Source organism: Zingiber officinale, chromosome 5A, assembly GCF_018446385.1.
Source record: "Zingiber officinale cultivar Zhangliang chromosome 5A, Zo_v1.1, whole genome shotgun sequence".
NCBI classification, from domain to species: Eukaryota; Viridiplantae; Streptophyta; class Magnoliopsida; order Zingiberales; family Zingiberaceae; genus Zingiber; species Zingiber officinale.
This window is the reverse complement of record NC_055994.1, coordinates 44,359,880-44,431,968: the sequence shown is the minus strand read 5'-3', so window position 1 is coordinate 44,431,968 and position 72,089 is coordinate 44,359,880. Positions and strand designations below refer to the sequence as shown.

The following is a 72,089-nucleotide window of genomic DNA, read 5'->3' as shown; positions in this document are numbered from 1 at the left end:
ACCAGACTCAAAGTGCTATTAGTGAGTACTATGATCGGGTAAGAGAGGAAATAAGGACGTAATCTTCGAGCAGCTAAACCAATCCATACGTTAACTTCTCAAGTGTGGATAACGACACTTGACTCCTTTCATTACATGACTTAAAAAGTACACAGGTTGCTGTTTCTTTCCCTCTTGCCTCACTAATACTGACCTGGAATTTAGTCGCCCGATGGAGTATCTTGAAAAAAGGCCAACTTCGATCAACCAACCTAGAGATAAAGTGAGAAAGGGCAGTAATTCAGCCTGTCAGCATTTGTGCCTCCTTCAAATTATATGGAGGAGTCATGTCTTGAAGCGCCCACACCTTGCTTGGATTGACTTTTATTCCCTGCTCGGTCATAATATATCCTAGCAATTTCCCACTCTTGGCCCTAAACAAGCACTTACTAGGATTAAGCTTTAGTTTGTACTGCCTTAGAGTACGGCAAGTTTCCTCCACGTCAAAAAGCATAGGTTGGTTGCTCGGAGGGACTTGATAAGGATATCATCTACGTACACTTCCATATTCCATCCAATTTGCTTCTGAAACACTTTGTTCATGAACTGTTGGTGACACCCTAGTTACTTCCTCAAGTATCCAGGCAAAAACATCATTATTATGTGTAAGTCACGAAACAACCTCTTTTTTGAGTTCTTGAGGGAGATCGGCCGCCATTTGCATAATAGCTTCCAGTCTACCTGGTCGAATCTGAACTTCCTCCTTTTCTTCATAGATCAAGGTGGGCAGTACCTCCCAAACGGTATTGACCTCCATCTACTATATCTTTCATGTAGAGATGGCCTTAGTCTTTATTATATCAACATAGCACTTGCGTGCAACTAATTGATTTCCTCTAACTTCCCCGATTTGATCATCCACGGGGAACTTCATCTTCTGGGAGAAGGTAGAGACTACTATCCGAAACTCATTCAGGGCTAGGCGGCCCAAAATGACATTATAGGCCGAGGGCACATCAACTACAATGAAATTCGATTGGCGCATCCTCACTAGGGGGTCCTCCCCTAAAGATATAGTCAATTTTTTAGTCAAGCGGTTGGACCTCATTATCCGTGAATCCATACAAAGGAGTTACCATGGGCTGAAGCTCACTCGGGTCTATCTGCAACTGCTCGAACGCTTGTTTGAAAATGATGTTGATGGAGCTATCTATGTCAATAAAAGTACAAAAAAATATTATAATTGGCTATAGAAATATTAATTATTAACCCATCATCATGGGGTACTTCCACCCCTTCAAATCTTTAGCCTAAAGCTAATCTCAAGCCCGGCCGCCTGCTCTATACTACAACCGACCGTATGAATCTCCAAACATTGGGCGTGTGACTTCCTCGGTCAGTTGGAGTCTCCATCGGTCAGACCTCCAGCTATCATATTGATGTTGCCTCGGGCAGCATTATTTTGGTTCTCCTCCTATCGGGTCGGGAGCTCCAGTTAGTTTCAAATGGGAGTTGGGGTCTAGTCAACGGGTTGTGGTGGCATCCTCTGGCCCCTCTCAGCCTCATATTGATCTCTTCGGGGCAAGCTGTTCGATCATCGATAGGGGCAATGGTTGGGCGATGGGATCCACCAACAAAATCTCTGATTGACCCCTTGACGATTAGCTAAAGTATAACAATCTTGCGTGTCATGCATAGTGACTGGTAGAGGGTACACCATCATCGTAGAGCTACTCACGGGGGCTCGAGATATCTTTCTTGCTTGGGCCCCACATGCTACATGGCCTGTGGTCATGGTTTTTAATGATGAGGTTGAGGAGCTGCTTGGGGTCCTCTAGGTGGAGGAGCGGGTAATGCTCAGCACTCGGGCATCGGGGCCGAAGCTGGTGCGGTGGTGTCTTTCCTCTGTGTGGCTTGCGCCTCTTCAATATTGATGAATTGATCACCCGGTCCAGTAGATGATTGAAATTTCTTGGTGGTCTCCTAACTAAGGAGACGAAGAAGTCATTATTGCTAAGCCCTTAGGAAAAGGCACTCACCAAAATCTAGTTACCTAATTCTCCATGAGGTAACTGTATAATTTTCCAAGGTAAAAGAGCACCTGACCAGTTAGAAACAAAAATAAAGAGGAACATAGTTCCAATAAAGGGAACCCAAGGGCCATATTCTTCTCCAATCTGGGTTTTGCTTAAGTCTCGAATAAATTCAAGGATATATTCAAAGAAATTCTGTCCGTTGGTCGAAATGGTTTGTGGATTCTGAACAGCTATAATGATTGAACCTAATAAGATAGCAATTACTACCCAAGAAGTGATAAGTACTTGGGCATGGATTTGTAAACCTCCTATTTGCCAATATAAATGTTGGCCTACCTTTACACCCGATATATCGTATAACCCTTTGAGAGGCACTCGCCATCTATTTTCATTGTTCAACTCTTTGACAACATGAAAAAACCAAAAGCTCTGCCCTCCCTCTCTATCTATCCATGGTTGAGGCTAGGCTACTTATATCCGAACCCCCTTCCAACGTGTTAAATGATTTTGGCATCATGCCCATTTCCGAACCCTTAGATCTTTCATAGTTTTGAATAGTGAATGGCCCGAATAGAATATAATATAGTGACGTCGTAAATTGCCCATCAGCAGTATTTTGTCGTAAATGGCCTTTGGGGCAATGACAACTCCTGTAATGTTAGACTATCCGACCAAAACGTAGAAAGATCTGACCCTGCCATACCTTACTATGTTCTTAGTAAAGCGCGCTAGCTGCAATCAAACGTTAGCGCACAAACGAAAGGCCATTCCTCGTGAGCCACAACAAGTACCATCCAGTATCATAGGTGACCGAACGCCCCCCCCCCCCTAAATGGAAATTTCCATAGGATTAATGGGTACATATTCACCACTCCAAAGAATTTGTCCGAAGATTACGTCTTTTTAGCTTTCTTCAGGATTTGGCCCGAACTAAGTCGATGACGTCGGTCTAAGCCGCATTCATTCCTTTCACTTCACTGGCGCAGACGCGCACTGCAACTAGATCTAGCGATTCTTACAAAGAAGTAGGGAGTATGAGGGCAGCACCAAACCCCGCGGGTCAACTGCGTCCCCCTAATGGGGAAGAGCCAGACATTCCACTGGCGGCCGACAATGCCCTTGGGAACTATTACGACCAAGCAAAGAGAAAATGACACGCTTAGAAAGCGTATAAGAAAATATGTCCTAGAACCCGGGGGATAAGAGAGAATGTTTTCTGTTGAAGTGCGAGGAGCAACTCTTCTCTTATCGCCTTAAGTCCAGCACAGTTCGGAGAAAGAGTGGAAGGCTTTCTGCGTTCAGTCAACACAGAGGGGAAGTCAGTCAAAAGCCTAGAAGGGGTTGCCCTATTTGACGGGGTTCGGAATCAGACAGCTGTGTTTAAGTCGTCTGGCCGGTGCTTGCTGTTTTTCCTTCTATCCTTCTTTCTATGCCAATCGTAGCTTATCTGGATTTCCTTTCATTACGAAATAGAAAGAGGGAAGAACGCAGTTTTGGGTATTAGGTGCTACACCGTCCATTCAAGATATGGTGAAGTTCATTCGCAGAGCTTGGAATTTTGTGAGTCTTCCATTTCTATGGTTCGTAAAGGCACCTTTCCCTTCGATTTCGCTGACTCTTCAGCTAAGGAAGATGTTATGGAGGCAGGACCTTGGACAAGTTCTTTTTTCTAAAATTGACCAATAGTTGTTTACATACCTCACGTCTCCCCTATGCTAAGGGAATTGAGTGCACGTCCCATGAGAATCAAAAGAGTAGAGAGGTAAGCGTGCTCAGAAGCATCTTAGCTTAAGTTGAAGGGTAGATGAATCATTTAATTAATGTCATACTCGTCCCTGCGTGCTTGCTCACTCTCTGCTCTTCAATCCCCCGCGAAGAAGACTGAACTTTGAAGGCTAAGCTAAGCCCGTGGACCCTACTAATGTTCTCAATTTCTAGAGTCAGAGCTCGCTACGCGGAAAAGCATTGATTATTTATAGAGTGCGATGAGGGGAGATAGTATAGATTGTTTGGAATTGCCATGAACTCTCAGCACCAGATGTGGCCATTTTTAGCGTAGTAATTCACTCCTCTCCCGTGGGATTAGTGGTCTAACTCTTAACCTTTGATGTTCGCTGCGTTGCCCTTGCCATGTCTACTACTCTTTCTCTCGTCTCTCTCCCACAAAGTATATGACAAAGTATCGCACTCACCAAAATCTAGGTAGTGGTTGAAGGGGTGTCCATGGATACTTGATTAAATTTTTTAATATAGACCCTCAGTGATTCCTTGGGCCATTGTTTGAGTGCGAAAATACTCAGGGGAGTCTTCTAGTAGCGTTGGCTACTTACAAAGTGATGAAGGAAAATCTTGTAGAAATCCTTGAAAAGTGAATGGATTCAGCAAGTAGTCGTTTAAACCACCTTTGCGCTAAATCGCCAAATGTAGTGAGGAACACCCAGCATTTGACCCTATTAGTAAATTGATGGAGAAGGGCAGCATGCTCAAATTTAAGGAGATGATCTTCACAACTGACCTTGAGTATTCCCCTATCGCCAAAGTCTGATAATGCTTTGGCAACTTATCTTCTAATACCTTCTGATCAAAAAGGGTACTAATTTCTTCGGGGGAGCTATACCATACCAGAGCCTTTTCCCTTTGCCCATCCCAGACAAGTGCCTCTCCAGAAGACTCCTAGTGTGGTCCTTCTCAGTTCATATGCTCAAGCAGCGTGCGAAAGAGAGCTCGGTGGTGGGGAGCCAATGAGTGAGATGCACCTGCCAAATGAACCGGGCCTTCTTCCTTGGCTGCCCTCTCCCTCTGATGAGCCATTGTTGATGTAATGCAATTAGGTGGTGGCAGAGTACCACTGATGGCTCCTTGTTGTTGTTGTTGCTGTTGCTGTTGCAGTAATCTTTGGACTCGAGCGTTGATGAGTAGATCTAGGTCTTCTTACATTAAGATAATAGTAGTGAGTCTTCCAGCTTCCTCCATCTCTAGTTCTTAGATCCAGGTGAAAGTTTCCACAGACATAGTCAAATTTGATCCTTTCTAAAAACTACAAAGATGACACGCTGGGCACAGCGGATCAAGGGTTGATTAGCAAAAGACCTTTTCCTCTAAGAAGTTTTTCTCCAATCCTGCACACACAGAAATGATCCAACAAAGTGTTAGTGCCTAGAAACCAAGGGGAATCCCTGGCGAAGACCCTTCGACGCTCAAGTTAGTACAAGCCCGAGTGGGTGGATGAAGAACAGTAGTGGATACGTACACGAGGATAAGTTACAGATGTTCAAAGAGCGTACTTTCACCATGGAGAGGACTTCCCCTTTATATACCTCCTCTCATAACCTCCGCAATCATGAGGTGCCAAAGTGTGTCAGAGTTTGTTAGCCGATGTATAATAATTATTTGAGGAATCTTTCTTCTACCCATATGTACACCTCTTTTATTATTATAGCTTCTGTTATTATTAAGGCTAATGAAGGAATATGTTGTTATACATGGTCGGCTGACGGGGGACAGGATGGTCCTTGAAGAAAGTTCTAGAAAAATATTCGTTGACACAAAGTTTGTTATTCTAATAGGATGTTAGGATATTGCTTGTCAAGCATATCTTGGTAGATGGTTAAGCTGGTCGCTAGTCATTAAACCGGCTACCCTGTTAGGATGTTATCAGCTGAGTATATCTCGATCGATCATTAAGCTGGACCACCTTGTTAGGATGTTATCTGTTGAGTATCACTGCCGGTCATTAAGTCGACCGCTTCTATTGGACTGTTTGGTTGCATTATGTATATCCTACTCTGTAGTGTATCATATCGCATATATCCTGACTGTCTAGTGAGGTCGATCGCCTTTATATTTGTCTTGGCATTAAGTCACTCAGTTATATCCGACGCAACCTTGAGACCTTTGTTCGGAAAATGATTTAGTGTCTTGGCCATGTTGGAAATCCATTTGAGCAATAATACAGTGCCTCATGCTTCCTGGAAATCTCTTTGATAATCTATGCTTTGTTGGAATTCCATCTAGATAGTAATATGAGGATGAATGTTATAGGCACGATTATCCTTCTACCTGACCGGGCATATACTAAGCTACCTAGAGAAACGCCGCTACGTTCTGAGATGTCCGATCAATATGTAAAGTTGGGTTGTGTTTTGCCCGGCCGAATATTTGTATGGTCAGGGCATGTGAACTTGTCTGACTTCATAACCTGTTGGACACACATACATGCTACCGCATGGAAACCCATTAGGAGCGGCCGACCATTAGGGTCACCCGGCATATACAGAGAGACTCATATAAAGTAAGGAGTTTAGATTTCCCCTTGACCATACCTATGGCTGGTCTATTGGGAAGTGAGTCGGTCACTCTGGCCGATACATAAGGTTGGTCATCCTTAATCTTGGTCGTCCTTAATCTTGGTCGCCTTAAAGTCTGGCTATCCTTAAAGCACTGACCTCCTCAAGTCTGATCGGCTTAAGGGTCGGCCTCCTTTATTTGTCCGACCGACGTATAACTTGATCAGATTGACTCTAAGAACCCTAGTATTGGGCGACTAATTAAGACTAGATGAGGGGATGTTATCCTTTCTCGACTGGGACCACCATACTGTTAGAGTGTATACAAAAACCCTAACTTTTTGTAAACATTTATTTTGAAATAAAGAATCACATTGGCCGAATGTCTACATTTATATGCTAAGTATAGTTGTTCAATTAATTTATATTGTAGATAACATGGTGTGTGGTGTCACACACAGAAGATCATGTTATCAGTTCCTTATAAATTATAAATAGTAGCTCATGACCAAAATGGAAATGAAAAAACCATTGGAATGGTCATAGTGTAATTTGGTATTAGTTTATCTTAACTATAAAATTATACTAGTATACTTAGAGTGTATTGAGTAGGACCATTTGAAGTTGTTCTTTTTATACTGACTGTATAAAAAAATAGAACCTCAGTTATTATGGAAGTGTGTACTCTTAATCCCGATATAACAACAAGCATGTATATTTAGTATTTATTTTTTTGACTTATCAATGGGTGAGATTTAGCTCGTTAAATCAAAAGGCCCGATAGGTTGGGAAATAATATTATTTATATGGTGTGTTGTTGGTTATAGAAGGAAACTGTGTCCTAGTAATCTAGGTTGATGATGTTCCCAAGATGAGCTCATAAGGATTGTCATTAAACCCTGCAGGTGGACTTAGTCCGACATGACAATGAAGTTGAGTGGTACTATTCTTGGAGCTAGATATTAATTGAGTGTCAGTAACTCATTTAATTGGTGGACATTCGATATCTTAAACATAGGGAGATTAACACATTCATAATAAAAAGGAGCCTAAAATGTAATTTGGATTGGTGCGGTAGTTCAATGATAGCTCTTTAGTGGTATGAGTTATTATAAATAAATTTGAGTTGGGTGTTCGGGGCGAACACAGGAAGCTCAAGTTCATCGGGAGACCATAACAAATTCCTCCTCTCGATCCCTATTGTAGCCTCTTATATAAAGCCTTATGTTGGGGCCTTGACGTCTGCTAGAGGGGGGCGAATAGCGTCTCACCCAAATCGATCACTTCCTATAATGTTAGTTCACAGCGGAAATACAAAAACAAATACTAACAAGAGAAAGCAAACCTAACACGTTGATTTAACGTGGTTCAGAGATAAAGCTCCTACTCCACGGCTGTCCGTAAGGTGGACGATCCCGATCCGTCGGTGGATGATTCCCCGAAAAACCTTCGGCTAGCTCAAGCTCCTTGTCGGTGGAGAAACCTCACCACAAACACTTGAATGCAAGTACACCGATCACACGAAGGCTTGGGAGACTCTAATAGGCTTTAACCAAGTCTATTTCGTCAACCATGCCCAAGCACCTCAAGCTCTATTAAATAGAGCTCGAGAGGAAAACACTGAGCTGTTTTCCCGCTACCGGTCGACTGGTGCATGCACCAGTCGATTGGTCCTTTAAGTGAAGCCAACCGTTACCCAACGTTGGGCTACCAATTACTGCTACAGTTACCAGTCGACTGCTACATTGTCCCAGTCGACTGCTACAGTGTCCATTCGACTGCTACAGTACTGGTATAGTGTCGCAACATTACTGCTACAGTGTTGTTGTAGTGTCGCTACATTAAATCCTAAAACACATAGAATTTTGCCCTGAGTACAATCACTTAGCACTCGTCCTCGCGCCGACCAACCTAGACCTAGCCTTCTAGCCTCCTCCATCAGCCTCGCGTCCCTCGGATGTCTCCCCATCCTTCATGTCTTGCCTTCTGGAGCTTCCTTCGACCTTGTCCATATTGTCGGGTCTTCCTTTGCCAAGAGGCTCCTCACCTCCAGGACTTCATCCATTTCCAAGTCACACTTGGACTTACGTTGCCAAGACTACATGCTTGGACTTACACCGCCAAGACTCATTCTTGGACTTTCCTCATTTGCCAAGATTACACTTGGACTTTCCTTGTTGTACCTGTATCCTGCACACTTACAATGCATATCAAATACAACAATAAACGTAACTTAAACCTTTGCCCAAACATCAAAACCTAGGGCACCTAGATTGCTCCAACACCTTATATACACCCAAAGACTAGCCTCTTAGCCCATGCTAGGGGTCAGCCCCTATCCTTGCTTGGAGCCCAAGCAAGGGGTCGGCCAAGCCAAGCTTGGAGCTGTTATGATTCCGCAAGTGCACGGATTCGTCGTCGGTAATATAAAAGATTGTCGAACCCACAAAGACTATTGATCAAGCACTAGTTAACTTCGCACGGCGAATTATCTAGACGAACGTAAAAGTAAAAGAAAGAGAAGAGGGAAGAGAGAGAATAGATCTTGGAGGGAATGAGCTTTGGGAGATGAATTCTAGGATTTCGGTTTCATTATAATGGTAGGAGATATTACATAGATTGCTTAGTTTCTACCCTCTATGTCCAGGCTCTTGTAGGAAGTTAAATTGGTCAATATCCCTAAGTATTGAATAGAGATGATTCCTATGAAATCCTATAACGGTTAACCCCTGTCACAAGGGCGCCTCGGTAGATCACAGGAGTACATGTCTAGTAAATAACAATAAGGATAAAGGTAGAGATTTGGTACGATTTCCTACTTCCTTATGGAGGAATTACCTCTCCTTTCAAGAGAATGCCCTAGACGTCCGTGAACGGGTTACCCTTGTCACTAGGGCCCCTCGGGTGTACGATCTAGAGCACTCTCTCTACGAGAGCAGCAAATCCTAAGGGATTGTTTCTCCTTTTAAGGGAACGTCCTAGACGTCCAGAAAGGGTTACCCCTGTCACTAGGGTACCTTGGTCAATACACTCTAGGGCATCCCCTTTGCGTGATTAACAATCCTCCATATCAATCAACAAAGCATGCAAAGAAATATAAATACACCACGCACACAATGCACGAACAAGGCAATAAAATGTCATTGAATAGAAATGTGGTGAATCTACATAGTTCGGCATCTCCATCACATTACAAATACTCTCTAATCCTAGAAGAGGAGATCTACTCCATTGTGAGGGAAGAACAACCCCAAAGCATAACGTAAAGCATACTTACAACCCTTGATGTGAGAAGAAGGGGAAGAAGAGATGTTTGCCGAGGTTTCCGATGTCTTAGAGATGCCTCCTCACTCTGGAGATGGACGGAAAGTCAAGGGATGGCGGTGGATGAAGCTCTAGGATTTCCCCCGAAGGGGAGAACCCTTTCCCGATGAGAGGGGTGGAGTCCCCAACCAAAGATGATCCTAGAATAGGGTTCTTGACCCTTTTATACCTCCTCCAAGCTGTCCAGGAAAATCAGGACTACAGGGGTCCGGTAAACCGAGTGTTTCACCCATTAAACCAGGTCTTATCATGATTCACATTGAACCAAAGTTGTAGCTATTGAAATTATCTTCAATCTGATATTTGGATCGAGCCCTGTCTCAAACCAAACCGAAAGTTATGGCGGTTTGAAGTTTGGTCTGCGGTCTGGGCGAAGGTCCAGTTCAACCCGCAGTTGGGAGGCACGGTCGTGCCATTTAGCATGGGCAGACAACGCTTTCTGTAACAACCACCCTTCTTACTACTACTACTACCTAAGAGTGACCGTTACTTAACTACTAACTCTACTTAACCGGTATGATTAAAAATCACATGGAAACCCTACCAAAAAATTTTGACAGAGTATCCCCTGTATCGGTGACCATATTCAACAATACATGCAATATATACTCAGCCACAAGCGGCTGGAACACATATCAATCAACCACGCAATATAATAAATCCAAAATAAAGAAAACAATACCACAACTCATCACACCATATCACAATTCATCGACTATGTTCTAATCACATCAAAATATCATGTACTATCTCAAATACTTCTAACATAGCAGAAGACAATAGAAACTAAAAGAAAACTTCTTTCTTAGTCCCAAGGCTTCCATAGTCCTGGCATCACACATCCTTCAAACACCTCCTTATCGCCCTCCTTTCTATATCTTTTCCTTTCCTGTATCTGCAGTAAGAGGAAGTACAATCTATAAGCAAAATTTGCTTAGTAAGCGCTATCTAACTCTCAAAATCACGAATGTGCATGTATACGAAAAGAACTAGAAACTATATGCTCTAAAAAGAAATAAAGCATAAACATAACTGCTCATATCAAACTAATAGCAAAGAAAAGCTAAGGAATCTACTCATGTAATTCTAATAGCTAATCATGCTGCTCATCTAATAGGTAAACATGAAAACTACTCATCCACTAGATAAACATGGTAGAATAAAGAACTAAACTTACTGATTTTTAGAACTATATGAAACTTATTTCATTTGTTCTAACTTAATCTTTAATACTTTATGTTTATGTAAAACTCGTTTTACTTGTTCAAAAACTTATACTTATAATACTTCAAAATAATAATCAACTTCTTCTTGGGCCCAGGCGTAGTTACCATCTTATGCGCGTTCCCTAATAGGTTGGGGTAGCGAACCACCAATCCTAAAAGAGCAGACCTCGGTCTACCAGGGCCAAGACCTCGGAATTGGACACCTGGATTTGTTTAACGACAACCTCGGAAGTCGGGTACTAGTCTCTTCTTAAAAGTAAGATACTTATAATCTTAATTACTTCTTCTTTAAATGTCTTGGCATTTTAATAGGCACCTGGTGTGCCAAAATCCCTAAAGTCTTGACTTTTGGGATCTACTTAAGGCCTCGGCCTTTTCTTTCTTTTCTTTATCTTTCTTATACTTGTTAATACTTCTAAAAGAATACTTCTTTAAAAAGAAACTGAAATGTTTAAGCAAATTCTAACTTTGAATTGCTTAACCCCACAATTTGCCTACTATGCTAATAAAATTCTGCATATTAAAATCTGCATACTATACTTATAAAAATCTGCATATCATACAAGCTTATACTACATCTAAAACTTGTTGGAAATAAAACCTTAAATCTTGCTACAACAGAGATAAAAGAAAGAGAGCAAAGAATGCATGCTACTCAATAATCTCTAGCTATTCTAATGCTGTACAATGTAATCCGAAAGCAAAGAAAGCAAAGAAACTCATGCTACTCTTAAACTCATGCTCATACATGACAATTGTAAAGGTAAGAATTCTAGAAATAACCCAAAAATACAGCCTCATGAGACATAGCTGGATCAACTCAATATATGTCACGTCTCAAGTATCCAGATTTCTACTGCGAAACTATTCATAACCAAATATGATCCATTTGCAGGCTTCAACATAGTTGGATTGCTAGGAAGGCTAAAGTTCTAGCATATTGCATTCATCACTAAAACAAGTTTCTATTGAACTAAGATTTGTTTCCAACGGAACATCTAAGGGTGACGACATTCAAACAAAACACTAATACATTAGCACTAACATTTCTAGTTCAGCACTAATACATGAGGTTTGCCAATTCTATCAGCACTAATATTCCAGGTAATGCAAGGTAGTATAGTTCCAGTGGTAATAAAAGTTTCCAATTCATGTAATGCAAAACAGAATAAATTCCGTCCGTTATAAAGAAGGAAACTATTAATCTAGCAGTACCAATACCTTTCAACAATATCAACTAAAGACACTTCTAGCAACTAGCATATTAAGTTGTAAAGGAGAACTACATAACCAAACATTTCCAAAGTGAGCAGTATACTTCATTCGGTCTAACAACTTAAGCAAGAAATCTAAATAAATAAACATCTAAATAAGCTCTTAACAAATTTACGCAAGATCATAAATCTATCAACTATATCTCCATAAACAACTAAATCCCTTGCGAGGTCAATTCGGTACAACATGTTCCGAAAGCAAAGAATGGAAGCCAAAGCTCGAAACCCTACAACCTAGACCAATTTCATCAAACTTCTATCTAGAAACTCAAACAACCCGAAGAAACAGGGCAGCAACAAATTTAAACTCAAATCTGGTGCAGAACCCAAAACAGAAAGCATGTGATGGATTAAGCACGAGCAAGAACAATTAGAACATCTCTGAAACCTCAACCCACGGTAGAACTTCGAAGTTCAATCCTTTCTCACGGCATACCAAAAACACAAAACTGAACTCAAACAACTCTTACCGCAGGTGAGTAGCGACTTACCTTGCTTCTTGAACTCACAACCGAACGCAAGGAGGACTTCTAGGTCTCGGAGCTCTGATCGGAAGACTCAAAATCGTGGCTCCTCCTCGTGCTCCAGACTTCTCCTCGTCGAGAGAAGCTCGGCGGTGTGAAGAATCCATAGAACCTTGCCTTGGCCGACCGTCGAAGTTGAGCCCTAAGCTCGGCTTCGTTTCCGCCCGAGAAGGAATCGCCGTCGCGCCGTCGAACTCGAGAGAAGGGGAGAGGGATCGAGAGAAATAATTTCCTCTCTTAACTTAACCTCTTTTTATAACCTAGGATTATTTTTATTACTAACTGTTGCTTAAGAATATTTCGCACCCTACCTTTTCACGAAATACTCGCGGAAGAGTTGGTTGGCCGCTTTCTACTTAAGGTGTGGCTCGCGGGTTCGAAACTCGGCTGCAACCATTTTCTGCCTATTAATTCTTGTTATTAACTTCTACTCATTAAATAAAATTCTCCCTTTATTTGATTAAGTAATAACTGCTAGCCCAGTTGGTTAGTCGGGTTTTGCTCGGGTCAGGGGTTGTCGGTTCGAGCCTCGGCTTGGACATTTTTTTATCACAACTTCTTTCTTTTGGTAAAAATACCAAACGACCTCCAAAAATTCCATAAAAATACTCTAAAAATTTCTAAAAATCTCTAGAATTTTTCTAAAGTATTTCTAAATATTTTAAAGCACTTTTAGGACTCTTAATGAGGAAAATTGGGTCATTACACTTTCTCTCTGTTGGATCTGAAGGAAAGTTATAGATCTTGAAGTCAGCTACGCTTTGGTATAAAGAACATCCCGAAATTCCAACGGAGTGCAAAGTTATGGCCAAATTACGAACGATATGCAATCTGCCTAGAATTCAACACAGCCCTGTTTTAGTGTGGCACGGCCCGTGTTCTTCGTCACATGGCCGTGTGGAATCCACACGGACTCACATGGCTTCTTCTCGGGTTGAGTCACATCACCGTGTGGAACTCACACGGCCGTGGCCTTTTTCTTCTCTGCCGAGGTCACACAGTCGTGTGGATTTACATGGCAGTGACCTTTCTCTCCTCTGGATCGTTGGCACGGTTGTGTGTTGCTTGGCCATGGGGATAATGGCACAGCCAAGGCCTTCTTCAAATCTAGATTACAAGCACGGTCATGCCATTTGGCACGGCCGGAACATGCTATGGCCATACGGTCGTGTGGCCAACATGGCCCAAGCACTTTTGCTCCATTTTCGCTCCAAATAACGTCCTATCAACAAAAAAACACACAAAAGAGAAGATCTCCGAACAAAATAGTATTTATGCTGAATATATGCTAAGAGAGGTGAATATGCATAGAATATACATGAATAAAGTAAGTGAATGTGCGTCAAAACATGTATAAATAATCATAAGATCTACGCACATCACACCCCCAGACTTAAACCTTTGCTTGTCCTCAAGCAAAACCCGCAATCTAGATTCATGTGGTTAGATAGTGCATCATAATCTCTAGCAAGTCCATCTAATTCTATCAAATGATTTCATTGGTGAGCAAGATACAAAAGTAGTTTGAGTATGACCTAAGTAGTGGTCCTCCGTGCTCAGTGCGAAAGTAGCCTAAATTTATCAAGTTTCAATCCCTAAGTCTAGTCAAGTCGTCATAAAACTATGTTCCTTATGCTTCCGGTGATAGGCACGTACCTGTCACACGCAAGGTTCGTTCCCCTCAAAAATGTTATGCATTGTCTACACAAGGTCTCAAAGGAATACTCAGTATCAAGAGAAACATTATATTCATTTCCCCAGTAACCTAACTCGGTCTCAAAGGGGTGAATTGCTAGTTTCCACTCACGACAACTATTTTTTATCCTTTTTTTTATTTTTAAATGTTTATAAAGTACCAAACTTGAACAAACTTTCATTTTGGGGGGGATTGATTTTTCTAAATGAGCTTACATGATCTGAGTTTATCCAGTAACCAAAATGTAGTTGAGAGGTCACCATAGAAGCAAGAGTACTAGTCCAATTCTATGAATCATGACTATTTTAGAGTTATCAACCATCAAAAATAGGCATAGTGTATAGAGATCCTAAAACAAGGCCAATACTTGAACTCTTATAGTAACAACATTGCTCACTTCATGCTCTCATAGATAGAAAAAGATAGATCACTAAATATAATAGCACCATAGGTAGCCAATAAACCACATAGAATTTAGAATAAACGTGCTAGTATTTTGCAATAAGGAACAAACAATCATGATGTGATGTAAGATGTAACTAGCAAAAAATTTATTAAGCAAAAAGAAATAAACAAAACTGAACTAAACAAAATGCATCTAATGCATCCCCCCAGACTTAAATTTTTCATTGTCCCAATGAAAACTAGAGATGTAATGTGAAGGCGATTTATGAAGTTTAGAGAAGTTACCAAGTGTTTGTTGGTGCGGCTAGCACTAACGATTTAACCCAGGTTTTGATGAATGACAAATCAGGTTAAGTTAGTTTGTTGTTGTTTGACACTTTGATCGAGTGTGTACGAGAAGTCCAGACAGGTCGACGGGCTGACCGGATGTCTGGCACGAAGCCTAGCTAGGTCGATGGGCTGACCGGATAGCTGGCACGAAGTCCAAGCGGGTCGACGGGCTGACCGGACGCTTGGCACGAAGTCCAGCTACGTCGACGGGCTGACCGGATAGCTGGCACGAAGTCCAGACGGGTCGACGGGCTGACCGGACGTCTGGCAGGTAAGTGAGGTAAGTCACAAGAGGGGAGTGAATGCGAGGACGCGCTCCCGGGAAGGGAACATTAGGCGTCGATCCGGCTTAAATCCATTTTGGATATCTAAGTCGAGATCGTGACTAGATTCCGGTCTCAGAAAGACGGAATCTAAGTCATACTCTTTTTGCTAATTCATACTTAACTTGCTTATCTATAATACTGTGCTAACAATCTGTGTTGCAGGGTATATTTACCTCAGACTAACCTTTTCTTGCAGGAGAAGGACTTTCTGGAGAAGAGGGGTCCGGGTGCCCGGAGGGGATCCAAGCGCCCGGAGGGGATCCGAGCGCCCGGAGGTCCGGGCGCCCGGAAGGGATCCGGGCGCCCGAAGGTCCGGGCGCCAGGAGGTGAATTTTATCCAAACCGAGTGTTCGTCACGTGGAGTTCACTGATTAGACATGTCACGTCGTACCAAGGCGCCCGGAAGGGATCCAGGCGCCCGGAGCAGCATATAAAAGAAGCCCCAGGGGTGCAGCTTCAAAATCATCTCAGAACTCTTAGACTGCTTGCTCTGCTTCTCTGCGCTCCAACGACGCTAACGAAGCTCCGACAACGTGCTCTTGTCCTTGTGGCTTTCTTTCTGTCGGTATAGCTTTGTTTTAATTTTCATTAGCATTCCTTGTACTATCTTAATCATTATTTCGAATTGCTAGTGAATTGCCCAACGAAAGTACTCACAGAGTACGGGCCTTCGAGTAGGAGTCGTCACAGGCTCCGAACGAAGTAAAAATTACTGTGTCTATTGTTTTTAAATTCCGCTGCGTTTAACTCTGTTTAACACTATTTTTTTTAAATCGATATTCACCCTCCCCTCTATCGACGTTTCACGATCCAACAAGTGGTATCAGAGCAGGTTCTGCTATGATTTGGTGGAACCACCAATCAAACAAGGGGGTGAAAAATTAACCTTTATTTTTGTTTCATTTTTTTTTCGCTTAATTCCAATCTGGTATTATTACCTGTTTTGGAAATTCTTTTCATTGCAATTAAATCTAAATTAGTGCAATACCAATTTAGACACGACTATTATTTTTTCCCGCACTACTAATCCAAGACCAAGTCTTGGGATATTTTTTTCGTTGTTTACTTGTGTGCAGGATGTCTCAACTAGAAGGCTTCAGCACAGTACGTCCTCCCCTATTCAATGGGGATGACTTCTCGTACTGGAAGAAAAGAATGGAGGTGTAACGACCACCCTTCTTACTACTACTACTACTCTCTAAGAGTGACCGTTACTTAACTACTAACTCCACTTAACCGGTATAATTAAAAACCACGAGGAATCTCTACCGAAAAAATTTCGACAGAAACTCCCCTATACCGGTGACCAAATCATCAATACAAACAAACTATACTCAGCCACAGGCGGCTGGAACATATATCTTCACAACCACGCAGTATAATATCACAAATAAAAGAAGGAAACTACCCTAACAATAGCAAACATCAATATCACTCCATCAATAGAACTCAACTACAAATGCGGAATAAACTTAATTACAATCTTAACTCATAATAGCATTTAAAGAAAACTAAAGAACTCTAAACAGAAAAGTCTTAACAATTCCTTAGCAAACTCTTGATCTCCCCATAGTCCAGCCATCACACACCTTCATCACCACCACCTTGTCGCCTTCCTTGCTAAATCTTTTCCTTTCCTTTATCTGCAGTAGGAGGAAGTGCAGTCTATAAGCATAAAGCTTAGTGAGCGCTATCTACTCACAAAAACTCGATATGCATGTATATAAATAAAAACATGCTAAAACTGAATGCTAACATGTAAAGCTACTCATGCTCATAAATAGCAAAGGGATCATACTATCTGAAATACTAAACATGTATAGCTAATCATGCTCATAATCCAATGAAGGAATCATACTAACTGAAATACTAACATGTATAGCTAATCATGCTCATAATCCAATAAAGGAATCATACTAACCGAAATACTAAACATGTATAGCTGATCATGCTCATAAACCAATAAAACTATAACTGCATGCTGAGAGCAAATAAAGCTAAACATGCTGAATAATCTAATAGCAAGAAACAAATAAAACTACTACTGCATGCTTCAAATAACAAGAAACTAAACTTTCTAATTCTAAACATATTTGAAGCTTGTTTCATTTGTTTCAAAACTTACACTTTAATACTTCAAAATAATAATAAACTTCTTTTGGGCCCGGCATTGTACCACTTTGCGCGCATTCTTAATAAGAATCGAGGTAGCTAATCCCGAAACTACTAAGATACTTCTAGGCCTTGTGCCTAGGGGCATCTTGGAGCCCATCCCTTGGACCTTGTGTCCGGTACATGCCCTTTAAAAGTAAAATACTTATTATCTTAATTACTTCTTCTTTAAATGCCTTGGCATTTTAATAAGCACCTTGTGTGCCAAAAATCCCTAAAGTCTTGACTTTGGGATCTACTTAAGGCCTTGGCCTTTCTCTTTCTTTTCTTTTTCTTCTTTTACTTGTTAATACTTCTAAAAGTATTTAATAGGATTCTTATTTTTCCATTAGAATACCTGGCTGTTCATGCTTGTTAAAATAGCAAATGAAAACAACTTTGAGCTTACTAATCATGCTATAAAATAGAGCAAAAGAAAGCAACTTGAGCTTACTAATCTTGCTATAAAATAGAGCAAAGAAAGCAACTTTAAGCTTACTAATCATGCTGTAAAATAGAGCAAAAGAAAGTAACTTTAAGCTTTCTATACATGCTGTAAAATAGGGCAAAAGAATGCAACTTTGAGCTTTCTATACATGCTGTAAAATAGAGCAAAAGAAAGTAACTTTAAGCTTTCTATACATGCTGTAAAATAGGGCAAAAGAATGCAACTTTGAGCTTTCTATACATGCTGTAAAATAGGGCAAAAGAATGCAACTGAAAAACTAGAAAATCTGTTCATGTACATCTATTGCTACACAAACAGAAATACAAATAAAGGAAGGCTGTTCTAAGCCCTAAACGAAATTGTTCTTGCTTGCAAATATGCGATTAAAGAGAAGCTATTCTAAGCTCTAAACAGAGCTGTTCATGCTTGCAGAAATGCAAATAAAGCTAGGATGCTAAGGCTGAGATGCTAATTAAGGTAACAAAGAAATCTAAGATTGATATACTAACTTCAAAGCTATTTTTTTTTCATTGCAGCAAGGAGAAAATCCAACAAGAGCTATAAATCTACAGCATTTCATGCTCTAACAATTCAATAAAAGGTCTATAACTGATATGGATCCAAAACATGCTAGTTCTTCTTGTTATGTTCCCCGGCACAAACCAACCAGAAAGTACTACTGAAACTAAAATCTTTGCAAACATGTTCACAACATAAAGCAACAGAATTCCTCAAGTCTACTTCAAAACAACCCGGAACCATAGTCCATTTCCCTGTTTAGTGCCACGGTAGAAACCAATAAGAGCAAATCACTCCACTTACTTAATCCTTTTCCTATTCTTCCCTTGGAAACTCACGGCAGCAACAAGACCTTTAAGCATGTTACAGTATATATATGCAAGGAAGAGGGAAAAAGAATCTTAGATCTACCCTTAACCCTCTAACATACAGATTCTGTGCAACATGATCCGAAACACAAAAAGAATTAAATCCCTAGCAATCATAAATTCGGCTCAAACTCAATCCGAAACAAAGGAGCATGCTGTGGATGATAAGGAGTGAAACCAAATTCCGAAATAAAAGGAAAAGAAGATCAATGTCACGGAACTACTCCTACTGCAGGTGAGAAGCAACTCACATCGCTGTTCTTGGACTTACAACCGGAGAAGGAGAGATCTAGGGTTCGGGTAAAGCTTCAAATCTCGGCTCTTCTTCGTGCTCAAAGCTTCTCCTTGATGAGAAGTTAAGAAAACCCCTCGGAAAACAACCTCGCTGGCCGCCGGAGACGTGTTCACTCGCTGCCACGATTTCGCCTGAGAAGAAGAACAGTGCCGTCGTGAGCACACGAGAGGGAGAAAGGATTTTAGGGCTTGGGAAAATACTTAACCCTTTATAACCTAGGTTTTATCTCTGCCCTTTACACTAACTTAAATACATCTCGCTACATACTTGGTTAACAAATCACGCACAGCCCAGTTGGTCAGCCAGCTTTTAACCAAATCAAAGGTTTGGGCTTCGATTCCTCCGCCGTGCACTTTTATCCCAAGTTATTTTAAACGTTCCAACTATAGCTTAAATCTATTTCTCTCCATACTTGGTTAACAAAACCCGCGTAGCTCAGTTGGTTGGCTGCGTCCGGTTGGGTCAGGTCCAGCCGGAGGTCTTGGGTTCGAGTCTCACCTTCAACGTTTTTTTGTCAACACTTCTTTCTTTTTGTAAACCTACTAAACGACCTCCAAAAATTACGTAAAAATACTCTAAAAATTTCCAAAAATCTCTAGAATATTTTAAAAGCATTTCCAAATATTTTTATGGACATTTGAAACTCGAAATAAGGAAAATTGGGTCGTTACAATTCCCCATACCTTATAAAAAGTTCATCCTCGAACTTAGAATAGTTCTGGATACTTCTGTCTCATACTGTCCTCCCGCTCCCAAGTGACTTCCTCGTGCTTCTGGTTCTGCCAGATAACCTTCACTAGTGGCACTTCTTTATTTCTTAGTCTCTTGACTGCTCTGTCCACTATCTGTGTAGGTCTGCTCTCATAACTAAGATCCTCTTGGATCTGCACTGACGGAGGCTGAATCACTTGGCTCGGGTCATGGAGACACTTCTTTAGCATGGAGACATGAAATACATTGTGTATTGCTGACATTTCTTGTGGTAAATCTAGTTTGTAAGCTACTTTCCCAATCCTTTCTGTGATCAGGTAAGGTCCTACATAACAAGGACTTAATTTGCCCTTCTTGCCAAATCTCATCACTCCCTTCATAGGAGCGACCTTGAGAAAAAATGAATCCCCTACTTGGAACTCAAGTGGCCTACGGCGTGTGTCAGCATAACTCTTCTGTCTACTCTGGGCAGTCTCAATCCTCTGTCTGATCTTTTGGATAGCTTGAGTAGTCTCATCTATCAGTTCTGTCTGAATGCCCAATTCTACTTCCATTTCTTTTCTCAGCTCTTCATCATTGGGAACATAAAGGCGACTCCCCTAATAAAGAATTCCACTGTCTGATACTCGAAACTCCGAATTTTCTTCTTCTTGTATCCCTTGCTTGATCTTTTGGATATCTGGATCTTCACTTTGCTTTCTTTGTATATCCTCAAGCAGGGTTGACTCTAAGGTCAATGCAGAGAGTTGCCCATAAATAATTTCCATACCAAAATCTGACAACTCCTTCTGCAATGGTAGGGTTAATGATGACAAAGATATCAGGGATGCACTGGATTTTTCTGCTTAGTGCATATGCCACTTTGTTAGCTTTGCCTGGGTGGTAGAGGATTTCACAGTCATAATCTTTGACCAACTCCAGCCACCTGCGCTGTCTCATGTTTAAGTCCTTCTGAGTGAAGAAGTACTTAAGACTCTGATGATCTGTGAAGATTCTACACTGAACTCCATACAAATAATATCGCCAGAGTTTCAGTGAAAAAACCACAGCTGCCAACTCAAGATCGTGAGTGGGATAGTTCTCCTCGTAGTCTTTGAGTTGTCTGGAAGCATAGGCTATGACATTTCCTTCTTGCATGAGTACAGCTCCTAAGTCCATCTTGGAAACATCACTGTAGATGTCAAAACTCCTGTCACTTTCTGGAACTGTCAGGATAGGAGCACTGGTCAGTCTCTTCTTGAGCTCTTGGAAACTCTGCTCACATTTATCTGACCATTCAAACTTCTTGTTCTTTCTGGTGAGGGCTGTTAGTGGAGAGGCTATCCTGGAAAAGTCCTCCACGAATTTCCTGTAGTACCCAGCTAAACCAAGGAAGCTTCTGATCTCCCTGGCGTTCTTGGGTCTGCTCCAGTTGTTGATTGCTTCTATTTTGGCTGGATCCACTTGGATGCATTCTTTAGAAATTATGTGACCTAGAAACACCACCTGATTTAACCAGAACTCACACTTCGAGAATTTAGCATAAAGCTGTTTCTGCTGTAGGGTCTGCAGGACTATTCTCAAGTGCGTGTCATGCTCCTCTGGGGTTCTGGAATAGACTAGAATGTCGTCGATGAATACAATTACAAATTTGTCAAGATACTCTGAACACTCTGCTCATCAAGTCTATGAAGACCGTTGATGCATTAGTCACACCAAAAGGCATGACTACAAACTCGTAGTGTCCAGATCTGGTCCTGGAAACTGTTCTGGGTGTATCACTTTCTTTCACTTTCAGCTGATGGTACCCAAAGCGCAGGTCTATTTTTGAGAACACTATTGCCCCTCTCAACTAATCAAATAAGTCGTCGATCCTGGGAAGGGGATACTTATTCTTGATTGTCACTTTGTTCAGCGCTCTATAGTCTATACACATTCGCATAGATCCGTCCTTCTTGACAAACGACACAGAAACTTCCCAAGGTGAGTGACTAGGGCGTATGAAGCCTTTGTCGAGTAGCTCCTGAAGTTGTTCTTGTAACTCTTTCAGCTCTACTGGAAACATTCGGTATGGAACTTTTGAAATTGGACCAGTACCAGGAACCAATTCAATTTCAAACTCCACTTCCCTGTTGGGAGGTAGTCCAGGTAGCCCTTTTGGAAATACTTTTGGATACTCACAGACTACCCGAACATCTTCCTGCTTGGGTCTTTCTTGTTATCTTATCCTTCCAGTTCTGATTACTTGACTGGGATCCCTATTTCTCCACTGTCTTGTCTTCTATCTTGACAGGCTTGTGTTGCATTTGTTGTGCCTTGTTGCTGTTCAGATAGTACTCACTAATGCCCTGCTGACCAGCTCTTCACCAATCTATGGTCGGTGAGTTTCACTACTCACATTAGATGCTATTTCTGGTCTCAGCATTCGGAGCGTCAATCTGATTCGTTCTTTCACTGTACTTACTAACTCTAGGCAAAGGTGAGCTAGCCTGTTAAATCTTTTGACCGCTTCTTCTACTGGTGGGTCACCTTGTCTGAATTCCATAAGCTCCTCATACTATTTATTGGTGATCCATTGTCGGAAGACTCCTTCGTAAAACTCTGTCTCGAAATCAACCCAGCTCATTTGGTTGACTGCTCTCTTACTCATAACTCGCTCCCACTACATACGAGCATCTCCAAATAGGCAGAAAGAGACACACTTAACCTTCTCGACTTCTGGCCAGTCAAGAAGCTCCATTGTGCTCTCTAGTGTCTTGAACCAAGCCTAGGCATCCCAAGGCTCAGTCGTGCCTGAGAAGCTTTCTGGTTTCAGCTTCAGCCACTGGATGAGGTATGCTTCTTGTCTTTTAGATGCTGTGGCGACTTCCAGGGCAGCTGATAGGACTTCAGTCACCACTAGGGTCTCCACATTAATGGCTGGGGGAGTGGGAGGAGCTGACTTCTGATTGGCCATTAGATTGGCAATCACTTGATGCTGCTTGCTACTTGTCTCTAAAGTTGAGCAACAACTGCAGAGAGAATAGGCCCAGGGGTTCTGGGCTCTTCGTTCTCCTAAACTCGGTCCTCAATACGAACGGTACGAGGACATCCTCTTCTTGACCTCTAATTATGCAGAGGAAAAGGCTTGCTAGCTTCTCTAACCCTTCTAATCATACTTATATATGAATATAGAAAAGGGAAACAAAATCTTCTATCTTACTTAAGCATTCAAAAACAAATACTCTATACTGCAGTTAATAATAAGGAAAGCAGAATAAAGAAAGAATTTAAATACTTTCTAACTTGGAGACGGCAAGGATGATGCTGATGTGTGTGTGATGCTGGAGAATGGAAACTGCTCTGATACCAACTGTAACGACCACCCTTCTTACTACTACTACTACTCTCTAAGAGTGACCGTTACTTAACTACTAACTCCACTTAACCGGTATAATTAAAAACCACGAGGAATCTCTACCGAAAAAATTTCGACAGAAACTCCCCTATACCGGTGACCAAATCATCAATACAAACAAACTATACTCAGCCACAGGCGGCTGGAACATATATCTTCACAACCACGCAGTATAATATCACAAATAAAAGAAGGAAACTACCCTAACAATAGCAAACATCAATATCACTCCATCAATAGAACTCAACTACAAATGCGGAATAAACTTAATTACAATCTTAACTCATAATAGCATTTAAAGAAAACTAAAGAACTCTAAACAGAAAAGTCTTAACAATTCCTTAGCAAACTCTTGATCTCCCCATAGTCCAGCCATCACACACCTTCATCACCACCACCTTGTCGTCTTCCTTGCTAAATCTTTTCCTTTCCTTTATCTGCAGTAGGAGGAAGTGCAGTCTATAAGCATAAAGCTTAGTGAGCGCTATCTACTCACAAAAACTCGATATGCATGTATATAAATAAAAACATGCTAAAACTGAATGCTAACATGTAAAGCTACTCATGCTCATAAATAGCAAAGGGATCATACTATCTGAAATACTAAACATGTATAGCTAATCATGCTCATAATCCAATGAAGGAATCATACTAACTGAAATACTAACATGTATAGCTAATCATGCTCATAATCCAATAAAGGAATCATACTAACCGAAATACTAAACATGTATAGCTGATCATGCTCATAAACCAATAAAACTATAACTGCATGCTGAGAGCAAATAAAGCTAAACATGCTGAATAATCTAATAGCAAGAAACAAATAAAACTACTACTGCATGCTTCAAATAACAAGAAACTAAACTTTCTAATTCTAAACATATTTGAAGCTTGTTTCATTTGTTTCAAAACTTACACTTTAATACTTCAAAATAATAATAAACTTCTTTTGGGCCCGGCATTGTACCACTTTGCGCGCATTCTTAATAAGAATCGAGGTAGCTAATCCCGAAACTACTAAGATACTTCTAGGCCTTGTGCCTAGGGGCATCTTGGAGCCCATCCCTTGGACCTTGTGTCCGGTACATGCCCTTTAAAAGTAAAATACTTATTATCTTAATTACTTCTTCTTTAAATGCCTTGGCATTTTAATAAGCACCTTGTGTGCCAAAAATCCCTAAAGTCTTGACTTTGGGATCTACTTAAGGCCTTGGCCTTTCTCTTTCTTTTCTTTTTCTTCTTTTACTTGTTAATACTTCTAAAAGTATTTAATAGGATTCTTATTTTTCCATTAGAATACCTGGCTGTTCATGCTTGTTAAAATAGCAAATGAAAACAACTTTGAGCTTACTAATCATGCTATAAAATAGAGCAAAAGAAAGCAACTTGAGCTTACTAATCTTGCTATAAAATAGAGCAAAGAAAGCAACTTTAAGCTTACTAATCATGCTGTAAAATAGAGCAAAAGAAAGTAACTTTAAGCTTTCTATACATGCTGTAAAATAGGGCAAAAGAATACAACTTTGAGCTTTCTATACATGCTGTAAAATAGAGCAAAAGAAAGTAACTTTAAGCTTTCTATACATGTTGTAAAATAGGGCAAAAGAATACAACTTTGAGCTTTCTATACATGCTGTAAAATAGGGCAAAAGAATGCAACTGAAAAACTAGAAAATCTATTCATGTACATCTATTGCTACACAAATAGAAATGCAAATAAAGGAAGGTTGTTCTAAGCCCTAAACGAAATTGTTCTTGCTTGCAAATATGCGATTAAAGAGAAGCTGTTCTAAGCTCTAAACAGAGTTGTTCATGCTTGCAGAAATGCAAATAAAGCTAGGATGCTAAGGCTGAGATGCTAATTAAGGTAACAAAGAAATCTAAGATTGATATACTAACTTCAAAGCTATTTTTTTTTTCATTGCAGCAAGGAGAAAATCCAACAAGAGCTATAAATCTACAGCATTTCATGCTCTAACAATTCAATAAAAGGTCTATAACTGATATGGATCCAAAACATGCTAGTTCTTCTTGTTATGTTCCCCGGCACAAACCAACCAGAAAGTACTGCTGAAACTAAAATCTTTGCAAACATGTTCACAACATAAAGCAACAGAATTCCTCAAGTCTACTTCAAAACAACCCGGAACCATAGTCCATTTCCCTGTTTAGTGCCACGGTAGAAACCAATAAGAGCAAATCACTCCACTTACTTAATCCTTTTCCTATTCTTCCCTTGGAAACTCACGGCAGCAACAAGACCTTTAAGCATGTTACAGTATATATATGCAAGGAAGAGGGAAAAAGAATCTTAGATCTACCCTTAACCCTCTAACATACAGATTCTGTGCAACATGATCCGAAACACAAAAAGAATTAAATCCCTAGCAATCATAAATTCGGCTCAAACTCAATCCGAAACAAAGGAGCATGCTGTGGATGATAAGGAGTGAAACCAAATTCCGAAATAAAAGGAAAAGAAGATCAATGTCACGGAACTACTCCTACTGCAGGTGAGAAGCAACTCACATCGCTGTTCTTGGACTTACAACCGGAGAAGGAGAGATCTAGGGTTCGGGTAAAGCTTCAAATCTCGGCTCTTCTTCGTGCTCAAAGCTTCTCCTTGACGAGAAGTGAAGAAAACCCCTCGGAAAACAACCTCGCTGGCCGCCGGAGACGTGTTCACTCGCTGCCACGATTTCGCCCGAGAAGAAGAACAGCGCCGTCGCGAGCACACGAGAGGGAGAAAGGATTTTAGGGCTCGGGAAAATACTTAACCCTTTATAACCTAGGTTTTATCTCTGCCCTTTACACTAACTTAAATACATCTCGCTACATACTTGGTTAACAAATCACGCACAGCCCAGTTGGTCAGCCAGCTTTTAACCAAATCAAAGGTTTGGGCTTCGATTCCTCCGTCGTGCACTTTTATCCCAAGTTATTTTAAACGTTCCAACTATAGCTTAAATCTATTTCTCTCCATACTTGGTTAACAAAACCCGCGTAGCTCAGTTTGTTGGCTGCGTCCGGTTGGGTCAGGTCCAGCCGGAGGTCTTGGGTTCGAGTCTCACCTTCAACGTTTTTTTGTCAACACTTCTTTCTTTTTGTAAACCTACTAAACGACCTCCAAAAATTACGTAAAAATACTCTAAAAATTTCCAAAAATCTCTAGAATATTTTAAAAGCATTTCCAAATATTTTTATGGACATTTGAAACTCGAAATAAGGAAAATTGGGTCGTTACAGGAGGTGTAGCTAAAGACGGATTACGATCAATGGTTCAGCGTTATAAAGGCCTACCGAGCTCCAACCGACAACTCCGGAAATCCACTAGACACGGAACAGTGGACTCCGGACATGAGGAAAAAGGCGTTGACGGAAAACTAAGCAATCAATACGCTACACTGCGGCCTAACACGAGAAGAGCTGAACCGGGTCGGACCGCATCAGAATGCTAAAGAATTATGGGACAAATTGATCGAGCTGCACGAAGGAACGAGCGACGCAAAGGTAACAAAAAGAGATTTACTTTTAAATAAAATATTTAATATAAAAATGCAAGAAGGGGAAACGGCAAGTCAACTGCATGCGAGGATCAAGGACATCCTCAATGGACTCCACGCGATAGGTCACCAGATGGAAAACAGAGATTTAATCAGGTACGCACTAAATGCTTTTCCACGTAATAGTTTGTGGGCATCGATCGTAGATGCCTACAAAATTTTGAAAAATCTATCTAAGTTAAAATTAGACGAGCTTTTTTGTGAGTTAGAATTACATGAACAAACTAATGTTGGAGCCGAGAAAGGTATTGGTTTATTTGCAGGTTCATCCAAAGAAAAGAAGAGCAAGTCTGAATCTGAAGAAGATTCCGGTCAAGATTCCGAAGACGAAGAATACCTGGTAAACTTGGTAATAAAAATGTTCACCAGGAGAAAAAGGAGCTTCAGCAAGAAGGACCTTCAAAAGATCAGTTCTCCCACGGAACAAAAGAATGTGACTTGTTTCGGATGCAACAAAAAAGGGCACTACAAGAACGAATGCCCAAGACTGAAATTCGACAAACCAAAGTCAACCAAAAAGAAGGTCCTCAAAGCAACTTGGGACGACTCCTCCTCGGATGAATCGGAGGTAGAAGAGCAGAAGCACCAGAGCCATCTCCCGCTGATGGCCCGCGAAGCTGAAACGGAAGACGAATCGGAAGACGGGTCCGAACCCGAATCAAGCCACGAGTTCGTACTCGTTTCCGAAGGCCCGGATGAGGTATATTTTAATTTAAACAAAAAGTTCTTTGAAATTATTTCCTGCTTAAATAGTAAATTAGTTAAAATAGAAAATGAAAACAAGTCACTCCTTGAGGAAAATCAAAACCTCAAGGAACAAATCAAAAATCCAAATCCAACTCAAGATCTAACACTTGAAGAGAATTCATTATTAAAATTAGAAATTAATAAGTTAAAAGAAATGCTAGAAAAATTCACAACAAGATCAAAAAATCTAGACTTAATCCTGAATAATCAAAAGGCGTGCTATAATAAAATCGGACTCGGATACAAGACGAACTCAAATAAAACTTTTAAATCATTAATAACTCAATACAAATCAACTAATCAAGCTTGGGTTCCGAAAGCGTGTTTGACCACGCAAGTAGGACTTAATCAATATTTTATACCCAAAGAAAAAATATATTATATAAACTCGAATAAACCAAATCAAAAACCAAAATATAAACCTAAATCAAAAAATTCAAAATTTAAACATTTTACTCAACAAAATATAAATTATCACCAAGTTAATTATAACTATAAAAGAAAAAGACACAAACCTAAAACAAAAATTTAAATAAAGGGCAAATAATTCAGGGGGAGGCTCCAGAATAGCTGGCACCTCCAAAACTAACTTACCCGACAGGGTAACCCAAATAAACTAACCCGACAGGGTAATTAGGATTAGTTAAAAAGGGACCCAGTTTAACTTGAATCACGGTACGGGTGAAGTTTTTGGATGATAGTACGTCAGGGAAACTTGGGTGACGCATGTCTAGAAAGATATGGCTTCGATCTGATGCATTTGGCCAAGTGGAACTGACCGAAGCTACCCTTAAACAGATCCTAACTAGTTAGACCAAGGTTTAGTACTAAGCTCCGTGGATAGGACTATTCGGAAAACTTCGAAAGGTTGGTTACTTCTAATGACGTCCAAGTGACTCACCAAGCTTAGAAGTTTATCCGAAGAATGCCTATTTGTTGAGACCAAAGCTAAACCTGAATCTAACACAAGTTAAACCAAACTCTATAATTAAATCTAATTCATCTCACAAAATTATAGGATACCCTGATTGATAATCTAGATCGGGTGAGATGAATAAGGATTAAATTAATTAATTGTCAAAATTAAAATTAAATTTTGAATTTCAAATTAAAATTAAATTAAATTTAAAAATTATTTTAACTTTAAAAAATTATTTTAACTTTAAAAATTATTTTAACTTTAAAAATTATTTTAAAAATTAAATTAACTTTAAAAATTATTTTAAAAATTAAATTAACTTTAAAAACTATTTTAAAATTATATTAACTTTAAAAATTATTTTAAAAATTAAATTAACTTTAAAAATTATTTTAACTTTAAAAATTATTTTAAAATTATATTAACTTTAATTTTTTAAAAATTAAATTAACTTTAAAAATGATTTTAACTTTAAAAATTAAATTAACTTTAAAAATTATTTTAACTTTAAAAATTATTTTAACTTAAAAATTATTATTTTAACTTTAAAAATTATTCTTAAAATTAAATTAACTTTAAAAATTATTTTAACTTTAAAAATTATTTTAAAATTATATTAACTTTAAAAATTATTTTAAAAATTAAATTAAATTTAAAAATTATTTTAACTTTAAAAATTAAATTAACTTTAAAAATTATTTTAAAATTATTTTAACTTTAAAAATTATTTTAAAAATTTAATTAACTTTAAAAATTATTTTACCTTTAAAAATTATTTTAAAATTAAATTTAAAAATTAACTTTAAAAAATTATTTTAACTTTAAAAATTATTTTAAGAATTAAATTATTTTAAAAATTAAATTGACTTTAAAAAAAAAAAAAAAAAGGTCAAAAACCAGGGGCGGGCGCCCCTGATACTCCCTTCCGGGGCGCCCGGAAAGGGATCCGGGCGCACCGCCCAAAATCAACCCCGGGCGCCCGAAGCTTCCTATAAATAGGGGGTAGCAGGCACCCCCAACAATTGCCCCACAAACATATTCACTTCCACCAAGGTTCTATCTGAACCTCTGTGCGAGAGTGATCTAAAATTAAAAATTTTTAACAGTGAAGGCGCTGTTGCGACTCAACCGAGGTCGTCAGTTCCATAGTTTACGATGGCTCCTCGGTAAATTTTTTTTCTTGTCTTGGAATTCTTTAAATTTGTCTTGATATTTTCATTTAGAATATCCCTTTTATATACAGTAGGAAACGAAAGAATACTGGTGCTGGGCCCTCTAATGCTAGTACTGACCCTAGGTTTCCCACAGATGAACTTAGAATCAAGTTTGAGTCAACTATTTATATGGCCATTAGGACTAAATGTATAGATAGAACGTTCTTCCTAGTTTCGTCTGCTCCCGTTATGGAGGTTATAAACCACTATAACTTACGGAACCTTGTTGAATGTACTAGTCCGGTAAACATAAGTCTGTGTGCTGAATTTCACAACAACTTAGTGAAAGTAGACGACCTTACCTATACTACTAGGGCAGCGGGTACTGATATCACGCTATCCCCTACGACGATCCGGGAGTTTTTAGGGTTATGTCCATCCACTTGTTCCTTTTTGTGCTATCCTCCCGGGGATCTACCATTCGGAGATCCTGACTCACATATCACTCTTGATACGATTTATTCATATTTTTTTGGGGGAGAGCGAGTACCCACGGTGACCCAGTTTAGGTCGGTAGAACTTCGAGTCTAGGACTACGCTCTTTATAGGGTCTTAGTCTTCTACATTCTACCACTGACCACACGTGACATCGCCGTGATGCACCCATTCCACTCATTTTTACTTTATGCCCTGAGTCATAGGTTAGATATTGACATCAGCCTACATATCTTCTCCACCATTATCTACTCTGCTGGATACGTGACTAATAGACGAGTCTGCATGCCTTTCTGTCACATTCTGACAGCATATATGTCCTCGTTGGACATTGATGTCACTAGAGGAGACATTCGCTATATGACTGAATTTGACATTATAGCAGCTAGGAACTTCTCTCTAGCTAGTATCCACATAGATGAGGGTGACGATACTATGTCTTGGCGGAGGGGGGCACAGCACCAGCACGATCCAGACGCACAGGGGGAGGCCGAGCAGGATGAGTTCATGCTTGCACTGTTTCCGGAGGAGGCCGCTCCAGCTCCACCACCACCCCCAGCTCGAGCACCACGTCACGCTCCTGGCACTCTAGCCGACCGTATGACCGGACTAGAGAGAGCTATGGCGAGTCTCCAGCAGGAGAACTCTGACTTTCAGCGTGACATGCGGCGAGAGGTCTCCGAGTTACGAGCTGACGGGCAGACCCGACACACTGAGCTGATGACACTACTCCGCTCCTTGGGATCTGGACCACCCCCTTCCTCATCTCAGTAGCTCTAGTTATGACACACTTCAGTTATCTACATCACTTGTAGAATACTTTTGATCTATCTAGTGTTTTTTCTGATATGGATTGATTATGTTCGATCTTAATAGACTAGGAGTTTCAAATTTCAAAAATATTTTCAAAAATGGTTATTCTCAAATTATAGGTTAAACATGTATCATTTTCAAAACTTTCCTATTTTTTAGATTTTTTTTAAATATTTTTTTGCCTTAGACTAGTTCAAAATCCTTAGAAAGCATGTACCCATAGGACTAGTTTTTGAGCATCTCACCAAAACCCTAGGCTTACCTTGCTTGTGTTTGACAAACATAGAAAGGGGTGAGATGTATAGGCCACTTGCCTAAGACTTAAGATGCTTATTTCAGTGCATCAATATAAGTCTGGGCATTAAATACAAAATATACATTAATCAAGTTAAGGTTGAAGGTAACTTAACTAACCAAGTGAAAGCTGCTATCTTTTGATAGTCAGTCAGTAACTACCTGGTTAGACATTTGATTTAGTGTCAGGTTCAGGGGGATAAATAAAACTAATTCAGTTTTTCAAATTGAATTTTAAACTTAATTTTTGAAAATCAAAGTTTAAAATCAACTTGTTTAAAATTGTGAAAAAAAAAATTCCACAAACTTTTTCCCTTTTTACTTAGTATGTGAAAACTAACTTTTATAAAACTAAGCTTTTTTTAAGAATTGGGTTTTACTTTTTATTGAAAATTGATTTTAAAAATTAGATCACCTTAGTTCTGAAAATTGATTTTAAAAAATCTAGTTCTTAAAATTTGATTTTACTTAATTTTGATAATTTGATTTGAAAGTTAAGTTTTACAAAAATTAGTAAAATTGCGTTGTTATTGAAAATTATGGAAAATATTTTTAAACTTAAGATTACAAACTTAGTGTTGAAAAATAAATTTCAATCAGTTTTGAAAACTTAGTTTTGGAATCTTGATTTTGAAAACTTATGTTTGAAAACTTGAATTTTTAAACTTTGATCTTAAAAACTATACTTGAAAAATTAGCCATTTTTCAAAGTTACTATGTTATAAATCAGCTATTTTTCAAAACTTAGTTTTTTTTTAGAAGTAAAGGTAAAACTATCTTTTAAACTCCCCTAGGTTAACTTGACATTCTCTTTACCTTGTCTGAAGTCTATATCTATGATTACTTGACATTAGTTCTTTTGATGAATGACAAAGGGGGAGGATTAGGTGGTTAAGTTAGCTAAACCAAACTGAAGATACAAACTAACTTAAAAATCACATAAATGCATGTTGTTTCTTGCATATGTTTTTACTAACTTAACCAGGTTGTCATTTCATCAAAAAGGGGGAGATTGTTGGTGCGGTTAGCACTAACGATTTAACCCAGGTTTTGATGAATGACAAATCAGGTTAAGTTAGTTTGTTGTTGTCTGACACTTTGATCGAGTGTGCAGGAGAAGTCTAGACAGGTTGACGGGCTGACCGGATGTCTGGCACGAAGCCCAGCTAGGTCGACGGGCTGACCGGATACCTGGCACGAAGTCCAAGCGGGTCGACGGGCTGACCGGACGCTTGGCACGAAGTCCAGCTAGGTCGACGGGCTGACCGGATAGCTGGCACGAAGTCCAGACGGGTCGACGGGCTGACCGGACGTCTGGCAGGTAAGTGAGGTAAGTCACTAGAGGGGAGTGACTGCGAGGACGTATTCCCGGGAAGGGAACATTAGGCATCGATCCGGCTTAGATCCATTTCGGATATCTAAGTCGAGATCGTGACAAGATTCCGGTCTCGGAAAGACGGAATCTAAGTCATACTCTTTTTGCTAATTCATACTTAACTTGCTTATCTATAAAACTGTGCTAACAATCTGTGTTGCAGGGTATATTTACCTCGGACTAACCTTTTCTTGCAGGAGAAGGACTTTCTGGAGAAGAGGGGTCCGGGCGCCTGGAGGTGAATTTTATCCAAACCGAGTCGTCGTCACGTGGAGTTCACTGATTAGACCTGCCACGTCGCACCAGGGCACCCAGAAGGGATCCAGGCGCCCGGAGCAGCATATAAAAGAAGCCCTAGGGGTGGAGCTTCAGAATCATCTCAGAACTCTTAGACTGCTTGCTCTGCTGCTCTGCGCTCCAACGACGCTAACGAAGCTCCGACAACGTGCTCTTATCCTTGTGGTTTTCTTTCTGTCGGTATAGCTTTGTTTTAATTTTCATTAGCATTCCTTGTATTGTCTTTGTAATCATTATTTCGAATTGCTAGTGAATTTCCCAACGAAAGTACTCACGGAGTACGGGCCTTCGAGTAGGAGTCGTCACAGGCTCCTAACGAAGTAAAAATTACTGTGTCTATTGTTTTTAAATTCCGCTGCGTTTGACTCTGTTTAACACTATTTTTTTAAAATCGATATTCACCCCCCCTCCCTCTCTATCGACGTTTCACGATCCAACAATGTTGAGCTCCAAATGATTGACATTCATGTTTTTTTTTTTAAAATACTCCTCTATCCAATGTTCACATTCCTCCACAACTTTGAATTCTACAAAAATAAGATAGACAAGAAAAACTAAGTGGAGGGTATGATTTATTATCAATGATGTAAAAAGAAACTAGAAAGAACTAAAGACATAAATAAAATAAGAAAGATGAACTTGGGTTGCCTCCCAAGAATCACTTGTTTAAGGTCATTAGCTCGACCACCTCATTAGATTCATCGAAATCTCGCTCTAGGAGGGGTAAGATATTTTAACACCCTCCTACCAAGGACTCTTATTATGGAGAGAGCTTTCATCAAAGGAGCTACAGAGTAAAGTATAACTCTCTCCATCTTCGTCTTCTTTGAAGTTCTTTCAGGTGGTCGAAGACAGTTCAAATCAAGCTTCCAATTATAGGTCCCATGAAAATTTGCACACCCAAAAGAAAAACATACCTCTCCCAAGCATGCTATATTAGATAGAACTAGAACCTTATTAAGATGAACTGAGTATGTATCACAAATTGAATCACATCTAATAAAATCAATTATAGGTACCTCTATAAAATTTTCTAAAAGATCACAAAGGATACTAACCTTGCTTTGCTGAGAGAAACCTGAAAGTTCTAAACATGTGGATGTGACTTCTGAATCTTGTATTAGCTCTAGCTCTGGCTCAAGTGGTGGTGCCTCTAAAAGTAGTGATTCTTGGGGCTTTGCTTCTATTGTACAAGTCCCTACACATTTATCATCAACCAATTCCATTCTTGCAAATTCCATAGTATCGAGTTGTTGTGCAACCAAGAGAGGTGATCCTTGGGACATTTCCTCCATAGTACATGCCCCTACACTTTTATCTACCACATCATCATCATAAGTGGGGAAGAGTCCACTAACACTAATGTCAACAATAGAGGGATCAACAACATTATTAGAAATTTGAAGTAATATTCATAAAGCTGAGATCCCCCGTTGCACCATTAGCTCTTCAGAATCATGTGTTGTGGTCTTCATCTGACTTGGAGCAGGAATATTTGGGTTTTGAGAGTCCTCCAAGTCAATCGGCTCATGTGGATGTGAAAGATATGGTCTGTCCAATGAAAAATCATCTTGAAACTCTGACTGACTCTGATTTACTTGAGAAATATGCTCAACATTTTATATGCAGTTGTAGTCCAAATTTTGATGGTTTATCCAAAATTGATTGTAATGCTGAGAAGGGCCAAAGATATGCTGCTGGAATAATAACTGCTCACTCTGCTCTTGAATTAGCTGGGGTTGAAGGTTCTGGATTTGATAATCTCCCCATTCATAGTCATAAGTATCAGGAGCTTGCTCATATCTTGATGTTGAGGTTGAACCAAATACTAAAGTTTTGGAGTATTAGCATATTTTTGGAAGAAGTGACAAATAGCAGCTGCATGAGATGTGCTACCACACACTCCATAAAGGAATTCAAATTCATCATCTTCTGAGTCATAATATTCATCAATGGAAGATCTTGCTCTTGCACTCATGGGTGTGAAAAATTCTCTTGAAACCCTACATAACATGTTAGTGCTCAAGATATCTTTAAAAAAAATTACAAGAAAAACTAAAAATGCATAATTAACGACAAGAAAAAAAATACATAATGAAAACAAGAAAGGAAATGCAAAAAGAAAAAGAAAAATGTCTAGAGTAACTCATATACTAATCAACTAATGTTAATACGAACAGTCCTCGACAACGACACCAAAAACTTGTTACGATTTCGCAAGTGCACGGATTCGTCGTCAGTAATATAAAAGATTGTCGAACCCATAGGGACTGTTGATCACGCATTAGTTAACTTCGCACAGCGAATTATCAAGACGAATGTAAAAGTAAAAGAAAGAGAAGAGGGAAGAGAGAGAATAGATCTTGGAGGGAATGAGCTTTGGGAGATGAATTCTAGGATTTCGGTTTCATTATAATGCTAACTAGGAGATATTGCATAGATTGCTTAGTTTCTACCCTCTATGTCCATGTTCTTGTAGGAAGTTAAATTGGTCAATATCCCTAAGTATCAAATAGAGACGATTCCTGTGAAATCCTGTAACAGTTAACCCCTTTCACGAGGGCGCCTCGGTAGATCATAGGAGTACATGTCTAGTAAATAACAATAAGGATAAAGGTAGAGATTTGGTACGGTTTCCTACTTCCTTATGGAAGAATTGTCTCTCCTTTCAAGAGAATGTCCTAGATGTCCATGAACGGGTTACCCTTGTCACTAGGGCCCCTCGGGTGTACGATCTAGAGCACTCTCTCTACGAGAGCAGCAAATCCTAAGGGATTGTTTCTCCTTTTAAGGGAACATCCTAGACGTCCGGAAAGGGTTACCCCTGTCACTAGGGTACCTTGGTCAATACGCTCTAGGGCATCCCCTTTGCGTGATTAACAATCCTCCACATCAATCAACAAAGCATGCAAATAAATATAAATGTGTCACTCACACAATGCACGAACAAGGCAATAACATGTCATTGAATAGAAATGTGGCAAATCTACATAGTTCGGCATCTCCATCACATTACAAATACTCCCTAATCCTAGAAGAGTATATCTACTCCATTGTGAGGGAAGAACAACCCCAAAGCATAAAGTAAGCATACTTACAACCCTTGATGTGAGAAGAAGGGGAAGAAGAGATGCTTGCCAAGGTTTCCGATGTCTTGGAGATGCCTCCTCGCTCTGGAGATGGACGGAACGTCAAGGGACGGCGGTGGATGAAGCTCTAGGGTTTCCCCCAAATGGGAGAACCCTTTCCCGATGAGAGGGGCGGAGTCCCCAACCAAAGATGATCCAAGAATAGGGTTCTTGACCCTTTTATACCTCCTCCTAGCTGTCCAAAAAAACCAGGATTACAGGGGTCCGGTAAACCAAGTTTTTCACCAATTAAACCAGGTCGTCTCATGATTCATCCTGAACCAAAATTGTAGCTCTTGAAATTATATAATTTCAATCTGATAGTTGGATCGAGCCCTGTCTCAAACCGAGCCGAAAGTTATGGCGGTTCGAAGTTTGGTCTGCGATCTGGGCGGAGGTCCAGTTCAACCCGCGGTTGGGAGGCACGGCCGTGTCATTTAGCATGGGTAGACAACGCTTTCTCTCTGTTGGATCTGAAGCAAAGTTGTAGATCTTGAAGTCAGATACGTTTTGGTATAAAGAACATCCCGAAACTCCAACGGAGCGCAAAGTTATGGCCAAATTACGAACGGTCTGCAATCTGCCCAGAATTCAGCACAGCACTGTTTTGGCGTGGCACGACCCGTGTTCTTCGTCACACGGCCGTGTGGAATCCACACGGCCTCACACGGCTTCTTCTCGGGTTGAGTCACACGGCCGTGTGGAACTCACATAGACGTGGCCTTTTTCTTCTCTGTCGAGGTCACACGGCCGTGTGGATTTGCACGGCAGTGACCTTTCTCTCCTCTGGATCGTTGGCACGGTCGTGTGTTGCTTGGCCACAAGGATAATGGCACGGCCGTGCCATTCGGCACGGCCAAGGCCTTCTTCAAATCTAGATTACAAGCACGGTCGTGCCATTTGGCACGGCCGGAACATGCTATGGCCACACGGTCGTGTGGCCTACACGACCCAAGCGCTTTTGCTCCATTTTCGCTCCAAATTACGTCCTGTCAACAAGAAAATACACAAAAAAGCATATCTCCGAACAAAAGAGTATTTATGCTGAATATATGCTAAGAGAGGTGAATATGCATAGAATATACGTGAATAAAGTAAGCGAATGTGCGTCAAAACATGTATAAATAATCATAAGATCTACGCACATCATGAGCTTGAGCTTGGGTCAGCCAAGCCTTGCTTGGTACCCAAGCAAGGGGCCGGCCAAGTATGAAAGGAAAGGAAAATTTTATTAAAAATAAAATTTTGATGAAATCTTTCCTTTTATGTTTTCATCCACATGGTTTTAAAAGAGAGTTTTAAATTTTAAAATATTTCCTTTTATAGATTTTCTACAAAGGATTAAAAGAGAGATTAGATATGTTTCCTTATTTGTAGTTATCTATAATGTGAAAGAAAAATTTTAATTTTTTGACAAACTTTCCTTTTTGTAACCATGATATAAAAGGAGTTTTATTTTTAAATCTTATCTTTTATAGATATCCATAAAAGGATATAAAAGAAAGAGATTTTAATTTATAAAACATTCCTTTTATAGCTAACCACAAAAGGGATATTTTAAAAGAGAGATTTTAATTTTGTTTAAAATCTTTCCTTATTTGGTATTACAAGAGGTGGCCGGCCAATATAGAGTAATTAAAGGAAGTTTTATTTTTGTTATAAAACTTTCCTTTTTTGGGTTCACCAAGGATTATAAAAGAGAGGGGGAGAGTGCCTTCATGATGTTAGTTAGAGCCCTAAAGCCAATCATTTGATGATTGTTGTATGGACTCATTGTATCATATTCTTATATATAAAGGCATTTGTTTTTTTGGTTATTATGCTTACTTGTATTGGTGACAAATAAACTAAGTATAATATCGTCCTTGAGTAGAGGGTTCTTACCTATATCAATCGGTTAATTGAACCGATAGTGAGATGATATAGGGAACACTACTCTTAATCATTCCTAGTCGAGTATTAACATTCAGGGACAATGTTAATGTAATAAGACTAGCATGTAGGTCAACTCGATGACTTGATCTCACAAGTCATGGATATAGAGATATCAAGTTGACACATGGGTATGCATTGGAGAATGTATACTGAATGACCCGCCATGAGAAAGTATCATAGATCGTTATATGAGTGTCATATACTTTCTCATGTGACTATTAGTCCTTGGACCTGAAGTCACTATGGTTCCCTACATAATGAGTTGCATACTTTGGCTTCGTCAAACGTCACCCGTAACTGGTGGACTATAAAGGCGATTACTGGGTATGTAACAAATTATGCGGCGGGATGTGAGTGATGTAGATGGGATATATCCCTCCTATATGACGGGAGTGACATCATTATTCTTGATAGAGTGAGACCACTAAGTGCATGGCCATGCCCAAATGAGTCAATATGAGATGTTGAGCTCATTTGATTGAGTGAGTCTACTTGGAGTTCAAGATTTAGATTGATTAGAGGATGATATGGTCTATGCCTCACATTGATCAATCTAGATGTCTAGGATAGAAGGGCATTGTCATATATTGTGAAGAGTCACAATTAGTAGTCACAAGGTGATGTTGGATCACAACATTCTTGTAACTTGGGTAGTAATGATGTGTTGCTAGATACCGCTCATTACTTATGCTTCTAAATGGGTTTAGGAGCATTGCCAACGTTACAAGAACCTATAGGGTCACACACAAAGGACAATTAGATGGAGATTAGATTCATTTGATGAACCAAGAGGATTAGGTTCATGTGATGAACCAAATTGGATTAAGAGTAATCCAAAGTAAACTAATTGAGTTGGACTCAATTTGGTTCATGTGTTAAATGAGTCTAATTTAGACTTAGACTCATTGAGCTAATTTAATTCAATGAATAGAGATTCATTCAATTAAAATTGACTTGAACCAATGGTTAGATTTGATCAACCATGGGAGAGAAGTAGTCAAGTTTGACTTGACTTGAGAGGAAGATGAAAGGTCAAGTTTGACTTGACCATTGCCACCTCATTTGGGAATTGGCATTGAGTGGGCTATTTATAATGTGTCACATCATCAAGGCTAGCACATGTGTGTGCCACCTCATGAGGGAGATCAAGAGTTGTGACTCTTGATATCCCATGGAGGTTTAAAAGCCTTCGTTGAAGTGGCCGGCCACTTTAACACTCTTGTGTGAGTTTCATTTTGGTTTTATAACCTCCTTCTTCTTCCTCCTCTCATCTTCTTCTCCCTCTCCTCCACCTTGGCCGAACCTTCAAAGGTTCTAGCACACATTTTGTTTGGTTTTTCTCCACCTAATCATTCGTGTGGATACGTATAGAGGAGTGTCCACTTGAACACTCTCGAGATCCGACAAACTTGGACGAGCGGGATAAGCAAAGGGCTTCGCATCAAGGGTAATCTCTCTACCTTGTAGATCTAGAGTAGATCTAGGTTTAGAAACTCATACACCTAAAGTTTTTGAAATTATTTTCTTCGCACAGTTCCGGTGCCATGGGATTTCGAGGTTTCCGCAAAGCAAAAAGCGGTTTTTGCGGCTCGAAAATCCCAACACATGAGTCAACTCTATTCTATTGTTCCTCTCTCTTTTCTTTTGGTGATCGGCCCTCTCCCTTTCTCTCTTCTCCTTTGATTTCCACTTTGTGGTCGGCGACATATATTCTTCTAGGAGTCTTGGTGGCCGGTTACTAGGAGGAGAAGAAGAAGAGAAAGGAGGCTCTCTTGTCTAAATCCCTTTGGTGGCCGAAGCTTAGAAAAAGAGAAGAAGGCTTAGGTGAATTTTTTCTTAGTAAATCGTCGCTCACACGACGTCCAAGAGAAGGAGAGGAATACAATAGAAGATCAAGAGGTTTTTTTTTTACAAAGAAAGTGTTAGTTAGAGCCCTAGAGCCAATCATTTGATGATTGTATTATGGACTTGTTGTATCATATTCTTATATAAATAAAGGCATTTGGTTTTTGATTATTATACTTACTTGTATTGGTGCCAAATAAACTAAGTATAATAACGTCCTTGAGTAGAAGGTTCTCACCTATATCAATCGGTTAGTTGAACCGATAGTGAGATGATATAGGAAACACTACTCTTAATCATTCCTAGTCAAGTATTAACATTCAGGGACAATGTTAATGCAATAAGACTAGCATGTAGGTCAACTCGATGACTTGGTCTCACAAGTCATGGATATAGAGATATCAAGTTGACACATAGGTATGCATTGGAGAATGTATACTGAATGACCCGCCATGAGAAAGTATCATGGATCGTTATATGAGTGTTATATACTTTCTCATGTGGCTATTAGTATGACTACTAGTCCTTGGACCTGAAGTCACAATGGATCCCTACATAAGGAGTTATGTACTTTGGTTTCGTCAAACGTCACCCGTAACTAGGTGGACTATAAAGGCGATTACTGGGTATGTAACGAATTATGCAGAGGGATGTGAGTGATGTAGATGGGATCTATCCCTCCTATATGATGGGAGCGACATTGATATTCTTAATAGAGTGAGACCACAAAGTGCACGGCCATGCCCAAATGAGTCAATATGAGATATTGAGCTCATTTGATCGAGTGAGTCTACTTGGAGTTCAAGATTTAGATTGATTAGAGGATGACACGGTCTATGCGTCACATTGATCAATCTAGATGTCTAGGATAGAAGGACACTTGTCATATATTGTGAGGAGTCACAATTAGTAGTCACAAGTGATGTTGGATCTCAACATTCTTGTAACTTGGGTAGTAATGATGTGTTGCTAGATACCGCTCATTACTTATGCTCCTAAATGAGTTTAGGGGCATTGCCAACGTTACAAGAACCTATAGGGTCACACACTAAGGACAATTAGATGAAGATTAGGTTCATATGATGAACCAAGAGGATTAGATTCATATGATGAATCAAATTGGATTAAGTGTAATCCTAATTGGGCTAATTGAGTTGGACTCAAGTTGATTCATGTGTTCAATGAGTCTAATTTAGATTATGACTCATTGAATCAATTTAATTAAATGAATTAGATTCATTATATTAAATTTGCTTGAATTAAATGGTTGGATTAGATCAACCATGAGAGAGATTAAGTCAATTTTGACTTGACTTGAGAGGAAGAGGAAGAGTCAAGTTTGCATTGACTTTATGCCACATCATTTGTGACTTGGCATTAAGTGGCCAATGATGAGGTGTCACATCATCATGTTTAGGACATGTGTGTGCCACCTCATGGAGGTTACAAATCTCTTTAATGGCCACACTTAATGCAAAATGGGGGTTACACTTTTGTGAAAGTGGCCGGCCACTTTTGTAAAGGGAATGAATTCATTTTTCATTCAAGTGTCATTTACATCTTCTTCTTCCTCAAGCTCTCTCCTTGCTCTCCCTCTCCTCTCTTGGCCGAACACTATTCTAGGTGCTAGCACACCTATTGTTTGGTCTTCTCCACCTAATTAGTTCGTGTGGATACTTCTAGAGAGTTGTCTACTTTGACAACTTGAGATCCGGCATCTCCTTGGACGAGCGGGATACAAAAAAGGGCACGCATCGAAGGTATAAAAGGTTTCCTCTTTGTAAATCTAGTGTAGATCTATATTAGAAACTCGTACTCGTATTTTTTTTGTTTTATTTCTACTTCGCACGGATCCGGTGGCTTAGGGCTTCGGGATTTCCGCAACGCGAAAAAGTGATTTTCGCGGCCCGAAAAATCCAACAGAAAGGTATAACTAGTTGTTTTGTTCCGCATCATACTAGTTTTTTTTTGTATGGATTTTGAAATACCAAATACAAGAGGCTAACGATTCTAGGTAATCGATTTTATGTTTTGATTTTGTGTTTCTTTTATTTTTCGAACTTGTGATTCAATTGATCTTATTGGTTAAACCTAGGGTTACTATAAGGAGATTAAATATTGAATTTCGTTGAAAGGCTTTGTCTAGGAAGTGGTGGATGATCTCATACCCAAGAAGGCTTAGTGTCTCGCCATGTTTAACCTGGAAGCCGATCTCTGAAATAAATATTTAATCAAATTTGTAACATAGGTGGATTTTGATTAATAATGTTAAACATCGTTTGTGATCCAAGTCTAAACCTCTAAGAACAGATAAGTTGAATTTAGAATCAATAATGTTAAGTTATGTTTGCGATTCCAAATTTAATTTCTAAAGAACACAATAGGTTAGGAAAGGTTCAGGATTTGTATAAAATTTTTGTACAGGAGAACCGATACGATATTCCGAGTAGCAACCAACGCATACCATCTTGACTTTGATAGCCCTGTCATCCTAACTTTAACTGCCACGTCATCTCCTAGGTCCACTCATCACAACCTGTATCACTTCGTATTCCATGAGCCAAATCTCTTTTTATTGGATGTTCTCCTTGCACACCGTCAAGCTTCATTCTCTTCTCTTACCTCTCCCCTCTGAATCTTTGGCTTGAACGTCCATTTATAAGAAGACTAAGGAAGACAAAGGAAAAGGGGTGCCCCTTCGTCTCCTTGACGTTTGCATCAATGAAGGAGATGGAGGGAAAGAGACGCCCCTTCGTCCCCTCAACATCCAACAGTTGATAATTCAATTGTTTCCATGGGATGTCCATTTTGATAGAAGATGACAAATTTACTATAATGAGGTAAGGATCAAATTTCGATGACGCATGTCCTCAGAGAAAAACTCCTCCCACTCCTTAACCATTTAACGATTAATTATAAGTTGACCCTGTAATTTATCTTTTATTATACAATCTAAAGACGGACTATGAAAGACGCTTATAATTAATATAATCATATTTTACAATCAAGTTGATGATTCATATAATTTGAAAATTAATGTTGGAAGACATACTCCTTTTCATTCTTGAGCTCCAATTGCAATCAAGGGCTCGTAAAAGCTTTTTTTAACTCCAAAAGTTATAGAAAAAAAAAAGAGAAAAATATAGTGATGTATTAAGGAGTGATTTATTGATAGATCATAAACTATGGACTAGGAACAAGGTTTCAAATCATATTAAATTGATTGTTGCAATTATGATATGTATTTTATTTATATTTTATTCTACTATACTAATTGTTTATGTGACCTTGTCAGGAATTAGCAAGAATAGTATTAATTTGTATTTAGTATAAAATTAAAAAAAAAAAAAAGTATTTTGTTTACTCTGAATGCCCCTCATTGTCAATCCTACAGCAAAATGAAGGGAAGTAAATTACATACCAAATGACCTCATAAATGGGAGGCTATCTAATAAAACATGTTAATTTGTATTTGTACATATAATTGCTAATCACCTCTCTTAACTCCTAGGTGTTTGTCCTAGCAATTTCAACCAATCTTATTGGACTTTGACAACACGTCTCCATTCATTAATAGTTTCTAAGACCATCAATATAACAACAGATGCACAATGAGGCTCCAGGGCATAATCGAGTTGGCCACTACAATGAGAAAGGGTTGATTCTCAGCGAAGCTAACAAAAAATGTCCTCTTACGTAGTGACTTGCTCAATTTCCTGATTTACCTCTTTAGGGATGACTGTGAGACCAGTCGTGTGAAGTGCACAAGATCAATGTATGACCTTTTGTAAAAATAAGATGTACAATGATGCCCATCAGGCATAGTGCAACGACAAGACTTTCAGTAAATTAACAAAGCACCTATAGTTGAATTCTAGTTATGGCACATTGAATGTCATTTTCCTCAAATGGAATGAAAAATATAGAACATGGGCTGCTATGCAAGAAGCTTCTTAAACTTTTAGATTTATCTAGTGGATAAATTGAGATAAAGTTGTCTACCTCTAATATTAGTTAAGTCTCTAAGGTCTGAATATCTGTATTATTAAAAAAAAAAAAAACTGAGATGCACAATGAGAATTTACTTATATATGTAAATGTGTGATCACTTATGAAAGAGATTTTGAGGGCAATGTGCATTGTCTAGAGAACTTCACCAAAGACAGGAATCATGGATAAAGACTGAGGACTTTCAAATAATCCCATATTAATGGAACAAGAGGATTAAACCCATATTAAAGAGGTTTTAGATTTGGTCGATGTTTATGTAGCTTGAGTGATGAGTGATAAGAATGATAATGGGTTAAGTTCGGATTAGATTTTATATCCTCTATCTCATACCCATCGGGTATAGAATAAATATCTAATGAGTATACTGATACCCATTAAAAAATCGGATATCTTCTATATTTATAATTTTTTTTCTTTCTATCCAACTATTATCAATAAAAATATATAAAAATTAATATCATATTAAAAGTATATATATAATTAAAAAATTAATTAAACATTTATATAAGCTCCTGCTAATATTAACAAAATTAATAAAATTTTTTTAAAAAAAAAACCTTTAATATATATCTATATATATCAAGTATTTAGGTCAAATATCATATATTAATACTATCTCATTCTCTCTTCCATTCGAATAGAATATCAAATCCTCCATAGATTCAGATAAAATTATCATCCTTAATGAATGATGTATAAAGGAGAAAATTAATCACTTTAGTTTGTGAAATTATGTCCTTTAGTTAATTCAAAACATTACCTGATTCATAAATAAAATTTTATAGTTTTCAAACGATAAAAAAAATCAAACAATTCGAATTACTAAATTAGAATTGTCAAAACACTTATACTTTACCGATAAACTTTAATTATTTAAATTCATAACAAAATTTATAACATTTATTTGAATTAGAAAATTATTGTTAGAAAAATTAACTGACAAATTTTGTTCTATCATAAATGTTCGTAGACAAGTCAGAAATTTAAAGTTTGGTTACTCAAAGAAAACTTTGAACGTCTAAAAATGTCATTTTATCGAACTAATTAGGAATCCTAATCGACCAGCCAACATTGAAACTACGAGAAATTTTTCTTTGATCGACTAATCACAACTTTTGTTGACTACTGACAAATAAATAATAATTAGCTTTACACATGCACATTGTGACGGGTAAGAGCAGAAAGAACAGAAAAAAAAAACTAGATAATGTCCAACTTAATTGATATAGCTATGAAACTAACAGGTGATCAATGGTAATTTTCATTTCTAATTGTAAAATATCTCATTCTTAAATCCTCTCTATTTCCCATTGAGTATTCTACCTTAGAACTAGGTCATATTTTTTTACCTTAAGATATCAAATAAGTTAATTATATACAACTGAGTCCTACTTATTATTCTACCTTAGACATTGTATGTATATATCTGCTTCACTGCTACACCACAAAAGAGAACTCGAGAGCTAGAGTTATGTTTGTGTTAAAATTAAATACATTTCCTGAAAATGAAAACAAAAAAGAAAGAAAAGACAAAGAAAGGGGGTTAGAAAATATGTAATACTCTCACAGCTATGTACTATTTATCACCTAGTTTCTTTTGAGGCCAAATGATATTAGCCATAATCAAATACATTATGTACATGTGCCACATGTGTCATTTCTTCAGTAGCCACCCAAGTATGGAAACCAAGTCGTAGGCTTGAGATCATGTTGCCTTAGCTACTCTTCCAATCATACTAAAACCTTGTACTTTTAAAACGTGCCTGTCAGAAATTTGTACGGAGTATTAGATTCTAAATTGTGGCAGAAGTTGCACTCCCATAGAAAATAAAAGATTATACCAGTTATATGCATCACTGAGTAGAAACAATTATCTAAGAAGACCGAGTTCTTAACTGGAATAATTTGAACTCTAGACAGTCATAAAAATGAGAATGTTGTTGCACAAAAACAATTATACTTGTTTGGCCGAAAACATAAAATTCAATTTATTAATAGAAAAATAAACTTTGTTCACAATAAAAAATCAGTAGATCAAGAAGAAATAGTATAGATGAGAAACTATAACCAGCATCTCTAGTGAAGATACAGAAATAGCCCCGTCAACAAAGAGTAATTTTGGATAATATAGCTGGCTCAATGAAATCTCATTTCTTTAACGTTGGTATAATGTCCAGTAAAATAGCATTTCCAGTTGACTTTTCCCCTTTCTCAAAAAGGAACACAAGCGAATAAGAAATTGCAACACTTAAAACATACAAGTACAAACTAATTATACTACATTTCTACAAGGGTGGTTGTTCATATAAGATATAAGATAGAATTTATAGAAATTCTAGCATGTACAGAACACAATAGAAATCAATTCAAATCAAGAACCAGTCGTTTTTCAAGAAACTATAGTTTTCATTTGGTTCCAAACAGGGATTGAAATTGTGAATATTTTGGCCAAACGGCTTAAATTACACACAGCAGGAATTGCAGAGTTAGAATACTAAATAACCAATAATAATCTACATATGGACAATGAATTTAATGAACTAACGCATAGAAGGAAGTTTGTAAAAAATCCCTTCTCATTACTAAACATGGGGAAGCTTTGAGAAGGTTTGCTCTAGCACAAAAAGCTTAATGAAGATTTTGCCCTAATAAGCTACCCATTTAAGGTGTAGATCCACAAACAGTTGAAATCATACTGAAGTATTTTATGATGTGTCTTAAGACTGTCAAGGTTAAGAGGATAGAAAAATCATCATGCTAAGTGTAACCAATTTTAACAAGGATCATGAGAAGCAATATCCTCAAAAAGAAACAAAAACATCATAACAAACATAAATGTGTTAGTAAGAAGAAACTATAAATAGACAGCATCTAAAAGAATACATCACAGTTTACTGCAAGCCTGATTGAGATGTTTATAATGTCAAAATCCCCCAGAAAGTGGTCTAAATCTTTATGAAGACAACCAAAATAAACTAAAAGAGGTACTTCTGTCCCCTTAGATTCAATGTTCAATAAGAGTGATGCAAACCTATATTAAAACAAAACTATATTATCCACGAGAGCATGAGAAAAGCAATACTTGAGCATACCAAGGAAGCAATTAGCAACAAGCAGTGTAGAAGCTACATTATGTTCCAATTCAAATTTGAGAAGGTAAAGTCTATTGAAATTTTAGCTATACTTGTCCATTCATAACATGATCAGAGCTTCAAACCTACTTGGTCATATGTCTTTCTTAAAATCTCAGCTTCCCTGGCTATTTGAATGTCAGAAGGCCAAAAAATCTGATGGATCACAATGCAGAGAAAGCGAGGAAGCAATGCCAAAATCATTGTAAGGAGAATAGTGAGCCAGTAAGTTCTTGAACTTGCTAAGCGATATATTGTCCTGAAATAGTTGATACAACGAGTTATAAATAAATACTGAGTCAATTCAATTTGAAAGAGTAAGAAAGAAATGCAAACCAATAATTTGGGAAAATTGGAATGGAATCTATTATCAGCATGCACATATAGGTAATCACTATAGAACCCCATGTAGCAAGATGAGTAATCAACACCCATCGTCTAATGTCCATAGCCAGGTGAACATTCACAAGGATAACAACAGAGATAGTCCACAAACTGCCCATACTCCATATGTCAATTGAACTGTTTCGGTATGTGAAGAGTGGTACATAAAAAAGAACAAGACTTTGCCATAACGTATCAAACATTGTGATCCAGAATAGGTGTAGGTTATAGCTCTCTTGTCTATATCCTGCTCCATAAAGTTTTGGATAATGAAGGATAGTTTTGTGGCTCAAGTCTTTGTCCATAATACCAACCACAACTGTAGGGACAGATGTATAGATGACAGAATAAAATACACTACTCCAATCAGTCACAGCAGATATACTTGAAAATGCAGCACATAAGACATACCTGTAACAAAAGTATGTCAGGAAGTGTACTGAAAGCACATAATTTTGGGAAATTAATGTTGATGGCTAAATGAGTTTTTAACTTAAATATGGGAAAAGAAAGGAACAATGCAATATTAGAAAATGACAGATTAAAGTACTACAGTTGACATCATTGAACAAAAAACATGTTGGATGATATATAAAGAGAAGCAAACCCAATCAATGCTACCACTCTTGAATGAACAATTCGAGACAAGAATTCCCTAAAAAAAATACCAAATGTGGCATGTGTTTTTCCATATACTCACCATGTTCATAAGTTTATCCACCAATGCAAAAAAACACAAAATTTGGGATAATATATGATTCTTAAGTAATGGAATGTGATAATCTATCGTTGGGCATTTAGATCTTATCAAATAGAATAAGGAATTAGTTAACTAAAGAAAATTGGAATCTGAAACAACCAGGCTTAGTGTGCATCAGACTTTGACATAAAAGTATGCCTCCGAATTCTCCACACTGTTAGCACTGAAGAGAAAATTAGTCATCGAGCTTGTCCATTAAGTTTATTTTTTCAAAAAAATAAACATAGACTATCAAATAAATTTGAAATGATGAACCTCAACCTAAATGTATAAGCATTTTAAATACATAATCAGAAGAATGAGTTATTAAATCAAGTTAATGAACTTTTATATTTTTGTCTAAGCCTTGCTGACAATTAAAGTTGACCATTAGACTTGTCCAAGCCCACTCATTCGACCTCAAGCAACAACCTTAGCTATACATTTGACAGAGCTGGAATGATCATGCAACAATTAGTTCTGACATAAGTAATGGAGATGTGGGAAATATAAATTAAGATTAAGAGGGATACCACATAATTTGTTAACTAGAAAATATCCTATCAAGCATTAGAAAATATCCTAGTAAGAAGGGGGGTACACAGCAAAGTAGATATTGAAGATTCCTAACATCCAGATACACATAATCTGTTAACTAGAAAGCATATCGAATAGAAAACTGTGATACATATGACCTTTCACTAGCTAAGTACCTACCATATCAAAAAGTCATAGGATGGAATAAATTAAGATGCAAGAAACAAATGTCAGAATACTTTTGCATAGTTTACTAAAGAATTTATAGGACACATGCTTTCAGACAATGATGTTTTTATGTTCATGCTGGGAATTGATTTTTCAATCAAATACTCTCCTACAAAATATATATTATCCTTGGTTCAGCTTAAGATGGATGCATAATCTAGGCTAAAATCTTTAGTGAATATACCAGTATCAAAACCCAGGAAGGAAAATCCTGTGCACATTGGTATGAGAATATTTTAAAATAGCTTCAAACAAATAACCAGATAGTAAATAATATTGAAGTTGGGTTCCAACTGTATATATTTTAAGCCATTACCAGCATATAGAATATTATTTCTTTGTTCACAAACAAATTGAATTAACATAAATTGTATACAGATTCATTCTCAGTTTTGACTTGATCAAAATAATAATAATAATAATAAATATTATTATTATTCTAAGATGATAAGCATCAAACTGAAATAACATTAACTATTTTATTTTAAGAAATTGTATCATTGGTAAGCAGTGTAACACAAATGCAATAAACTGCAGAGCAAACCTATGCCATAAGCAAGTTGCGAAATTGATTGATGACCCATTTAAATAAAGGTAGAAAAAGAAAAGGCTAATATGTTCCATAGTGAATATCTTTCCACAATCATAATTATTAAAAAAAAACACCCGGACTGATTTCACTATAAGGAAGAGAAAACAATGGGTTTCAAAATCAAAATACCATATCTCAATCTAGAAAAATTCATAATCCTATTCATCATTGGCAGAAAAACAAATGAGGAAAAAATCCTTAACATGGGAGACAAACTCACCAAAATAAGGACAGAAAATTAATAATTGCACAGGAGAAACAGACATGTTCTAAATATACAAAAGTGACAACATAGGTCAGAAATATGAAACTAGTAAGAGGATTAAAAATAGGGTAGCCCGGTACACAAAATCTCGCCGTGCAGGGTCCTGGGGAAGGATCCATTGTACGCAGTCTTACCCTGATTTTTGCAAGAGGTTGTTTTCAAAATTCGAACCCATGACCTTTAGGTCACACCATAGTTTGCAAAATCGCGATCCGGATCGTAGGATCGTACGATCCTACGATCCGGAAACCCAAAATCGATCCAGGATCGTGCAGAATCGTTTTTGCAGTAGGATCGCAGCAGGATCGGTAGGATCGGTAGAATCGGAGCAGGATCGGAGCAGAATCGGAGCAGGATCGGTGGAAGCTTTGAGAGGTCATAACTTTTGACTCGGATTGAACCACGGGGCCTATAATATATCAAATTAAAGCTCGTTCAGAGATCTTTAATAAATTTCAAAGTTTATCCTTAACCATTATCTTTTTTTCATCTTATTAGAGTTTTAAATTATTTAAATATATGTTTAATTATTTTTGAGTTAGTTTTTTATCAATAATATTCTGTCATTTATTTTTCTCAAAATAATAAGTTTTTGGATGTATATTGTCTAGTATTGTATGGCATCAACCAGTCTTTAGAAGATTATTTCCGGCATTCATATTTGAATCAAAGGATTCAACAGCTTTTGTTATATACATTAGATGCTTTGTTGACATTTAAATTGAATTATCTTATAAATCAAGGAAATATTTTTGACATTATATGTGTTATTATTATTGTGTTAATAGAAATTTTATATTCTTTCATTTTATGATATGAAAATATAAATATTATTACTATGCGAGAATGATAGTTGAATTACAAGTTAATTTAAATTTGTACATGTAGTAATGTAATTTGATGTGTTGAGTGTAAATAATTGTATATATATATACAAAATTAGTTATTTATTTATATGTAAATGAGTTTTTTAGGTATTTTTTCCAATTATTAATCATGTATAATAAAATTTTAAGGGTTTTTGGTAGGATCGTACGATTCTACGATCCGATCCTGACCGATCTGATCCTGACCCTAAATCGATCCTGCGTAGGATCGCGATTCTACAAACTATGGGTCACACAACAACAACTTTAGTAAGAGATCTAATTTTATATTTGCTGGAACTGACCACAAGCTATGAACAGTTGTTTATTTGTTTGAATGGTAAATTTGGCAGGTTGATATCTCTTCCTCAATCAATCATAAAATTGTCAAGGAAAAAAATCATTCAAAAATTAGATAGTAAATAGCCATGGGTATGCATTCCATCATGCTTGGAGAATTGAAAACTTTTCATTTCATAACGTATTGTCAAATGCTAGATTTGTTAGTTCCTGAAAATAAGAGAGAATACTTAAACTGCACTGGCATCAGCAAACACAGACCAAGGACATAAAAATCTGAAAGACTATGGTAGTGCATGGATTAAAATGTTGAGTTATGCCATGCTGAACAACACAGACAAAAGATTTATCCCTTTGCACCCACACATCAGGGAAGCAAGGCACACATCAAAGCATGTTCACCAACTCTTCCCCGGAATTGGCTCTTCTCTGATGTCTTCTTCACCACCCTTCAGCCTTCTCCTTTGTCTTCTGAAATCACCATTACTGTTGCTTGATCAGTCATTGCTCCCCAGTCCTTTTGAAAAAAAAGGTCAGCAAACATGCTGATCCACTCCATGTGTTGTCACCAACTGACAAACAGCATGGTTCCAAACTGGGGATGAAGTTTTTTCTGTTTTGATGGTTGGACTTGGTGGTAGGTGTTAGCTAGAGCCCTAGAGCCAATCATTTGATGGTTGTATTTTGGACTTGTTGTATCATATTCTATAAAAATAAAGGCATTTGTTTGGTTATTATACTTACTTGTATTGGTGCCAAATAAACTAAAGTATAATAACGTCCTTGAGTAGAAGGTTCTTACCTATATCAATCGATTGGTTGAATCGATAGTGAGATGATATAGGGAACACTACTCTAAACCATTCCTAGTCGAGTATTAACATTCAGGGACAATGTTAATGCAATAAGACTAGCATGTAGGTCAACTCGATGACTTGATCTCACAAGTCATGGATATGGAGATATCAAGTTGACACATGGGTATGCATTGGAGAATGTATACTGAATGACCCGCCATGAGAAAGTATCATGGATCGTTATATGAGTGTCATATACTTTCTCATGTGACTATTAGTATGACTATTGGTCCTTAGACCTGAAGTCACCATGGTTCCCTACATAAGGAGTTATGTACTTTGGTTTCGTCAAACGTCACCCGTAATTGGGTGGACTATAAAGGCGATTACTGGGTATATAACGAATTATGCGGAGGGATGTGAGTGATGTAGATGAGATCTATCCCTCCCATATGACGGGAGCGACATCGGTATTCTTGATAGAGTTAGACCACGAAGTGCATGGCCATGCCCAAATGAGTCAACATGAGATGTTGAGCTCATTTGATCGAGTGAGTCTACTTGGAGTTCAAGATTTAGATTGGTCAGAGGATGACACGGTCTATGCCTCACATTGATCAATCTAGATGTCTAGGATAGAAGGACACTTGTCATATATTGTGAGGAGTCACAATTAGTAGTCACAAGGTGATGTTGGATCTCAACATTCTTGTAACTTGGGTAGTAATAATGTATTGCTAGATACCGCTCATTACTTATGCTTCTAAATGAGTTTAGGGGCATTGCCAACGTTACAAGAACCTATTGGATCACACACAAAGAACAAGTGGATGGAGATTAGGTTCATATGATGAACCAAGAGGATTAGATTCATTTGATGAATCAAATTGGATTAAGAGTAATCCTAATTGGGATAATTGAGTTGGACTTAAGTTGATTCATGTATTCAATGAGTCTAATTTAGATTATGACTCATTAAATCAACTTAATTTAATGAATTAGATTCATTATATTAAGTTGGCTTGAATCAAATGGTTAGATTAGATCAACCATGGAAGAGATTTGGTCAAGTTTGACTTGACTTGAGAGGAAGAGGAAGAGTCAAGTTTGACTTGACTAATTGCCACATCATTAGTGAGATGGCAAGATGTGGACCAATGATGATGCTCCACATCATCATGGTATGCCACATCATGGAGGTTACAAGCCTCCATTCCCATTAATGTGGCCGGCCACATTAAATGAGTGGGAGTTACTCATGTGGCCGGCCACACAAGTGAATGAGGGGGAATGAATTTTCATTCATGAGTCTCATTCATTTCATCTCCTTCCTCTAGCCATTCTCTTCTCCCTCTCCTCTTTCTTGGCCGTGAGTTTCAAGGAAGAAACAAGGTGAGTGGTTTTGAGTTTCATGAAAGAAAAATAGAGTGATTGTCACATAGAAGAAGAAGAAGAGTGTTCTTGTATTTCATCTTCTCTATTTTTCTTTCCAATCCCATCCGAGAGCCCTAGAAAGTGCTAGTACACTTGGGGTGCTCTCTTCTCCATCCTTGAGTGTTAGAGAACACATCTTGTTCGTGTGGATATCACTAGAGAGTTGTCTACATTGACAACTTTGAGATCCGGCGTACCTTGGACTTGCGAGATTGCGAAGGGCACGCATCGAAGATATAAAATGTTTTTCCTTTGTAGATCTACCGTAGATCAAAGTTTAAAACTCGTACTCGTATTTTCGAAAGTTTTTCTTCGCACGAGATCCAGTGGCATGGGTGATTCGGGGTTTTCGCGGCCCGAAAAATCCAACAGTAGGCACAAAATTATGAGTTTAGTGGTAGTGGGGGGGATTAGATTTATCATACCACCTCATAACTCTAAAATGAAAATCATGATCCCAAACACTAAGATGGCAATCAACCAACTTTCAATTTTAGTAAAACTATATAGCCAAAGAACATAACTCATTAAAATTACCATACAACCAACGAACATAACTCATTAAAATTACTATATAGCCAACGAACATAACTCATTAGAATTATTATATAGCCAACAAACATAACTCATTAAAATTAAACCATAATGCTAACAGACTATGACAGGGTATCAGTGCCATACTTACCAAAACAGCATTAAGACAAATACAGCATTGCGATAGAAGTTGTAAAGAACTAAATAGCCAATTCGCTGATAATTCCAGTGACCATGTACAAGGAGCAATCTTTTCAGAAAACGAAACTGCCCCATAGCAAAATCTGAAGCCATGACTGCCTGACGGCCTTCCTGGCCACAGATCCCAATACCAACATCAGCCATTTGGATCATTGAAACATCATTTGCCCCTGCAAAGTAGTGTTAGCAAAAGATTTACAAATCTTGAAAAAAAAAAAAATGTTATACAATAGTATTCTGCTTTCTTTCAAGTATTAGAACACAAATCAAATTTAACTAAAACTATGATGGCTATACTAGAAATGAAGGAAAATCAGTGTTGTGGAAATTGAGTGTGAGCAATTACAACTAGCATTGCAACATCCATATGAATTATTTTCAAGTTAAATACTATTCCGTAGCTCGGCAAACTTTTTTTTTCTGGATGATGGTTCCTTCTGCATGCAAGTTTTCTTATTCCCCTTTGCAGTGAAAAGGACATGGCCATAAGGGAGAAAACATTGGTTTGGAAAATACAAGGTTATCATACACTCAGATCACCCTATGAATAGAATCATAACTTTCTCTCGTGTTGAAGTTTTTTAGATCAACCATGATATCTTGTGTTAGAGCTGTTATATCCTTAAAACCCAGAGCCAATAACAAACACATGAACCCATTAACCCAATCCACAAACTTAAACCCTTACTCTCCTTCCCTCTCCTCTAGTTCATAGCCTTTACTTGCGAACATTGCAGATTGTAACTCCTAGCTTGGGATTCAAAAGTTGTTTGCCCCTCCACTTCAAGATCTCCAACATCCCTAATGCCAACCCAAATATGGGCTATCTTTTTTGCAACAACAGCACAGATCACGTGGTTCTTTCCTTCTCTGGTAGCATCCTCTCTGCCAGCTTGAATGTGAGCATTATTTGCAACTATAGCACAAATCATGTGATTCATTCCACCTTCGTGCTTGCTTCCCTTCCTTCCCGAGCCCATGATCTCAAGTAGTTATCATGGTTAAGCAGCCCTCTTCATTTAGCTCTCATAAGATCCATCTGTACCTCATCAGCAAAGCTAGCTTCCGCCTCTTCCTCCAGATACTTCTTATTTTCTTGTGCTTCACCTCCATGCCAAGCGACAACTCACAGAGGCAGTAGCATCTAGCGCGCAGATTTTCACATGTGCACTGGCAGCAGCCTCAATTGGTGAGCTCTAATGAACCATGACCTTTCTGTGAGAGATGTTTGATCGTATCTCTTTTATTCCCTCTTGGACTTGTTAGGGGTTGAGTCGGTCTTGCATATGTGCAACCAAATGATTAGAATAAGTGTGTATGGCATTGCATAGCACCTTCTATTCGATTTTGTCTGCAAACTTCTGACATGGAGAAAACGCTCCTTTTGTGGGTAAGCTATTTAGTCATAAGGCCTCTTCTTACTTCTCTTACCTTGACATTTTCTTTAGTTTTGCCTTCTTGCACTTACTGGACTACAATCATTTAGGGTTCTCAAAAGCATCACATCAGCTGCAAACTTCATATTGAGATGGGATCTTCATCCCTTTGTTGTTCGGTACTCGCATTGTATTGTGACACTTTCCTCCATGGTGACCTAGGACACAATTTATGTAATATTTGTTTGAAGCCCTTAACCTCTTAACTTGCTTATTCAATGACAATCCAGTTTGTGTCTTTATATGAAATTAAACAAAAAATCTTTTATATTTTCGAGGTATGATTTGACAATGAGATAGATGGTGTAACCTTAAGGGAAGTGATAGGTAAGGAGTTTGGCAGAGCTTTGAAGAGCTTTTTCATGGTGTTTTCTAGTGTTCCAATTACTGTCGGGACTGAAAAAGCCTTATGGTTGCAAATGAATGTGGTACTCTCAAAATGTCTCTAATATAGAGCTAGTAGCCCATATATTAGAAAAAGATTGTTCCACCTTATACTATTGAATATTTTCTTGCAGTCAAGACATGCTAACGGTTGAAACCCCTTTTCTATTTGTCTTTGGCTAGGGTAGAAACTTTCATTAGGTCACAATGACAGAAAACCACAATCAAAGAAAATAATCCTTGATCTTTTATTCCTAAATTGCTCAAGTTGAATCAAATTTTATTAGATTCTTTAATAATCTTCCCTTGTTGATCATATAATTATAGAAGACTTGAATTACTGGATAAATTGTTACTTTTATAATCCTCACCCATAAAATGAGTAAGCATCTACTGTCATTGCAATATTATTGGTGATAGATTTTTGGTGTGTATATATTTTTCCATATGTTTCCTATATAATTAGTTGATGAATCAGAAAAGACCATTAGGATGAGAAAACAATGACAACAACCTAAGTGGTGGTGCCAATAATATAATGACCAGTTTGAACCTCAAGTAGGCTTGTTAACAGATAAGCAAACATTTTTCCAACAACACATCTAATCAGTCGCTGGTGAATATGTATTTTTCTACTACCTGTATTGCAACAATCATACCAGCATTTGAGCATAAGGAAAAACTCACAAGGATATGGTGATCTAATATGACTATAATATGGAGATCTAACAAGGTTGCTACTGGAATATGCTGATTTATGTTGCCTTTTTTATTATCCTTACATATGCTGCATTTCCTTGGCTTTTCCAAGATGATGTAGCTTTTGTTTTTGCTTCTAGATTTACTAGATGCTTTAAGACATATTTGCTATTGGAACTTTTGGACATTTCATACTTAAGACTTTCATTTGTCTATTTCCTTCTTGAAATGCATTTAAAACTTTATGAGCAATTTTCTTTCTACTTACTATGTAAGTGAAAATAGTTTCATGCTCATTTTTAAGCATTAACAAACATTTTCCTGTATTATATCTCTTGTTATAAATAAGTAGATACAAAAGAATTAGATAAGTAACTTGCATTATTTGGCATTTTGCTACTTTTCTAATGATCAACACATAGCAAAGAGCAAAGGGAAAGGGTGCACTTGAGACATCAAAATTCAATTAATATTCTTATATTCAAGTCGACGTGTTTATTGATGGTTTTATTATGTTTTTGCAGTCATGTTAATTTTTGCTTTCATAGAATTACATATTTTGAGTCAATATTATTCTAAAAACATAATTACTTTTCTCCTTGAAGTTTGTATAGTCACCTCCTTGTTAAGCCTTTTTTAGGCAAAGTCAAGTGTTGGAGTTACAATGAATGGTGGACGACATCATCAAGGTTGGCGATTAAGCCCCATACTCATTGTTGTAATGATGGTGTTGGTCTAAACTATTTGGGAGAGCAACTGTTTCTCAATACATTAATGCAACCTTGAGTGCAATCGTGCCCCGAGTTGTCTAGTGTAACCTTCAGTTTTAATGTTTGCACAAAGGATTTAAGCATTGCCTTGTGTGATAGATATGAGTGTTTAAGTGTGTAGAGACTTGCTGGACCACACATAGAGGTTGGAGAGCTCATGATTCAACAAGGTCAAGATTATGCTGATGATGACTAGGCACATCTAAATCTACACACTCAGTAGCTTGGAAATCTGTAGAGATTGAAGAAAGTTGCATGAGGCAACCAAAGAAAGTTGCATGAGGCAACCGAAGAAATACAAGACAAAAGCACTAACGTAGTGTTAGAGCAGATTTGGAACATGACTTGGCGCAGCCAAGTTGGTAGCTTGGTGGCTCGAGCTCCATAGAGATCAAAGAAGGATGCGAAGCATCCAAGGGAATACAAGACGAGGAGCATCGATGGAACATTGATGACAGTTGATAAACATAACTACGTAGGTGAAGTGTAAAGGATGGCACGTGAAAGAGCCAAGAGCTCGAATGCATCCGAGGGATGAGCAACCTAACATGAGATGGCCTAGGAACGTAATCAAGATGTGAGAGTTGAGTGACCTATATACATAGGGCAAGGGTAAAAATCAACTTTGGTGCGAGACTCGATCATTAGGAATATTAGAGTCAAGTTCTAGTTACCGAAACTAAATTGTGCTAAGGAGCCGTGAGAGCTAAGTAACTAGGTAATTGACTTGTGTTGAGGAGCCAACAAATATAATATTTGTGTTCATAGCACAATTAACTAGGCAGTCAACTATATTAATTAACTTATCATAAGGCTTGGTTAACAATGATAAAACAAGATAAATTTTATTTAAATATAGATGATAATATAATAGGGAATAGAGTCCAATGCCGTAAAAGGATCTATATAGTCAACCTCATCTAGTAGAATTAGGATTGATTGTTATTGTTGTTGTCACGAACAATCAATTGATGCAACAACGAGAAGGGAGGAAGAACTTAGTTGTGTATAATAGTATGATGTCTCAACAACTATTGTTCATCAATAAACTAACGAGTGCTTCCAATTGACTAATCGATGATAGATCAATTTAACACAAGTGAAAATGAAGGTTTGAAGGTTATATAAATGGGACTCGATGAAAGCTTGAAAGTTGGTAAAAGAGAATCGATTAAACCCTATTAGATAGCTCTTGTATCCCTTGGCTTTCCTCTTTGTAATTCTTGTAACATTTGTTGAAAGAGGTTTCTCCCCTCTAGTAGTTGATTGAAAAGGAAAAAAATAATGGCCTTCTCGAAGTTATCCACCAATGGATTATATGTTGTAGAGTATAAGCCTTAGGAGTTGTAAAACATGTTAGCAATTGTGGTAAGCTTGCAGTTGTGTTTATATTTATTCCGCTACACTAATTTGTTATGATCCTGCTAAGAATTAGCAAGAGAAATTTACTATTAGAATCACATTTGGAGGAATGATTGCTATTCATCTACTCTCTAGCATTCGACCATCTCAACCTCATATGTCCTAACAAGGACCAATTATTATGAAAAATAAAATCAGAGTCGAGTTAGTAATTCTTATTCCTGCACTTGTGGCACCACCAGTCAGTCGAATCGTTCATTCCTATTCCTGTAGTTGTGGCACCACCACTCATGAACCCTATTTAAGAATACTAATTTCTAAAGTTCATGTATTTGCAATTAAATTTAGAGTATTTATAAGCAAGGTTTAAAATCTTGACCCGTGCCGAGGTTTCAATCCCAGACGGGAACGACACAATTTCGGTATCGTATCGTGCTGTGCCGATACGATTTTGGTATTTTTTTTTTAATTTATATTATTATATATAGTAATTATTAGATAAATAAATTTATGGTGTATAATTTAAAAATCAGTTGTATATTAATTTTATATAAGTTTTCCATTATTGAACAACTTAATATTGTTAAAAAAATAATTAAATATATTTTTTTAAAGAAAATTGATATATCAATAATTCAAATTAAAATTGATACATCATAATATATTACCTTACTAATACCAAATGGAGTAGTGTGAAAAAGTATTGGTTCTCTAAATTAAATAATCATAATTATATAAATTATTACAAAAATAATATTTTATATATAATAATTATATAAATTAATTATTTATTCATTTAATTAATTATTAATTTAAATAATATATAATTTAAATAGTAAAATAAATATAATATCATTAAACATTAAAACAGTAAAACAAGATAAAAGAATTATCAAAATATAAATTTGATTTATTAGAATTTTTTAAAAAATATATATTTTTAAAAAAAATAGATTTTTTTAAATAATTTAGAACTTTTTGAATTTTTAAATAAAATTTAAAATAGTAAACAAATTCAGGTTATTAATTAATAAAATTTATTGGTTTTTAAAAATTTTAAATATTTTTATATATATTTTATTGGGATAATTTAATTAGGGTTTGAAAAGTCTCTCTAGGTATCACACTTAAATTGGGAATTGTTTTAATTAATTAAATCAAATTTTATTTTATTCGATGAGCATAACCCTAAAGCGCACGCACTACTCCGGCAGCATCGCCAATTGCGGAACACTTCCGACGCATTTTATTCGGTGAACAAGAACCCTAAAACTCGCGTGCAACTCCTCTGATGGCATCACCCGGCGCCCCCGGAAGCGTCACAGGACACTTCGGCGTCTCCGGAAGCGTCCCGCAATGCCTCTGGGATGCCTCACCTTCTGACCCTCAAAACACGCACGTGCATCACGCAAAATTGTCGCGCTTCGGTGCCGATTTCGCTCCGCCATCGGAACGGTAAAAACCGTCTTTGTCGAGCATCACAGAACGGTATTTCAATCTATGTTTATAAGCACTCTAACCCATGGAAGGCCCAAAACTCACTCAACAGTATAAAAGATATTTTTAAGTCCTCTTAGTATTGAAAGATGAAAAGGACAATTTTGCCACTAACTATTTCAACAAAGTTGTTAAAGCCTTGTGGAAGATGATGTGGGCCATGATGAAAGTGATCCAAATGTGCATATCCTAGGTGGCATTTTAGGACTCTTTTTAGGAAAAATATTAAGGAGAACATTTATCAATACACAACAGGAGTTCATTCACATCAAGCAAGGCTCTCAAAAATGTTGGCTAAATATATCATAGACTTTTTCCCAGAACTGATGGCAACATAGCATAACAAGTAAGCTCCTTTGTTTCATACCTAGATTTAATTATTCAGGATTCTTTATTATCTGCTTAAGTTATTGGCTATCAGCAAACTATAATCGTGGCCATGGAAATTAAAGCCACTACGACCGACATTATTTGGGGAAAGCAAAGGCAAAATGACTTCATCCCAGCAGCATAACAGAAAGCCTCAAACCAGTGGACACTGAACTACTATCCAGATAACCAGTGTTGTTTCATCCCAAGAAGAAAGCGGAAGTGTTTGATCTCTCAGGAATCATTTCAAACTCCACCACAGACTTGGCTTCCATTTCCTCACATGACAGAAGTGCCATGGTATAAAATTATGGTGACTTTAGGAGCATGTCTCGCAAGTGCACCCAGAAACAAATTGTCTACATCCATCATAAGCAATCAAGATATGAGCAGGAGGATTATCAATCATCGTAACTTGAATGGATGTAAGAGCATCTATGGATTTCATAATTGGACCTAGAATCAAATGGGCTGGCACAACTCCCCATTTGGGTCTTTGGGACTGATTGACCAAGTCAGTTCATGTTTTAGTAATACAAAGGGTCAACCCATTGTGTCATCTTTTCACCTTTAAAGAGATGGCTTAGTCACCCCGCTAAGACCTTAGAGGACCTATTGAGAGCATGTGTTCGGGACGGTTGTTGAAGTTGATGGGAAAAACACTTGCACTAAGGGAAATTTTCCAACAACAATTATGCAGATTATTCTTAAAAAAAGACCAAAGAAGATTTGGCTAACAATGATTTAACAAAATAAAATTCATTTAGATATAACTGAGAATATAGTAGGGGATCGAGCCCAATGACGTAAAAGAATTCATATAACAGAACTCACTTAGTTGAATTAAGGCTTTGTTGTTGTTGTTGTTGTTGTGTTGTTGTTATAACAATTATCAGCCATTGATTCAAATGGCCTCACTTGAAGGGCCTTAGAACAGATGATACAAGTGACTTGAGGAAGAGATGGACAGTTTAACCTAAATAAAACAGAAGTAAAGATACAAGTGAGTTTCCAAGAGCTTTTCTATGGTGTTTTTAACAGTATCATTTGCTGGAAATTTCAGGACATTAGGCATTATAGTCACCTACAGAATTGATTCCCTCAAAAAGTCTCTAATAGAGAGATACCAAACCATACATAAGAAAAAGATTGGTCCACTCACAATATTCAAAATTTTCCTTGTAGTCAAAGCATGCTAAAGGCTAAACCCCATTTCTATTTGTCTTTGGTTAAAATGTTAGGGAGACCTAGGGTAGAAACTTGGTTAGTTCACCAGTCAAATAGCACAATCTAAGAGAATTACATTTTATTAGATTCTTCATCAACCCTCCCTTGTTCATGCATTTTATGATAGCAAATTTGGATAAATTGATATTTTTGTAATGCTCGTATAAAATGAGTATGTGTATAGTTATTGATGGCTGCTTTATACTATAAATAGAGAGAGAGAGAGAGAGAGAGAGAGAGATGATGGATGAGAATTAAACCATAATTTAAGAAGAAACAACTATGAACATAACAATGGAAATGCTAATAATATGATAATGAGTTTTGAATTTTGAAATGGCTCATTGGTAGTGACGATAGGATTATAAAACCAATCCACTTGATCACTGTGCATTTTTGGACTTCTAGTGCTGGCAATCGTGATGGAATTTGCACATACACAGAGTATTACTTTGTATAGTGTCGAAGTGAAGGCACCAATGAAGATATGACTGTGGTAGCTATTGGGATATGTTCATTCGGGTTACCCTTTTTGTTATACTTGCAAACTAATGCATTTCCCACTCGGCTTTTCTAAGATGGTGTCCCTTTACTTTTGGCTCTGGATATTCCTTTAGTAAAATGCTAGGATACATCACTAGGTAATGTAAACAAGAAAATGAATAACTTCTGAATTTTGAATTCTGATTTTTGAGTTATTTGGTAATTGTTCCATTTTAGTTTGCAATTTTTTATTTTGTAAAACTATCTTTTAAATTGGTAGTAATTTAATGGAATTATTAGTTTTCCCATTTAAAGATATTGCTTTCCTAATTTGGATGGCATAGTCAATAAAAGTTGTCTTTATTTCATAATCATCAGCTTTCGATTAATAAAATTACTCTTCCATTAATATAAGGTCAGCTTTTATGTGTGAGATTGTTATCTTGTGCTTGATCAATTTCATCCCAATTTTCTATGGTTTGTGATTTAGTTCTGCATCAACTTGGTGTTAGAGTATTCTTGTACTACATCAAAGACAACAAAATCATAAACAGTTTAGTGTATTCAATTGGATTTCCTTAAAGATCAAAAGTGTCAGTCATTTTCCATGCTTAAGGTATTATAGTGGTATAAGTTTGGCTTTATTCCCTAATTAGTGAATTTTCAAATGCAGAACAACAAGGCCTCTATTTTAAAAAAAATGAAAATTAGATGCACATAGTCCACCAATAGTTTTCATCAAAGAGTATGCATCTTTAAACGCACAGCATCATTGCTTCAGGATGATTACAAAAGTGCAACACAATCACATAAAATCATGCATAAGTTACTAACTTACCATCACCAATAGCAAGAGTCATGTCACTAGTCCTGCTTTTAATCAGATCTACTATTCCAGCTTTCTGCAGAGGGGCAACTCGACAGCAAAGAACGACTCTACAGGAAGTTGCCAAATCAAAAAGCTGAGAAAGTAAAAGGGGGATATATTGCATTAGAACTCCTTTGATATAGCCAGCATATGCAATATTACAGCCAGCGATGTCAAATATTTCATTTGAAACAAAAATAATAATAAATAATCTACAGCTTTAGTGCTGAGTTCAAGTAGATTCAGGTTTGAATAGCATAAATATAAGTTAGCTTCTGTGATTTTATTGAATGCAAAGAAATTTTGACAAATCAAACTGAAATAAACCAAAAACATTTCAGTTCCCTTTAGTTTTGATTGTAGAAAACGACACACAGTTCAGTTTGGTTTGAATAGATTGGACACCTCTACATCAGATATAGAAAATACATAAGCAAATCAAGAATAGCACCTGTGTCTCAAGATCTTTCTCCAATATGTAAACTAGACTATTTCCATCTATAATCAGTGCCAATGGAATATCATCAGAAACTGCATACTTTTCGCATGAAAGTCTCAACTCATTATCTGTAAATCCAGAATATCTGGGGTCCTGTTTTCCGGTTTCAGTTATTAAAATACCATGAGTTCTTTTCTCATCATTGCAATCAACAATATCATAATCATATTTCTTCTTTGACTTCAGTGTTCCATCTCTACTTTGCTCTGATTTTATTCCATACTTAGCTTTTGCATTGGCTAAGAGGAATCTGCATTCATCTTCTGATGAACCATTTATGATAATTTGATGCATATCAAGAGTCAAAAGTTTGCATGAGAGGCCTATTGAGATTGCAGTTTCCTGTTTATCCCCAGTAAGAACCCAGACTTTTATTCCAGCTTGCCGAAGAGATTCTATGGTTTCAGGTACACCATCTTGCAGTTTGTCCTCAATAGCAGTAGCCCCAAGAAGAATTAGCTTTTTCTCAATTAGAGAAGCTGCTTGGCGTAGCTTTGTTGATCTCTCTGTTAGTGAAGTGCTAGCCTCTTCATATCTTGCTTGCCATTCGGAAAATTCAGCATCATTTAAATCCCTAGCAGCAATGACCAGAGTTCTCAAACCATGTGATGAATAATCAACTAAATGATTTTCTGTTGGTTGTTTAACTTTGGTATTCCTACTATCTTCTACGTCTAAAATACCAAGCATTGAACTGTCAGCGCCCTTCACAAGAACTTTCACACTGCTGTTGGGAAATCTAATTACAACAGACATTCTTTTCCGGACACTATCAAATTCATGCAGACCGAGAACATCCAACCTGGCGTAGGAAAAAAATTTGAACAATAGATTAAACAGAAATATCAGTGCCATACTTTTAATTCTAATACACAATACCTAACACAGAGAAGTAGCAGAGTGACAAGCAAACTCCAAGCTTCCCAATGATACATAACTTGCTATAAGAAAGGATCAAAATAAATTAGTAAATACCTGGTCTTCTTCCCATTGATATTAACAACCACATGGCCAGTGGTTCGCTCGAGAAGAGCGTATCCATAAGCAGAAGCAGCAATAACCAAAGCTTGCTCATCAGGTGATTCACCCTGATAATCAATTGCTCCTGCCTCTACCGCCTTGTTGTCAGAATTAGGAGATGAATATTTCTTTCCCATAGGGATAACTGTGTTACAGGCTGATAAGGTAAGAAAAAAATCATGAGCAGCAATCCTTTCCTCTCCTTCTATGCCTCTCTGAAGTAGTGCAAGTAGTTCAGAGTCCACATTGATTTCTGATTGCTTAGTTGGTTCTTCTAACTCTCCTGCATTGAAATACACATAAGATAGCCACAATATTAATAGACCACTCAGTTCTCACAAGCTAACATGCATGAAACTGGTCCTACAAGTATCTAAATGAATAATACATAGAAATTTTTATTTTTCAAATCTAAAATCAACTTGAATATTCAAAACTTATTATCATAGATCACTAACTGGCCACTCACCACAAACAATGTAGAAACTATCATGATCCGTGACATTTTTCAATCCAGCAACACTAGAGCAGAATTTTCTTTTCGTATATGAAATGTTCGATACAAAATCAGACCAATTAATCACATTATCAGATGTCTTTATAAAAAAAAAGAATATATCAAAATCATATATATTAGGGAAGCAAAGATTCTACTAGTATTAAAAACAGGCATAATCCAAAAATTCAAAGGAATTATAAATCCATGAGTTGATGATTAACCAAGTAAATTTCTGTTAAATTTACTTGTATGAAGATCAACGAGCCCAAGTAAAAGACTCATGTTCTAATAATATTCAAAATAAACCTTAACCTAATAATTCAAGGGAATTCTAAAACAATAAGCTGATGTGGCAAGTAAATTTCTGTCAAATTCAAATGTATAAAGATTAAAGAGCATGGCAAGCAATGGGTGGCAATAAAAAAAAACTTGTTGAAATGATACCTTATCTGGTTCAACAGATGGATACAGATTCTCAACATAAATCATAATTGACAAAGAAAAACAATGTTATGTGACAATACTTGACACTTTGAGCACAAACATTGTAGCCTTATCAATATCCCATCTAAGAACATGGGAATTATTAACATGGTTATCAAATAGTGTCAAAATCACAATCCAACAGCTAGAAAACCAAAGTGGATCTCTAATTGGAATCAGTAGGAAAAAAAATTAATATACAAAAATAAAGCTATGAGACAACAAAAGATGTTCAAGAACTAGGAACCTTGCATATTTATCTTCATCAAAAACCAATACATTTATTACTAAAATACTAGCAATAAATAACAGAATCTATAAAATCAAACTCACTGTAAAATTTATAAACTATAGTAGAATACTAATATACATGCATTTAGAGAATGTTTTGTTATTTGTATAATTGAATTAGATAATCATGACATGGAATTATTTCGGTTAATTTGTGTTGGGGTTTATTAATATTCAACCCAAAATAAATTGAATTGATTTGATGTAGAAAAAATATAAATTTAATGTGAATTTAATTGGAAATTAAGATTGAATTGGATCTCAACTCGGTATATTTGAGGTCTGGTACTCTGGTTTAAAAGTTAATTTGGACCTAGGACATTTGAAGTTATCACAGTAACTGTTCATCAAGAGACCTGTCATAATTATAGATGGAGAAATAACAGTAACCAAGAGAGTGACACTACAATTTCCCTAATTGTTAGTCAAGATCAAACAGATCCGCCTCACACAAGCAGATCATGACTGATTTTGCCCTACATAGGCACAAAACTATGACCTCTCCTTGAAGTATTGCAACACCAGTAGTCACAACACCATCGACTGTAACAAAGTTCTACAATAAACCCGATGTCACAATTACAAGTATACCTAATCAATTTTTGTATTTGTTTTACCTTGCCCAGTCACAATTGATTGGTTCCCTCAGTTTTTTGGCAATCTCAATAAACCTTGGCTGATTTAAAACAATTCTAGTTAAATTGTACCATTTTATTTAATGTTCTATAGACCTTAAACTTCAAGTGCATTTCATGCAGATGACATATTGTCCAACTTATCTCAATCCACAGAATCAATCTGGACAAGGATGAGTTGATTTTAATAACCATGATTATTAGTAGGCATACTTCTTCATCAGCATAGAATGTTGGATCAGGTCAAACGGGCAGTTTATGCAATACTTCATCAAATCAATCAATCATGAAGATAGAAAAGTTATACCAATCAGTAACAAAGTAAAGAAGTAGATCAGCTAGTGAGACAAACCACATAATCATACCTTCAGAAATTGTTTCAAATGTTGTAACATTGTTTTGGTGTGAGTTTCCATAATCCTTTCCATACACACTTGCTCTTCTAAATTCCATTTTATTCTGAGTCAAAGTACCAGTCTTGTCTGAGAATATGTATCGTATTTGTCCCAGATCTTCATTTATATTTAAGGATCTGCACTGGAACCTTGTATTTGAAGCAATATCATACATGTGCCTATCCTCGATCATGAAATATGACTGCCCCAACCGAACTAGTTCCATCGTGATGTACAAGGATATCGGTATCATGATTTGGAACACAATAACAGAGCTCAAAAATGAGAAGAAAACCTCCATAGCAATACCATAATATTTATATTCTTTGCCATTATCAGGACCATTTGTGAAATACTTTCTCCTGTAATATGGTAAGGTATCAAGCTGGTGAAGGTGTCGTACAAGCCAAAGTCCCATGCCAGTTGCTACAACTGCACACATGACAAAAAGAAAAACTGAAAGCCAAAGTGTCTCCCTGTTCATGTAGCTTTCCAGTCTGCTCCTCTTTGATGGTGATGCTGTGCTATTCATCATTGCTTTTGTTTCCTGGCCAGCATATACCACAACTCCAATGATCCACTCTATATTTTTTAGCTGGCAACCACGCAAAACAATGTTGGACTGACCAAGGGGTATTATCTTCCCACTGAACTCCATATTTGCTGTAAATTCATAAATATTACGATTAGGATGCTCACATCGGATTAGGCCTGTAAAAGTATCTTCCACGACCATAGAAATAGTTTCTTGCCGAGCATATCTCGTCTTTAGATTTGATTCACCATCTAAATTCATAGTCTGGATATAAGCTATTCCATTGGGATCACTAGTTCCCAACAAAACCATGTCACAAGGTATGGACTCATCAGCATTTATTTTTACCACCTCTCCAACACATATCTTCTTCCATTTTTTGGGGACAAAATTACCACATTGAAGAACTAAAGCTTCTCGATTGTTTTCTTTCCTGTCAGATCTATGTCTCCGCCAATCTTCATAACCATCTTTTATAGCAGTCACAAACAGCACAAACAGCAAAGGGAAAAGAGAGACGGTTCTCCCAAAGACAGCTAGTGGAGGAAGTTGATTTAGCCCAGCAATAACAAGGAAATAAATATAAGCTAGTCTGTGGAACTGGATGAACAAATTCTTTGGCAGGAAAGTAACTACAGTATATTTGCTAGTCCGTATCTCATTTCCCGAGAACTCATATTTGTGGTTTGTCCTCCTTGGGTCATTGATATATACCAACCTGGAGTTATCTTCATCCGGAAATGGTTGATCTAGACATATGCCTTTTTGGGTGATGTGGTGAGATTTTTCTGTGTTCTCTTGTTTGGTACAAGATGAAATTTCTAGGGATGGCGTAAAGGTTTGAAGCTCCATCAGACCCCCAGAAACCAATTGTTTTCCGGCTTGATGAGGGCATTCCAGCACTGCCTGCTGAACAAACTGAGATTCTGGCCACACAAGCAGGTCCTTGTTCAGGTTGAAATTATCATCATTTATTTATTTTTGATAAAAACTACTGTCTTCAAATGATATGGCTTCTATTTCATCAACTGGATTCAAAGAATGTTTCTTGTGATCCTCAAAATTGGAGTTGCCAAAGATTTAGATGTGCAAAGGAAGAAACAAGAACTGAAGGTTGGAGATGGTGGGGGCACTTGTCTTGCACAATCTGCACCATGAGAAGGCGAAAACAAGAGTTGGGATGATGTCATGTACACCCATCCAACGTTTGAATTTGAAGACACAAGTTGGATAGCCAAATGCTTATACCAAGTATACAACACTTGCTCAGAGAAAACCCTGCTCTTCACACACAACGGTCATGTCCACTTATGCCACAATAGAATTTTGGCTACGTTATCCAACACGTAGTGGTATTTTTCTTCACACACAATGAAACGATCACTCAAATTAATTGCTTACTAATCAGAAGGAAGCACCTGGTCACAAATCAAGAACAAATTGAGTTTAAACCAAATAAGCAATTCATCCAAATGGAGCTGACGTCAAAAGGTATTTAAAAAAGGGGCAAGCAGCAATGAAATAGAAAGATCAGATCATCACCAGCGCTCAATATTAACACTTCCTGCATCTCATGCCTCGATCAAAAATACAAATTTCAAGTAAAATAACCCACTGCCGTTAACAATACCTGTCACGAAATCAGCCTCATCCCTCACTGAACACGGATCGAGGAAGAGAATCTCTAGATCGCAAGAAATACGCCAACTTAAAGGCCTTTTCTTCTCGAAACATAGTTTGTGAAACCGAAAACAAACAAAACCACAAAAAAAGGAACAAATTTTCTGCTGCATTCCAATTGACATAACAAAAAGTTCATGGTGAACCGACCTGCACATGTCTCGGGCGGACCGCCGGCGAATGAAACTCCATCCTGAGATCTGGCGCCGAATCGGACATTACAGGTTGAGAGCAGAGCACCTCCCTAGAAGCTCCCGTGCAGATCCAAAAGATGGCCGCGAAACGGAGTCGGAGGGGATCGTGAGATCTGAAAACAGTTTGTTAATTCGGTGAAGCGCCAGAGGTGGAAAGGAAAGCTAGGGTTTGGAAATCGAGGAGAGCCTCTTCTTTTTTTCCCCTGGGCCGATTGGAGAGAGAGAGAGGGAGGGAGAGAGAGGGGAAAGGAAAGAGTAAAAGCAGGAGGCGAGATGGGTGGCGGAGCGCAAGTCATTCGCTTGTTCCTGCGGCAATTTACGTTGCGCAGCGCTGCGTTCACAGTTTGGGTCCCAACACAACCAACTCAACTCAAAATGGGTTCCCCTAGCGTCGCCTGGTGGCACGCCGACACCGTTTCTGGGCTCCTAGCGTCGCTATGTAGTCATCAATGTTTTTTAGTTAAATGTATGTGCCTATTATTTTTCAATAATACTCCTCTTCAATTCATTTGCTGAAAGCTTTTATGAATTAGTAGATTTGTAATGAAAATGATTTTCATCGTAGATTTGACGATGAATCTATTTTCATTACAAATCTATGAAAATAAGATTCTTCATAAATTTGTAATAGACAATGATTTATAATAATTTAGTGAAAAAAATTTAGCACTAAATACATCCTAAAACACTTATTTTATGCCCAGAACTTAGTCCATTTCTATATTTTATCATGTATATATAACACAAATCATATTCCCAACATACAATTCATTTCCAAATATATTTATAACATATGCATTCAACACATCTTAATTTCATGATCATACACATCCAACATATCTTATTTAACATTCCAAAACAAATATACATACAAATCAAAACAAACATACAAGAAACCAAAACAAATCTACCAAATCTATACAATCATCATATCTCAAAAATATTTAGCATTCTCTAAGTTGTTGCAATAAGCATCACATTCCAATTAAAATATCTGGTACACAAATATCAAATCATTGTTCTCTTCTTCCTTCCCCAGTTCGGATCTTCTGTCCCCAAATTTCTCTGTCCCCGTGTCCCCTGTCGATCAGACAGACCAGATTACATCTCAAGGCATCATGGCTTCCTTAAGATGTGTACAGTATCCTCGTGATGTGCAAGGCATCCTTGAGACGTAATCTGATCCGTCCGATCGGTAAGGGGACACGGGGATAGAGAAATTTAGGGACAGAGGATCCGAACTCTTCCTTCCCATACACTTCTTTCTCCTTTCATTATTCTTCTTTTCTTGTATCAAAAAATAAATAAACAATATATCATTTTGAATCAGAAAGAAAATCTTATAAATTAACACAAAACTTAATATGTAAAGACTTATTTTTCTGACATGGATTTTTAATTTCTACCGTCTTCATTGGTCTCACTAATCTCGTTTGAAATACTAGAAGAAAAAAAGGTCTATTATGACATTTTCTTTATGACACTTATTAAAAGGTGTCATTATAAATATTTTATAATGACACTCTTTACAATTGATTATTTTTTCATAAAAATATCATATTAGATCTTTTACGATGACATATTTTATAAATGTTATTATATTATAAAGATATTAACCTAAATTTTTACTTCCGCTCGATCATTTCCTTCCCTCCCACCTCTTCTTCGTTCCTTTCCTTTCCTCTATACCTCTATCGCCACTAGGTTTCTTCCGCCTCCCACCCCTTCTTTCCTTTCCTCTTTGCAACGCAGCCAAGTTCTTCCCTTTCCACAATAAGCAAGGAGGGGTTCAAGGCAACCCTATTTCTTATTTCTTCCCTTTCTACAGCACCATGCGTAGCCTTGCCAGGTGACAAGCAACTGCCTTGTGTGCGACCACACTCAAGGGGCCCCCAGCCTCACTAGGCTGCTGGTTCACTAGCAATTAGTTCGCAAAATGGCTACATGTGAGGGGGGTGATGCCTCGCCAGGTAACCCGTTCACAGACGGTCGCACATGAGGGAGTCGATGTCGGGCAGTGGCCTATCGCGCGGCAACAACATCTCTATTTGCTTCTGAAACTCTCGCCCCTTTCCATCTCTATATATTGGTAGGCTTTTCAAGAATATTGAATTGCACAAGCTATCACATCTGCTACTGGGGATCCAATTGAGTCCTAGCTTAATGAACCAACGCCCAATTGAGTCCTGGCTTAATGAATTACTTTGATTGGATGTTGCAAGTTATATTCCAAATATCACTACATCGGTATTCTTGATGAAAAGAAAATAATTATTTTCAGGTCATTCTCTAAATGATCTTTTTTTTTGTCTAGACTTCCACATCCAAGATCCAAGTGAATGTGACCTTTACTATGTTAACCGAGATACACTTTTCTCACATCACAAGGAGAGTGAGATATTTTTACATATACCTTTATTTCGTTAAATTTGTGCTTGCATTCCAATAAATGCTTAAAATTTACTATTTTTTTAATTTATATTACAACGCATGATGGTCTTTTATGTTGCTTCTTACTACAAAAAATCACCTAATGACTTATAAGTTACAATTGATGACTGATGCTCCATCCCATTACTTATTTGTGTTGCTTGGTATTTTATTTTTTAGTTGTGCCATAATTATTTATGGCAACCTAACATTTTATTTGTTTGCTAAATCTCTCTATAAATATTATAGGTCCAGTTAATGAATTAAAAAATACTGAGTATTGTTGGAACTTTCGGGCCGCAAAAATCACTTTTTGCGTTGCGGAAACCCCGAAGTTCCATGCCACCGGATCCGTGCGAAGATTAAAATTTTCGTGTACATGTTTTCTAATCCTAGATCTACACTAGATCTATATGGTAGAGAAGTTATACCTTTGATGCAAAGCCCTTCGCTTATCCCGCTCGTCCAAAAT

At 37.6% G+C, this 72,089-nt stretch overlaps 1 protein-coding gene across 2 annotated transcripts; it reads right to left on the bottom strand.

Moving 5' to 3' along the window:
* Window positions 1-45,300: 45,300 nt before the first annotated feature.
* On the bottom strand, window positions 45,301-69,477 carry LOC121980465 (phospholipid-transporting ATPase 1-like). Of its 2 annotated transcripts, XM_042532512.1 has the most exons (9): window positions 69,144-69,476; window positions 66,749-68,731; window positions 64,431-64,758; window positions 63,408-64,257; window positions 62,927-63,050; window positions 53,812-54,031; window positions 47,321-47,779; window positions 47,075-47,243; window positions 45,301-45,616 (listed from the first exon to the last, which is right to left on the bottom strand). In XM_042532512.1, the coding sequence occupies exons 2-9, from the start codon at window positions 68,163-68,165 to the stop codon at window positions 45,590-45,592; spliced, it is 3,594 nt and encodes a 1,197-aa protein (XP_042388446.1). In that variant the 5' UTR covers window positions 68,166-68,731; window positions 69,144-69,476; the 3' UTR covers window positions 45,301-45,589. The 2 variants fall into 2 exon arrangements, with proteins under 2 accessions (XP_042388446.1, XP_042388447.1); XM_042532513.1 differs by lacking the exon at window positions 47,321-47,779 and having other exon boundaries at window positions 69,144-69,477.
* Window positions 69,478-72,089: the final 2,612 nt, after the last annotated feature.

Coding starts and splice junctions, on each gene's coding strand:
- LOC121980465 (XM_042532512.1), bottom strand. CDS start 68,165: ATGGAGCTTCAAACCTTTACGCCATCCCTAGAAATTTCATCTTGTACC. Junction 64,759..66,748: donor ATTTGAAACAATTTCTGAAG/GTATGATTATGT, acceptor ATTTCAATGCAG/GAGAGTTAGAAGAACCAACT. Junction 47,780..53,811: donor TTTGTCTTAATGCTGTTTTG/GTAAGTATGGCA, acceptor CTTTTGTTACAG/GTATGTCTTATGTGCTGCAT.